Source organism: Leuciscus leuciscus, assembly GCF_965113295.1.
Source record: "Leuciscus leuciscus genome assembly, chromosome: 16".
NCBI classification, from domain to species: Eukaryota; Metazoa; Chordata; class Actinopteri; order Cypriniformes; family Leuciscidae; genus Leuciscus; species Leuciscus leuciscus.
Window position 1 is genome coordinate 7,289,923 of NC_138740.1, and position 72,089 is coordinate 7,362,011.

General features: G+C 38.0%; 3 long non-coding RNA genes across 3 annotated transcripts; 1 reads left to right on the forward strand and 2 right to left on the reverse strand.

Moving 5' to 3' along the window:
• Positions 1-30,055: 30,055 nt before the first annotated feature.
• Positions 30,056-34,460, reverse strand: LOC309476830. Its single transcript, XR_014198389.1, has 3 exons — positions 34,350-34,460; positions 33,955-34,316; positions 30,056-30,186 (listed from the first exon to the last, which is right to left on the reverse strand). It is a non-coding gene; the product is annotated as an uncharacterized lncRNA (long non-coding RNA).
• On the forward strand, positions 30,181-31,309 carry LOC309476829. Its single transcript, XR_014198388.1, has 4 exons — positions 30,181-30,330; positions 30,778-30,866; positions 30,971-31,036; positions 31,224-31,309. It is a non-coding gene; the product is annotated as an uncharacterized lncRNA (long non-coding RNA).
• A 36,740-nt stretch (positions 34,461-71,200) lies between the features above and the next one.
• On the reverse strand, positions 71,201-71,829 carry LOC309478082. The gene is made up of 2 exons (XR_014198815.1): positions 71,701-71,829; positions 71,201-71,632 (listed from the first exon to the last, which is right to left on the reverse strand). It is a non-coding gene; the product is annotated as an uncharacterized lncRNA (long non-coding RNA).
• Between the last annotated feature and the right edge of the window lie 260 nt (positions 71,830-72,089).

A 72,089-nucleotide genomic window follows, 5' to 3' on the forward strand; every position in this document is an offset into this window, starting at 1 on the left:
TGGAAAACTAAGATCATACTGGGAGAGAACAGTGCACGTGGTCAAAGAGAGGATAGGTGATGGACCAGTCTATCAAGTGTACCCTGAGTCTAGTGGAGGTGAAAATCCAGCAGTGATACGTACCTTGCATCGGAACCTGCTCCATCTGGTTAATGACCTACCTGTAGACCCGCCACCTCTTGGAGCAAATGACTCGTGTAGACCTAAGGGAAGAAAACAGAGGTTGTTAAGATCAGCAAGGGAACCTGAAGGAGCAAATTCAAGTGATTCATGTTCAGATGACAGCGATGCTCCGAGAGCTTACTACTGGTTGCGGTCCTCTGAACAGCAGAGATCTAAGCAGAGAAGGACTATACCTGACACTTACGAAAGAGTAGGTTGGAGACGGAGAAGTGGTGAGGATGGACCTGCGAGATATGGAGAGATTGCTCGAGGGGTAGAGGAAGAATACTTACCTGAGCCAGTGACAACTCACTCCTTGACTGACTTACCTGCTGCACCAGAATCTGATGGGATGAATGACGAGATGGGAGAGATGGTACCTAGTGAGGAAGAAAGACAAATGGTTAGTCCAATGGGAAATGCTGCAGGAGATGGATATGTCAGAAGATCTAGCAGAGAACGAAAGCCCACACGGGTCTTCACTTACCCCTCATTGGGTCAGCCTAATTATGAACTGCCTACGGAGATCGGGGCTGCTCAACTTATGCAGACACAGCAGTTACCGTATTATTCTGGGGTACAGGGGCCAGTATATGTAACTTGTGCTCACATCCCACCTACACTGCCTTATCAGATAGGGTCCTATCCTACTTTACAATCTTATGCTGCCTTTAGTGGATACTAGAGAATTAGTCCCTAAAAGGAAAACAGGGTTAAAACACACACACATATACATTGCGCATTGACACAGAGGTCTTTAAATTGTTTACAATGTGAGGAGAATGTTTGTGTTATTGAGAAAGATGTTTAAGATTTAAAAGGGTCAGTGTTGTTTGGAGCCATTTCTTTTGTCGGGGAGAGTGTGACACCCTGTATGTATAGTCACAGGAATCATTATTTTCTTTCGATGTGTTTGATTTATTTTATTATTTTGATGATATTGTTTCAACTACTGTGAGTATGCTCAGAGACAATTTGGTATGCTGTACTGTTGGTGCGTAATACCCTCAGCGGACATTAGGGGGAGACCATGTGCTGAGCGCAGAGTTTGAGGGTAACTTTGAGTCGCGTAGAAGAAGACGCCATTACAAGAGCGACTCGTGGCTAACAACAGCACAACTGTCTGTGTCTCTTTGTTTTAATCAAACAGGTGGGTGAAGTCAATCACCATGGACAATATATAACATGAAACAATGTGTTGATAACGTGTGTACACTGTTTTAAGAGGGTTATATACATTTCCTGAGTAGTTAAGACGTCGAATAGAGATGGTGATATGTTTATGAAAATTACGGTGCATTCGCGGTTGTGCCGCGGCCGGCCTTGTATTAATATAATTTAATCTGAATGGTTTAAGGCTCCAACACACTGAATCCCTAAGGTAACGTAATGTTTATAATGTTAATAGTGTTATAATTGTGTTTATAGGAGAAAGAGCGATGTTTTGAGCAATCGCCTGGGTTTAACAACTGAAGTATATGTAATTGTTTAATATTATACTTATATAATATTGGCATACAAGATTGGTTATTGTTGATATTTGTATTTTATAAGATGTTTTACTGATCTTTTGATTAAGTATAGCCTGAGTACTGTATTTAGGAATTAAGTTTAAATGGTTATAGGATCTAACCTATGGTTGCTCTACTATTTAGTTATACAGTATGTACTATGGCACTTTTGCTCTGACTATAGAGACGGTAATACATGGAGATGTATGGGTTACAGAGAAAGTATTAAGTTAACTGAGGAAAATACGAATTGAGTATAAGAAGAAAGACTCAGGACACAAGAGTGATATGACACATGTTTATTGGTGTTTTGTTTGAGTGAGTCATATGTATGGTGACAAGATATTGTGATTTGATTATACAATACATATAATATTGAATTATTGTAATAAAGATTACAAGAGCGACTCGTGGCTAACAACAGCACAACTGTCTGTGTCTCTTTGTTTTAATCAAACAGAACATTTACTGCAGTACCGCCAGCCGGACGGCGGGCGTGCTACATTAGCCTTACTGTTATCTATAAGCCAAAACAAAGACAACATTTGCATTTAGAAGACCAAACCCAACGTTGAAAATGAAAATCAGTTTCAAGTAAAAGTAAAGTAGCCTACAGATACTCAAAAAGTGTACTTAAAGGGATAGTTCACTTTGAAATTCATTTTTGGTATGTTTTAGCTTACCTCAAGGGCATCCAAGATGTAGGTGTCTTTTTTTCCGCGGTAGTTTCAATTTTGATATTTTTAGGTCAAACCGTTCTTGTCTGTCAGTCATATAATGCAGGTCGATGGTCACTGTCTCAAAGAGCATGCACAGAGTCCAAATTAAAACAATTCCCCGTCGTCCAAATTAAACAATTCCCCATCGTAAGTACACATTGATGGCCTGAGACACGAAACGAGCGGTTTGTGTGAGAAAACGAACAGTATTTATATCGTTTTTACCTCTTATACGCAGACATGTCCGAGTGATCTGATCTGACGTGTACGCAGACTGGTGCATAGATATATACACTAGATGTCACCTTAAAGACATTCGTTCCAATGAACTGCCGTAGACAAAGCGACATCTAGTGTATATATATCTATGCACCAGTCTGCATACACGTCACACACCAGGATGCGCGAGCGCCCTCAGATCACTTGGACGTGGCTGCGTATAAGAGCTAAAAACTATATAAATACTGTTCGTTTTCTCACACAAACCGCTCGTTTCGTGTCTCAGGCCATCAATGTGTACTTACGGTGGGGAATTGTTTAATTTGGACGACGGGGAATTGTTTTAATTTGGACTCTGTGCTTGTGTTTTGAGACCGTGACCATAGACCTGCATTATATGACTGACAGACAAGAACGGTTTGACCTAAAAATATCAAAATTGAAACTACCGCGGAAAAAAAGACACCTACATCTTGGATGCCCTTGAGGTAAGCTAAAACATACCAAAAATGAATTTCAAAGTGAACTATCCCTTTAAGTACAGTACTCAAGTAAATGTACTTTTTTACTGTCCACCTCTGGATGTTTTACGCATTAAGGATATATTCCCATTGGGTTGTTGGGTTTTCATGTTTAATGGGAACTTGAGACATAATGATTTTTATACTGTACAAACTGTGTCATCCCCTAACTCTAATGTAACAGTTATGGGTAGGTCATCTACGGGCATCTAATATTACGGACATATTATCATGGCACAGTTCAGCCTATTATTGATTTTTATTTCCACTTCCCTTTTATCCAAGGAGATATTTGAACTATTTGCACTGTATTTATCAATGGGAAATACATCATGCTAAAATAATCTGTCATATAGATGGAGTCACACTTGCAAGTCTCAGCAAAACGAATTACGTGACCAGCAACATATTTCTGCTTCACATATTGTGCGTAGTTAACAGTGAGTGGTGGTTTCAGACATTATTTGATTATAGTGCATTAAAGTGCCGCACTCGTACTGACTCTTATTCTGCCTGAAAGAAAGAAAAGCTCGTAGCTTACTGAAGGCGGAGCGGTTTGACCAATCAGATGAAAGGGGCGTTTCAGCGCCGCCCACGTGTGCAAATGAAATATCGAGCCCATAAACCGATTTGTAAACCACTAACGAAAAACGAAAAATCGAGCCAAAATCTCATTTTTCGTTTTTTAAACTAAACTAAAAAAACGAATAAACAAGCTGGTTTTCATTTCTCGTTATTCCATTCCAAACAGGAAATCAAATGAACAAAAAGTACACGGACCCTTGGGCTTTTTTCAACTTTATGAAACTATAATGAATGTATGCTATTTTGACTACAAGTTATTGAACAATTTTCATAGTCTTTTAATTTGCTGTTCTGTGGCTCCCTCTGGTGGACGACATTAGTATTCGTCTCTGAAATACTTTTTTGAACATTAACTTTTTTTATATATTTATTTTTATATTACTGATATAATAATAATATACACACATCAAACTCAAATTCACTGATTCGTGGTACCTTATTTCATGCTTTAACATATCAAATTTTTAGCTAAGCAGTTAAGATACATTATTATTACAACATTCAGTCCTGATTCAGTTTGTTTCCAGATTCGATGTGCGGTCACGCGCTCTGCTCACGCGCGCGACTTCAGGTATTTCGAATAATGCTGTGTTGCTAAAGCGACGCGTGATTTGAATTCGTTATTGCGGCGTGTTATGAATTCTGTCTGCAAATATCTACAGATCGCTAGATCACTTACTGCTGGTTGAGACTGAATATTTGCTGTGCTGATCTTGCGATTTTGAACCTGTTTGGAGGATTTCAGAGAGGAGACTTATATTCTAGAAGGAGATCGGAGGATATAATCATTTACATAGTTTTATTTATAGTTTTATCATATTATTTCTGAGGACACTTCTATTTGATTGTTCTTTTCTGATTTTAAAGGGAGTTTGGAGGTTTTTTTTTTTCTGTTGTTGTTTTATTGGGAGGGGTATTTCTGTGGAGAATTGTATTTTATTGTATTGTATTTGTATTGTTTGTTTTTTTAAAGTTTGAAGGAGGATGCCAGGCCCGAGCCAGGAGATTATTCCTGGATATTTAACACCTAACGTTATGTCTTGTGAGTTTGTTTCTGTGTCCACAGGTCCGGCTCAGAGGAAGAGAGAGTTGCAGAGGCCAGATGATGGACGTCCGTCCACTTCATCCAAACGCTCTCGCAGAGGTCAGAATTGGTTTTTATTAAACTTCATAAATTATTTGTCATTGAAAATAGAAAGTTGCATTTTTTATTTTTTTTGGGGGGTGTAACCACTGACATTGATTATTAATATTATTAGAAATGTTCCAAGAGTGGATGTGTCCTCCACTGCCAGGTCAAGTTCCCGTCGAGCCAGTGAAGACTTCAAACGTCCCGACTTCTCTGGGTGCAATGAAGGATGTGAACAAGAGCTCCACAGGTGAGACTGAAATAAGGCAGAATGGTGACTGCTTAAAATAGAAAGTTGAATTTTTTTGGGTGTGAGACCACTGACATTGATTATTAATATTATAAAAAATTTCTGGTATATTCCAGCCTCAGGCAGATCCAGTGGAGATGCTCCCACAGATTCTCCACCGGGCATCATGTCCACACCATCTTTGTCCGACTGCGTGAGGGATGTGGTGCGGCGGTATTGTGGGTCGTCGTCCAGTTCCGACAGCTTCCAAGAGTGGATGTGTCCTCCACTGCCTGGTCAAGTTCCCGTCGAGACTTCAGACGTCCCGACTGCTCCGGGTGCCATGGAGGATGTGATCAAGAGCTCCACAGGTGAGACTGAAATAAGGCAGAATGGTGACTGCTTAAAATAGAAAGTTGCATTTTTTTGGTGTGAGACCACTGACATTGATTATTAATATTATTAGAAATGTGCCAAGAGTGGATGTGTCCTCCACTGCCTGGTCAAGTTCCCGTCGAGCCAGTGAAGACTTCCAACATCCCGACTGCTCCGGGTGCCATGGAGGATGTGATCAAGAGCTCCACAGGTGAGACTGAAATAAGGCAGAATGGTGACTGCTTAAAATGTTTGACAAGTTAAGGTCTGGTCACATTTACTGTTTCTGTTTGCATGGTCAAATACTGACAAAAATGTGTCAAAATGGCTGTTGTGACCAGTATTCATGTAAACAGAGTCGGTTAAGTTATGTCTTTAATAAGACATTGCTGTATTTAATAAAATCAATGTTTATTTAAATATATTATATTTCATAAAAAATAAATGTGAAATATATTTTAAGACATGATGGTAAATATCATAAGTTAAATTTACCTTTAAGCAGGTAAATATGACCTTTACCATTGCCAGAACTGTGCCAAATGAGGCCTGGAAATGTATGCTCTCTTTTTAATAAAAGATCAAGTAAAATAACAAAAAAATCATTATCGTGAAATAAAATGATTATTACTTAATATTGTGAAAAAAATGTTGGTCACCGCTAAGGGACATTTAATGCAGGTATTATGCAGAAACAGGGCGTCGTCAGGCGGATAGCTTGGAAATATTTGCATTACTTTGGATTTGTGACATTAAAGATAAGAATTTAACAGTAAAATGGAAGTTATATCATTGTTAAATGTGAGGTCAGAGATGTTTCTAATTATTTTTTTATTTTTTTTCAGGAAAACCTACAAAACGGAAGAAGATGGAAAGAATTAGTTCGTTCATCAGGAACTTGTGGAGGAGTCTGTCCCGCTGCTGTTCTGGCAGTAAATCTGTGGATGTTGTGGAGCGTTTCGTTCCTCCTCTAGATCTGGACTCAAATCATGGTAAATCTGCAGTCATTATTGTTTTAAACAGTATTATCGTCTTGTTTTCCACTAAAGATATCTTGAGGCTTGTTTTCAGAGAATATTAATATTATTTTTTCGACCTGCACTGATATTTCTAATATAAAACAAAGGAAGCTCATATATTTCTCATATTTTCCTGTTTGTTTTTCAGACTCCTTTGAGTCTCGGGAGAGATGATTGGATCCGGAGGATTCGGAAGAGTGTTCGAGGGAACATGCAAATTTGATGGCAAAAAGGTTTTTGCTGATTTTGCTGAATTGTATAAACATTTTGCTCTTGCACGCATCAAAACATATTTAATACACATGGTTTAATACTTAGAAGCTCAAATGGTAAATGTTATGAGCACGGTCAGGCGCTTGAATGCTGTTACTGTTATTGAATACCGTTTCTTTTTTCATTTTTGCAGGTTGCCATCAAGCGGATGCGCAAGACTTGCTACGATCTTTATCCTGCTATTATTGTAAGTTGGCCAAAAGCTGAATGTGTATTTAGTTGTTTAAGTGCTGATTACTGTAGTCAATACACCTGTAGGAAGCATTAGGTGTAAATGTAATAGACAAATAAGCCTGGAAAGGCTCTGTTGATCGTATCTACAAAGATCAAAGAAAAGTACCTTTAAAAATGAAGTTTTCTTCAGATTTTTACCCAGCTACTCTTCTGTCTTCTTTTCTTTTCTCTAGCCTGGGCGTCCTGAACCTCTCATTACAGAAGTGGCTCTGCTGCTAACGAATGGAGTATCCCGAACCCTGCGAGAGCTTGCTGGACTTTATCAATCGGAATCCTCAACTGGACGAAACAACCGCACGGGTCATCATGAGACAGGCTGTTCTGGCAGTGCAACACTGCATTGATCATGACGTTTTTCACAATGATGTTCATGCACACAATTTCCTGTTGAAGAAGGATGTAATGACTTGCTGATTATTTGACACTTTGAAAAAATTGCTCAACAATGCACAAATGTCTTTCTTACAGGAGTCCTGGATTACTGCCCTCCTGAAGTCTTCACAGAACCTCGATTTCACGCCGTCCCAGCAAATGTCTGGGCTCTAGGAGTGTGTCTGTACGAGATGGTGAACGCATCACGCATGTCCTCCTTTTCACAATCTAGCGGAAATCAAAGAAGCCAAAGTTACATTTCAGAACACCAGCTTATCCAACGGTGAGTGAATGATATTGATAACATTAATAAACACACACATAAAGCAAAAGGCTCAGTACAGACACAGTTAAAGTTGAAGTGTGTAAAATTCTTGATATATAGTTAACTACTATAAGAAATGTAGCTTTAGTCACAGAAGTGAAAGCCAAAATTCACTGCATTTCTACTTTCGGAGATTAAACAGGTCATGAACTCGTCAAAGTGAACAGATCATTGTGATGCTACACGCTATAAAGCATGCTTTAATACCATACAGCATCATCATGCATCCGTTCAGAAAGACAAATGTTCATAAAGACAAATGCAACACAGTTAAAAGTATTCCTAATATGTTGGACCTGAAACATGCCTTCACAAGAACCAGTAAGAGCTGCGTTTGTGATGTTTGAGTCGGGGATGACGTGATGACGTAGGTTTTTAAAAATATGCTTTCTTTTGTAATTTCGCAATGTGCCACTAGTGCAGAAGAAAATACATACTTCACCTTTAAAGTAAAGATGAAGAACACTTTACCTTATATTAATCATGTTTCAGATGCTGTTTTCATAGATGCCAACATTAGTGTCACATGGTCATGACTAACCAGCTCTCTCTCTCCTTGATAAAATGTGTACAGAATGCAGTGATCTGATTAGCCAGTGCCTAACCCTGGATCCAGCTAAACGCCCGACGTTAGAGCAGATCTTACAACATGAGTGGATTAGAAATGATCTACTGTAGGATGGAGAACTTCAGGAGATTCACTCGATCAGTGATTTCAGGAGTGAGGAAGTGTAACAGACAGAGTAGGATTATTAGCATTTGTCTTCAATTCTGGATTATTTGTAGTGAGGTTTTCAAAATTTTGTTCATTGTAATGTTCTTTTTATAGTCAAGTCACCTGCATTTATATATATATATATATATATATATATATTAGTATATTATTTTCGCCAATTGTGTCACTTAATGATTTTTTAAATGTTTTATTCAGTAGTTTCTGACTCTAAACACGCTGAAGAAGAGAAGGCTGAGTTCAGAAGAACCAGACCTGGTTTCCTGGCATTGAAGGTAAGAACATCAGCCAGCGCCACAACAACAAAAGATACTGTTTTCTTTTAGATTATTAATATATTATTTCCACCAATTGTATCTTAATTATTATTTTTCATTTCACCAGTATCTGAATCCAAACCAAGTGAAGAAGAGAAGGCTGCCGTTTTATAATACTCGAAGCTGAGAGGCTTTCTAAGCGAAACCCCATTCGTCGTCACAGCGTAACGTCTCCGTTCCCTACTCAGGGAACGAGGGTTACATACATAACCGAGACGATTTCTCTTAAAAATGTGTTCTCTCTTAATATTGATTATTTCCATCAATTGTGTCTTAATGATTTTTTATTCCTCCAGTATCTGACTCTAAACCAAGTGAAGAAGAGAAAGCTGAATTCAAGAGAAAACGCAGGACTTGGTTTCCTGACCTCCACCGTAAAAACTTCAGCCAGGGCCGCAACCACCATAGACATTGAGAGGGACGCACATTTCCCCCAGATATTCAGGGTAATTGTCGAAAATGATCTCTTATTATGATCAATTATTTTCAGTTTTATTAAAAACAAACAAACACGGTCTTCAACTAAGCTACTTTGTTTGTTATCCTCAATTTAGAATACTTTGTAAATTTCAGTAAAATTCATAGACCCCTCATGGTAAAACAAGTGAAGTGATATGTCTTTTTGACCTCCTTCCAGCTTATTAAACCTGATTATGTCTATTTCCTCAAAAGGAAAATGTAGGTGCAAGTCAGCGAAGTCCATGGAAAAAGCGGAGCATGCCTAAGGATACCAGCGAATCAACAAGGGAACGAAGCATCACCAACATTTGTACTTTGTAAAATGAACTGAATAAAAAAATGAAACTATTTATTTATTTGGACGATACACATGAATTAACAATGGTGTTTACATTTAAAGCCAAAATAGCTAATTTTCATGTGTAAATATACTATATTCTCTGTATTATAAATATACATTAAAGATAAACAGAGTATGCATGTATTTCCCGATTCGGTTTTTTTTTTATATATCATATTTTGTTTGATTATAAATATGCATAAAGTGAAGATAACCGCCTCCTTCCAACTTTGTGGTGATTTTCCTTCCTCCTAAATTCTATTGTACATTTTTAATAAAACATCCTGAGATGATTTATCATTATATAGCTAATCTGATTCTGATCCATGCCTGAAGCTGATTTCTTGTTTTTTTCTGAGAGCACGATTTAACTCTGTCTTCGTAAATGGCATATTTAATTGGTCATTAGTGTATTCCTCATTCTGTATTAGCTCTTTATACTTCTCTAACGTACTTTCCCTTCCTCTTTCCCTCTTCACTAATATTGTTTGAGTTATGAACATTTGTATTGAACATTTGAACATTGCCAAATGTCTTCTTTAAAACAAGACCAATTATACGTCTATACTCCAAAGCATTCTTTAATTACAACCATTTAAGTTTGAAATGTGCATTTTCATGTCTACTCAAAAAAAGGGGGGTGACAGTTAACAGGTTAAAACATTTGGTATCAATATAATGGCAACACATTACAATAAGGTTCCACTTGTTCACATTAGTTTACTACATTAGTAAACACTAAAAATATACTTTAAAAATAAAAAAGTTTTAACTGTCAATTTTATCTAATGGACCTGAGCTAACACGAACTAACAATGAACAGTTATTTTTAACAATATTTAAAGTATAACTAAATATTGCAACAAGTGTATTGCTCAATTTTAGTTAATGTGAAGTTCCAGTTGTGTCTGAAAACTGAATATGCTGGAGTTTGTTTTTGGATGAGCGAGGAGGATTTATTTTCTTGAAACCCTCCCTAACAACATGTTTCCGACCCCAAGACTCAACTAATCTCTGCAATTCTCCATCTGTGATCCTAGGAGAGTCTTTGGCCACTCAAACCTTCCTCCTCACCGTGCATTAAGACAATATAGACACACGTCCTCATCCTGGCAGATTGATACCATCTTTAGTTGATTGGAACTCCTTAATTATTGGCCAGGTTTTTCTAAAAATGTACATTTAATCAATCCATAGCTTAACTCATGTCAACACCGTCAGCCGCATTAAAAAGCTTGCTAATTTATTTTAATCCATCCAATATGTTTTCACTGTAAAGGGATAGTTCACCCAAAAATGAAAATTAGCTTATGATTTACTCGCCCTGAAGTCGATCCTAGGTGTATATGACATTCTTCTTTCAGACGAATACAATCAGAGTTATATTAAAAAATGTCCTGGCTCTTCCAAGCTTTATAATGGCAGTGAATGGCTGGAGAAAATTTGAAGCCCAAAAAAGTGCATCCATCCATGATAAAAGTGCTCCATTTTTACTCCAGGGGGTTAATAAAGGCCTTCTGAAGTGAAGCCATGCGTTCGTCTAAGAAAAGTATCCATATTTAAAACTTTATCGCAATTTAGTTTTTTTCCTCAGTTGTAGCGGTTTTAAAAAACATAAAAATGCCAAGATTTAACTATTTACAGAAACTATTAAACAGGAATGACTGAGCTCAGATGTTAAAGCTGTGACTGCAGAGACTTTAACATTTGTTTGTATAAAATAAAATTAAAATTAAAACTTTAAGAACTGTGCCCTACTGTGAGATCCACAATTAGTGGGAAATAGGAAAGGGGTCAGAAGAGATAAAGATGACCATGGCATTGCCTGATTTTTTCACACATATATAAGAAAAAAAAAATGCAGACAGACAGAGTTGATGCAAAAGTGAGGACACAACTTTAATAGGCCTTTTTTTATGGAAAATATAATTCAAGATTTACTTTTTTGTATTTTTGGATATATTACAGATCTCTGCCTCTCAATTTAAATGTATATTTGTGAATTTGTTGCAATTTTAAACATATTGTTTGGCAGTTTTACATTGTGATCTCTTTCTGAGGACAGGTTAAATTACATGTATTTTCCAAGTTTAGAGCATGTATTTCAAATAATGGTAACACTTTACAATAAGGTTCATTGGTTAACTACATTAGTGAACATGAACAAACCATTAATATGAACAAACAATGAACAGCTGTATTTTTATCTACTAAATTAACAAAGATTAACAAATACAGTAATAAATGTATTGCTCGTGGTTAGTTCATGTTAGTTAATAAATGAACTAATGTTAACTAATGAACCTTATTGTAAAGTGTTACCAAAACAATCCTAAATTTAAGGGAACAGGTTTTTCTGAAAATGTTTTTTTTTTTTACGTACATTTATTCACTCCATAGTTTAACTCATGTCAACACCATCAGATGCATTAAAAAGTATGCTATTTTAATTTAATCCATCCAACAACAGTGTAAAGTCTTCAATTATGTAATAATTGTGTTTAGTAATAGAGCTAAGTGAAAAAAACACATTCTCTAAATTTTTTATTAATATGAACAATCCAGTTCATAAATTCCTAAATTCTCTACCCTCCTTTTTGATATTAAGGATATAAGATTAAAAATAAATGAGTAGGCTTACATAATAATAATCATTTTATTCAGCATGAACACATTAAAAGTGACAGTAAAGACATTTATAATGTTACAAAATATTTCTATTTCAAATTTTGAACTCTGTTCATCAAAGAATCCAAAAAAAAAAAAATGCCTTACAGTTTCCACAAATATTACGTTTTTCCAACATTGATAATAATAAGAACCATTATTAATAAGTGAGCAACAATAATAATTGATAACAATTGAGCATCAACTCATCATATTAGAATGATTTCTGAAGGATCATGTGACACTAAAGACTGGAGTAATGATGCTGAAAATTCAGCTTGGATCACAGGAATAAGTTACATTTTAAAAATAGAAAACAGTTATTCTAAATTGTAATGATATTTTACAATGTTCATTTTTTTCATCAAATAAATGCACCATTGGTGAGAAAGACATTAATTCAAAAACATTTAAATAGTTTTAATTCTTCCAAATTCTAGATTGTTGTTTTTATTATATCCTCACCCTCTGACTCTACTCACTCTCTTTTGAGCTGTATTCTCATTTAAGCTTCTTCTTTTTTCATATCAAGAGCGACTTGATCTCCGTTTTCTATAAATCTACTTACAAAACAGTAACCCTACGTACTGTGGGCCTATTTGGTAAACTCTCAACATCCTTATCAAACAGCAGCGAAACGCCGACACCATGTGGAAGGATGTGGTGATGACAACCAAAAATGTGCCTGCCGAATGAATGTGAATATAAACAGAATATGAAGAAAAAACTTCATAGTGGTTTTGAAATTATATATTTGTATAAAATATAATTGAGAATAATTTGTAATTACACAATTTTGTCGTTTTGTTAAGCCACTGTAATATCAAATGTGACTCCACACATCAGAATGTAGGACTTCGCTTCTGTCTCAATGATGAAACATCAGAACAAGCCTACTTCAGTTCAGATTATGTATAGAACGATCAAGATCGAGGACACTTTGGTTATAGAAATGTTCAATAGGTCAAATTTGAACTATACTGTATGGCTGATGAAACATCAGAAGGATTGTAAGAGCAATTAGTCTAAGTTCAAGGTCTCAAATAATAGCTGATAAATCAGCTATTCAGAGGTCCCCTTTTGACCTACTGAACATATTTCACACGGTCAGTAAATGATATTTCCTACTTTGGACTATTCATATTTTAATCATCTAAATATCCCCAATAGCCGTAGCAAATAGCCGTTTCGTCTTACAGCTGGAGTCTACAAGCACGCTACTCATAGTAATTTGAAATAACCGGCTTTGATTTCACCTGTCAGATGCGCAAAAGCAGAAAACGCTTTAGAATAACTCTCATACATCTGATAAGAGGCTTTCAAAGTCTTAAAACACGCGTATCTAATGATATATCGAGAACAAAACCTATACTTTCCAAAAAACAAAGAATTGCCTACCTTTCGCTGTAGTTTGTGGGCGAATATCGCAGAGCTCGAGCTGATAGTCAGCGCGCTACACCAATGTCTCGAGTGATGATGCTTTTCCTTCAGTGGTGCGTTTCTCTAACAAATACATTCAGTGAAAGGCTGAACGCAGTCAATAGCTTTTAGAAATCCATGGCAACCGAGAAAACCCTCCACAACTTCGCCACATCGTGACCGGGTTAACACACCCCCTTCCTCAATGACAGTGACTCCACGGACTCTACTCACTAATAATATGCCAATCGGTGACTATGAATTACTCAGAGGTCTTAAGGGTATTTGTAGTGTGCTGAATCACTGTATAATGTTCCCCTTTCATAATTTTTGTGTTTAATTGGTTAAAGTTCGAATAGATATTTTTTTATTTTTTTTATTATTAAATCAAATGGCCATAAAACATGACTTCATATGTCCCCTTAAAAAAAATGTCAAACAAACAAGGATGTTCAAACCAAGCTGGTTTTGTGGTCTGAGCTGATTGGCTGGTTTAGAGGGGTTTGTAGCACTTTTCAGAGTGGGAAACCATACCTCACATATTATGGTAGCCCTGTTTGTGCTAAATGGAGTGTAATTATACCTTTTCCATTAATATGTTTATAAGCAACTGAAAAAAGCACAAATGTAAGGGCATGTCAGAACATCTCAAGGACCCCAAAAACACCTTAGAGGGTTAAACCAGTCAAAATAGTGTTATGTTAATGCTGAGGACTTGGGTAAAATGTTTGGCCCCTGCTGTGTTTTCAGCACCTTAGACAGCAGCACAATTAACGAGTTTGCTTGCCCATAAAATCTTTAAGATATTAGGTTAAACTTATTTGGCTTGCTGTCCACTGAAGAGGGGCTCGATGAAGCAGCTTCAACTCGAGCTCTGATATACCCCCCAGTGGCTAAATGTAGGATATGATAATTGAAGGGCAAGGTACCTGAGATGAAGGTGGAGTTTGGGGAGGTGGAGGGATACTGGAACAGCTGATGCTAGAGAGAGGTAAGCGGCTGCTTATATATTCAGGCTGTTGATTGAAAGATTAGATGGGCTCACTCCTCCCTAACTTGCGTTTAGGAACTTCATTTGGTGGCTTCTGGCTTATGTGTAGTGTGTCCTAACATTTACAGGCACTACATTGTCATGGAAATACAGGCCAGTGTGCTATTATGGTTAGTAGTGACCATAGATTTGAGCTCGTATACAGTGAAGAAAGCCCATAAAAAAGGACAATTTAAAAAGCTAAATTGAATTTGCATTACATACAATATCAAACCAAATGCAATTATATATATATATATATATATTTATATATTATCTGTAAGCCACAACCCATACCCTTAAAGTTTACTTTGCCATCACTAGTGTGGACAGCTTTTGTCAGTTATACTCCTAGTTATCAATTTGAACCCATTTAGTTGAGTTTATTTATTATAGCCAACACATCAGAATTAACAGAGGAAATTCATACCTGCTAAACTGGTAAACGCATTCTAGTGGATCCCCTCAAAGACAGCAAATGACCAGCGAAAATCCAAACTAATCTAATTTGGGCCCATCTAATCTAATTGAGAGGCTTACAAGATCATAGATTGATCCATATTGATTTATTGTCAGCCGGCGGACACCTGTCACATCTAAGTGTCTACTGCAGGGGCAGGAAAGTGCTTGCACTACACCAATCTATAGTGATGAGTATCAGACATGTGATGACTAAAAGGTTAGGGGAGTAGCACTGAGTTATGGGTAGTGTAGCAGAACATGTTGCTCAGCTGGATGCAGATTGGTAACAGTATCTGAAACAGATTTTTGTTAGCCAAGCTTAATTGTTGTGTGAATATCACTGGGTGTGTAAAGCAGATAACCTGCATTTTTTTCAGATTAAAATACTTAATATCATATATATACATACATATGTATACACACACACACACACACACACACACACACAGGTTCCTAAGGACTAGGAAGTTGCTAGTCATCCAGTTTTTTATATCAGCTGTACATTAATTTAGTGAATTGGTAAGTTGGTATGTGTGGTTCAGCGCCTGTGGCCGACATACATGATTGTAGTTTGAATAAAGCTTTGTTTCATGTGTTGACTTGTATATGCATTTGTTTGCTGTATGATGGTGACTTTCATTCATTCTTTTACTCATTTATTAATATTTCTCATTGTTGTCAGTAAATAAAATATAATTATTTAATTAATGCATTACAGTTTTTTTCGATTGCTAAAGGACAGTGAGCACAACTGGAGTCACATGTGCAAAACTCTAACTACAGTCTGCACAGCAGCAGTTCATGTGGACCAAACTCTAGTTCGTTTTTCATTGCTTGAACACAGTTTTCAAAACTCGACACACTTATCCCATGACTTTAACCACAACCTGCACAACACTGTGGATTTACAGCACTTTGTTCAAATGCTAACACACTGCTGTCAAAACTGTGAACCACACATTCAAAACAGAATAGATTTCAGCCTTGTGCCTTTCAAACACTGATGAGTGCAATCTCAGCTGAAAGGCTAAGCAGGGGTCAGGTTTTAGACTTGTTAGTGAACACACACACACACACACACACACACACACACACACACACACACACACACACACACACACAGACTGGCATTTAGTACTTATGAGGACAGTTAGCATTAACCATGGTTTACAAGGACACGCCTTTCCCAGCATCATGGAATCAATACAGTTATGCAAAAGGATTCATTTTATGATTAACAAGATACATCCGACTTCATATTTAGAATATAATGTACATCATCGAGAATACGTGCTACAGAAATTTCACAGGTTTATAAGGTCATGATACAATCATGGTTTAAAGGGACATCATGGGTTATGAGGTCTATAATACACACATTTGACCATTTGCCTGTCAACGAGGACATAATTGATCTAGTTAATACTAAATTAATATTAATATTAAATTTAAGATGTAAATAGTTTTTAACCTTTTAAATTGTGATATTTCATACAATTTTAATTGTGCCATCTTTATGTGAGATCTTTTGAATTTTTCCTGCCATTTTCCTAAATTGTGATTTTCCCTAAATCTATGTAAACGATCAAATAAATGATCCAAATCTTTATGCAAAACAAAACACATTAGACAACATGTATATTTTTTATTTCAAGGAATAATTATCTAAAATCTTAAATACAACAGTATTTTGGGCTAATTGCTTAATTTCAAATAATTTAACACATCTTTTAAAATAATTTAAAATGATCAAATGTATGTATACACAGTGAGTATTTCACAACACAGATAATTAAGTATTGAACATTAATAATAAAAATGTATTACAATAAAAACATTTAAATTTAAAAGAATCACTTGTCACACAAATTAAAACAAGTATATTCGTAAATTACTATTCCATAACTTAGATATTTAAGAATTCATTTTAAATATTTAAAAAATAATTCACTGAACTTTAATAAGTTTACAGTTGTTACAGATGTATTATTTTGCACTCCTGGCATAAATTAAGCAATTAACGTCACTGCAAACGCCTCGGTGTAGAGGGAACGACGTTGCGTCGAGATTGACGCTATGGGGAACGCTTTGCGTAATGATGTCTTGAAGCACATGTAAAATTAGTCCAGTGGTGTGGCGGAACCTCAGATGCGGGTGACGTCACAAACCAGGAAGCTATGAAGCCTGCTCGAAAACAGAGAGCGTCAGCTTCGTACAGTCTGAAGTAGTCGCTGATAGGCATGAAGGAGATATGGCAAAGTGACGCAACGCTCGTTCCCTCTTCAGGGAACCGAGGTTACAGTCGTAACCGAGGCGTTCCCTTTCAAGGTAACTCGAGTTGCGTTGAGATTGACACTATGGGGAACGTCTATACCAACGCCACCATAGCTACAAATGTCTGTCCTGTGTGAAATCGAGTGAGCAGCACTAGGATGACAGAACCTGAGACCCTGGTGTAGAGTCCAAGTCCAGAGAGTAAAATCTGACGAAGGTGTGCGGTGAGGACCAGCCTGCCACATCACAAACATCCTGAAGAGAAACTCCTGATATAAGGGCCTTGGAGGCCGCCATACTCCTTGTAGAGTGGGACCGGACAGCCAAAGGAGAAGGCTGTCCGGCCGCCTCATAAGCAAGTGAAATGGCCTCAACCACCCACTTGCTCATTCTTTGCTTAGATGCAGGGGACCCCTTATTTGGGGACCCAAAACACACAAACATTTGATCAGTTTTACGCCACAGGGCAGCTCTGTGGACATAAGCATCTAACGCCCAAACTGGGCAGAGCAAATTATTTCTTTCCTGGTCCGTATTATGAAAGGGAGGAGGACAGAAGGCCTGCAGAATGATAGGTCTGGCCACATTAGTGGGGACCTTGGGGATATACCCTGGTCTAGGATGCAGAAATGCTTTGGCCATGCCAGGTGCAAACTCTAAGCATGAGGGAGCAACCGACAATGCCTGTAAATCCCCTATCCTCTTAAGAGAAGAAATAGCGAGGAGGAAAAGAGCTTTCAGTGTTAAAAACTTAGCAGGAACCTCCTCTATAGGCTTGAAAGGGGCCAGGCAAAGACCTTAGAGAGCAATAGCCAAATCCCAAGTGGGCACCCTAGAACGAGCTGCAGGCCTCAGCCTCAAAGTGCCATGGAGGAAACGAGATACCAAAGGGTCCTTCCCCACAGACATTCCACCCAAAGGAATGTGGTAAGCACCTATGGCCGCCACATAAACCTTTAATGTGGATGGGGTTAGACCTGGAACTCCAGCACTGTACCAACTGAGCAGTTAACTGGGTCCAACCGACAGTCACTACACCAGGAAGTGAATACTCTCCACTTCAGAGCATTAAGTTTCCTCATGGAGGGAGCTCTGGAATGTAGAATGGTCTCTACAACCTCATTTGAGAGACCTGACCCTATGAGCTGGGCCCCCTCAGAGGCCAAGCCCACAGGTTCCACAGTTCTGGACAAGGGTGAAATATCGAGCCCTCCGCTTGGGATAGAAGGTCCCTCCTGACGGGTAGCTCCAGAGGAGGCCCGTCGAGGAGAGACACAAGATCGGGGAACCATACTCTGCCCGGCCAGCGCGGGGCTACAAGAAGTAGGTGAACCTGGTCCCTGTGAACTCTCTCCAGAACTCCCGGGAGCAGAGCGATTGGGCGAAAAGCATACAGACGTACCCCCGGCCACTTCTGTACCATAGCGTCCAGTCCGAGAGGATCTGGATGCGTGAGGGAGAACCAAAGTGGACAGTGAGACGTCTCTCGAGACTCAAACAGATCCACTTGTGCGCGGCCAAACACCCTCCATATCTGCTCCAACACCTTGTGGTGGAGCCTCCATTCCCCGGGCCTCAGCCCCTGTCTCGACAGAATGTCTGCTCCTAAATTCTGGGCCCCAGGAATGTAAGCTGCTCTGAGTGACAACAGCTTCTCCTGGGACCACAAGAGGATATGGCGTGCCAGTTTGCATAACGTGCGCGAGCGCGGTGATTTATATAGGCGATATAGGCAACCCGGTGATTTATATAGGCGATATAGGCACTCTCTTGAGACTGGTTTCTGGATTTTGTTGTTGTTGAGTAGTCGGTCCGTCGCCCTGTAACGGAGGACCGTCTGAACGGACTGCTCTGAAACCCTCATTCCGAGGTCACTACGTTTCCGGGTGGTCCTTGAGATATGTGCTCGCCGGAGACCGCTGCACCCTGAAGCACTGGAGGTGGCAGGGTTGGCAGAACGGTCCCCTGAGGGCACCGAAGGGAGACGGGCACCGTAAAAAGAGGTGTTGACCGCTCTGCTTCGGGGGGGACTACCCTCACTGGCCTGAGCCCTCGGGTGTCAGGATTTCTTCCTCGCAGCCTTCTTGGCGATAGTAACGGTCCGCAGATCCGTTCTACCCCTCGAAGGCTGGGGTTGAGAGCGTCCTCCATGTCCCCGAGATTTCTGTGGGGGAGCACGGGAGGAAACGCTCTGCTTCTGAGTGGTGCGATGTGAAGAGCTCATTTTAGATGTTTGAGGCTGCTCCTGCTCAGCAGCCTCATGATGAGAACGACGGGGAAGGAGTTTTTGAAAGGCGACTGCCTGCTTAGATGCCTTTTGGAACTTCTCAACAGCAGTATTAACAGCGTTACCGAAGAGACCAGATGTAGAGATAGGAGCATCCATAAGAATATTATTTTCTTTCTCCTTAATATTACTAAGGTTGAGCCACAGATGCCTCTCAGTGGCCACCAGGGCTGCCATAGAACGACCGATGGATTTAGCTGTCTCCTTGGTGGCCCTGAGAGACAAATCTGTGGCTCTACGTAGTTCACACACTACCTCAGGACCAATACCCCAGCCCTCATCTAAATCACCCAACAATTACGCTTGGTAAGCCTGCAGCAAGGACATAGTGTGTAAACACGCTGCAGCCTGACCAGCGGCAGAATAGGCTTTGCCCACCATCTCCCCATAACCGTGATCTTTATAGTTTGATATAGCAGAATAATTAGATGTCTGGGCACTATATACTCTGTATGAAACTGGTTTCTCCCATGATCGGGGAAAAATGGTAGGCTCCGGCGCTGAGGCTGTGATCTAGACGGCAGAAAGCGTTCGTCGAGCTTACTTTTTGAACGAACGTCCTGCTTATCGGCTGGCCACTCAATACTTAGTCTTTCGACTGCTCTAGTCACAACCTCTAAGAGCTCTTCAAATGCATGAGACTGAGGTGGCGAATCCTCAGACTCAGCATCAATTCTGACAACATCCAGCTCCTCAGAACTGGATAGTTGCAATATTGGTGCCTCAATCGGGGCGAAAGGAAATCGTGCCTCGGCAGCAGCGGGACAAGAGCCCTGGGGAACGCAAACCTGAACGTTCTCGCGAAAGAACGCCAGGCGGGATCGGAGCGAACGCAATGGAAGCACGTCACAATGCTGACATCCAGCACCCTCGAGTGCTGACTGGGCATGCTCCTCACCCAAACAAGCAACACACAGAAGGTGAGTGTCCCCACCCGTTAAATAACGCGGGCAGGGGTGCACATACTGTTTGAACTGCTGCTTGCTCGCCATAGTGCTTTATATATATATATATATATATATATATATATATATATATATATATATATATATATGTGATGCGATCTGGGAAAACCCACCACATGGTGAAATTTTACCTATTACAGGTTTTGATATCATATGGAAGCTGGTATCAAGCCCTTTCCAAATCTGTTTTTATTTTTATTATAGCTTGTTGGTAGCAAAAGTTATGTTTATCTGAAGTCGGCAGATCGCTATGATTTTCTGGAACGGAATTTTGAGAAAAACAGGTTTAATTAACTGTCACCGTCGGGACGCTTCTTGTCCATCTCGCGAATGTTATAAAACTGCGTGACGTTATAGTTTAAACAGGATTGGCGCGAAATGCGCACTATACACATTCACTGTACATGTTATGTGGTTTATTTTAAAGGTAAACTATCTTTGTAGTGTTAAGAGACGGACAGGTGTATGGGATATACGGCGATTATTTTATTTTTTTCACCTCTGCCGGGCGTTAGAGAAAATGGTCGCATAGAATGCATTAGAGAAAGAGAGTATTTTCAGCTTGACACTATAAATCGCTGTTTTTCTCCACTAAACAAGGGAATTTTGCCAAGATATTTCCAGAGATAAGAGAAAAGACGTTATAGAATAATAATTTAATGGAAAAATTTTTTTTACAAAAAAACTGACATTCAAACTATTTTGGAATTTACTGAAAACGGCCCAGCGCGACATCCGACGGGTTTTCCCAGATCGCATCACATATATATATATATATATATGAATGATATAAAGACAAACATCACCAAATAATGGGACAGTTTCATAAAGAGCGCCACTGAAGACACAGAAGCTGACGCTCTCTGTTTTCGAGCAGGCTTTATAGTTTCCTGGTTCGTGACGTCACCCGCATCTGACGTTCCTCCACACCATTGGACTGATTTTACATGTGCTTCAAGACATCATCACGCAAAGCGTTCCCCATAGCGTCAATCTCGACGCAACACAAGTTCCCTTGAAAGAGAACCAGATTTCTCATAAACAGTGGTCAAATCACAAAGCTGGAGGCTTAAATCTTTCTAATTATGCACAGTTTGTCCAGATCAAGTAAGAGTGTGATGTTTTAACGGGTAGTGAATGTTGAACAACAATAATCTTGGGCCATCTGCGATCTTTGCCGCGAAATAAGGGATAACACCCAGGATTAAAAATAAAAATAAAAATTAAGCTTTGTTCTCATAAGAGATAGAGTGTTCATGATGGTCAGAGTTTCCAATATGTGGTGGAAACATATTGGGTTAGTTATTGTCTGTATTTGTAGAAATGTTAAACATGTCCTCCTCCTATACCATGATTGAGCTGCCACACAAACTGACTTATAATTATTAAATATTAGCCATTGTAGGTATTATTTAAATATGTTCATTAAATATGTTCATAATCTGTAAATGTTTATTCGGACTAAACCCAACTGTGACCCTACTTTTATAAAAAAAAAAATTTTTTATTTTTTTATTCTTAAAATTTGTATTACTATGTTTCTTGTTGTATTTGTATATGTGCACTGGAAGCTTCAGTACCAAGAACAATTCCTTGTGTGTGCAAGCACACTTGGCAATAAAGCTCTTTCTGATTCTGATTTAGCATTATTATTATTATTATTATAAATAAAAAGAAACCATTTTAGAGTAAAGTCTCAGACAAAAAGCGTTATTGTCTGTATTTGTAGTAATGTTAAACATGTCCTCCTATACCATGATTGAGTTGACACACAAACTGACTTATCATTATTAAATATTAGTCATTGTAGATATTATTTAGCATTATTATTAGTATTAGTACTACTACTACTACAAAACAACCAAATTTTAGACTAAAGTCTCTGACAAAAAGCGTTATTGTCTGTATTTGTAGTAATGTTAAACATGTCCTCCTATACAATGATTGAGTTGACACACAACCTGACTTATCATTATTAAATATGAGTAATCATAGGTATTATTTAGCATTATTGGTATTGTTATAAATAAAACAACCCCATTTTAGACTAAAGTCTCTGACAAAAACCGTTATTGTCTGTATTTGTAGTAATGTTAAACATATCCTCCTGTACCATGATTGAGTTGACACACAAACTGACTTAACATTATTAAATATTAGTCATTGTAGGTATTATTTAGCATTATTATTAGTATTATTAGTATTACTACTACAAAACAACCAAATTTTAGACTAAAGTCTCGGACAAAAAGCGTTATTGTATGTATTTGTAGTAATGTTAAACATGTCCTCCTATACCATTATTGAGCTGACACACAAACTGACTTATCATTATTAAATATGAGTAATCGTAAGTATTATTTAGCATTATTATTAGTATTAGTACTACTACTACTACTACTACAAAACAACCAAAGTTTAGACTAAAGTCTCGGACAAAAAGCGTTATTGTCTGTATTTGTAGTAATGTTAAACATGTCCTCCTGTACCATGATTGAGTTGACACACAAACTTACTTATCATTATTAAATATTAGTCATTGTAGATATTATTTAGCATTATTATTAGTAGTATTAGTATTAGTACTACTACTACTACTACTACTACTACTACAAAACAACCAAATTTTAGACTAAAGTCTCAGACAAAAAACATTATTGTCTGTATTTGTAGTAATGTTAAACATGTCCTCCTGTACCATGATTGAGTTGACACACAAACTTACTTATCATTATTAAATATTAGTCATTGTAGGTATTATTTAGCATTATTATTAGTATTATTAGTATTACTACTACAAAACAACCAAATTTTAGACTAAAGTCTCGGACAAAAAGCGTTATTGTCTGTATTTGTAGTAATGTTAAACATGTCCTCCTATACCATGATTGAGCTGACACACAAACTGACTTATCATTATTAAATATGAGTAATCGTAAGTATTATTTAGCATTATTATTAGTATTAGTACTACTACTACTACTACAAAACAACCAAATTTTAGACTAAATTCTCGGACAAAAAGCGTTATTGTCTGTATTTGTAGTAATGTTAAACATGTCCTCCTATACCATGATTGAGCTGACACACAAACTGACTTAACATTATTAAATATTAGTGATCATAAGTATTATTTAGCATTATTATTAGTATTAGTACTACTACTACTACTACAAAACAACCAAAGTTTAGATTAAAGTCTCTAACAAAAAGCGTTATTGTTTGTATTTGTAGTAATGTTAAACATGTCCTCCTGTACCATGATTGAGTTGACACACAACCTGACTTATCATTATTAAATATGAGTAATCGTAGGTATTATTTAGCATTATTGCTATTGTCATAATTAAAACAACCCCATTTTAGACTAAAGTCTCTGACAAAAAGCGTTATTGTCTGTATTTGTAGTAATGTTAAACATGTCCTCCTTTACCATGATTGAGCTGACACACAACCTGACTTATCATTATTAAATATGAGTAATCGTAGGTATTATTTAGCATTATTGCTATTGTCATAATTAAAACAACCCCATTTTAGACTAAAGTCTCTGACAAAAAGCGTTATTGTCTGTATTTGTAGTAATGTTAAACATGTCCTCCTATACCATGATTGAGCTGACACACAACCTGACTTATCATTATTAAAAATGAGTAATCGTAGGTATTATTTAGCATTATTGCTATTGTCATAATTAAAACAACCCCATTTTAGACTAAAGTCTCTGACAAAAAACGTTATTGTCTGTATTTGTAGTAATGTTAAACATGTCCTCCTGTACCATGATTGAGTTGTCACACAAACTGACTTATCATTATTAAATATGAGTAATCGTAGGTATTATTTAGCATTATTGGTATTGTTATAAATAAACCAACCTCATTTTAGACTAAAGTCTCTGACAAAAAGCGTTATTGTCTGTATTTGTAGTAATGTTACACATATCCTCCTGTACCATGATTGAGATGACACACAAACTGACTTAACATTATTAAATATTAGTCATTGTAGGTATTATTTAGCATTATTATTAGTATTAGTACTACTACTACTACTACTACTACAAAACAACCAAATTTTAGACTAAAGTCTTGGACAAAAAGCATTATTGTCTGTATTTGTAGTAATGTTAAACATGTCCTCCTATACCATGATTGAGCTGACACACAAACTGACTTAACATTATTAAATATTAGTGATCATAGGTATTATTTAGCATTATTATTAGTATTAGTACTACTACTACTACTACAAAACAACCAAATTTTAGACTAAAGTCTCTGACAAAAAGCGTTATTGTCTGTATTTGTAGTAATGTTAAATATGTCCTCCTATACCATGATTGAGTTGACACACAACCTGACTTATCATTATTAAATATGAGTAATCGTAGGTATTATTTAGCATTATTGGTATTGTTATAAATAAAACAACCCCATTTTAGACTAAAGTCTCTAGACTAATGTTAGACTAATGTTAGACTTAGACTAATGTTAAGTCAGTTTGTGTGTCAGCTCAATCATGGTATAGGAGGACATGTTTAACATTACTACAAATACAGACAATAACGCTTTTTGTCAGAGACTTTAGTCTAAAATTTGGTTGTTTTGTAGTAGTAGTAGTAGTAGTAATACTAATAATAATGCTAAATAATACTTACGATTACTCATATTTAATAATGATAAGTCAGGTTGTGTGTCAGCTCAATCATGGTATAGGAGGACATGTTTAACATTACTACAAATACAGACAGTAACGCTTTTTGTCAGAGACTTTAGTCTAAAATTTGGTTGTTTTGTAGTAGTAGTAGTAGTACTAATACTAATAATAATGCTAAATAATACTTACGATTACTCATATTTAATAATGTTAAGTCAGTTTGTGTGTCAGCTCAATCATGGTATAGGAGGACATGTTTAACATTACTACAAATACAGACAGTAACGCTTTTTGTCAGAGACTTTAGTCTAAAATTTGGTTGTTTTGTAGTAGTAGTAGTAGTACTAATACTAATAATAATGCTAAATAATACTTACGATTACTCATATTTAATAATGATAAGTCAGGTTGTGTGTCAGCTCAATCATGGTATAGGAGGACATGTTTAACATTACTACAAATACAGACAATAACGCTTTTTGTCAGAGACTTTAGTCTAAAATGGGGTTGGTTTATTTATAACAATAGCAATAATGCTAAATAATACTTACGATTACTCATATTTAATAATGATAAGTCAGTTTGTGTGTCAGCTCAATCATGGTATAGGAGGACATGTTTAACATTACTACAAATACAGACAATAACGCTTTTTGTCCGAGACTTTAGTCTAAAATTTGGTTGTTTTGTAGTAGTAGTAGTAGTAGTACTAATACTAATAATAATGCTAAATAATACCTATGATCACTAATATTTAATAATGATAAGTCAGTTTGTGTGTCAGCTCAATCATGGTATAGGAGGACATGTTTAACATTACTACAAATACAGACAATAACGCTTTTTGTCCGAGACTTTAGTCTAAAATTTGGTCAAATTTGGTCAAATTAGCATTATGATTAGTATTAGTACTACTACTACTACTACTACTACTACAAAACAACCAAGGCCCGGTTTCCCGATAACGCTCACTCTTAGCCTGCTAAGAAGACTCGAAAGATATATCTTACCCAAGTAGTTTATGTTTTTAAGTGTGTTCCCCGAAGTGTCTCTTGGAAGCTTCTTAAATCGCTGCCGCTTAAGTTCAACTTAACAAAGGCGCTGTCCCAAGTGAAGGTGCTGAATTAGTTGGCATCGATTGCTCAGGAATCGATTTTACACTTCACACGGTGCATTACAGCGTTAAGAAAGACAACACGTTCTATCCAAATGAAACATTCCTCAAATTATTCCAGTAACTTTTATTTTAACATAGTGTAAGTTATCAGTAAAATATAGCCTATTAATTAAATGGTTAAATTGTCAGTAATATGTTCACACAATATGTTGTGATGGGTAGACGAACCGGGTATCCCTCGCTAATCATCCACCCTCCTTATCCCGTTGTGCCACTTGTGCAGCTTCTTTACATGGGTTTAACGACTTCAAAAAATTATGTAATTATGCTCTATCTATGAGATACCTTATTTATCCAGAAGGAAATTAAACAGTGTCATTCTAAGTGCACATTCAGATATAAAGTCTCATTTGAAGAGGCTGCGTAAAGACATTAGTTTGTAATGTACATTATCTGTGTGTTTGACGTAAAGCTATGCATGAGGCAAAGCAGTGGAAAGGGAATCCTCTGACAACCATGTGACCTGCGTTCAATGCCCTATAAATGAATGAAGATGAATCAGCTATGAGACGTGGTCATTTGGGCATATGTCAATTTTTGATGCAGAAATTCTAACGTGTACGCTCCTTTGTCAACATTAACCCTTAAAGAGTTTCTGTATCTTGGGGGATACAGTCATTTAACAGGCTGTGGGGGGAAGGGCCATGGGGAGGGGCATTATGTGGTTGCAGTTGATGAGAAACACTGATGGGGTGATGGGTCATGTAATCAGGTCATGTGACTTTATGCCAACATTCCAAATATTTGTATCAAAATCCAAAATGGCAGCATACGTGGACAAAGACACTGGCTATGAGGGAAGTGTTTTTATATTTTTCACGATTATGATATTTTAGAGTGATTTTGTTTTAGAAAATAGTTTTTTAAGGATAGTTTTACATGTTCTTGTGGATATTTTTTAAATAATCTCCTCACAACTTTGATTATCAGACATTGAATGCCTGTATCCTGGGGGATACATTGCCCATATAAGGGTATTTAACAGGGCTGATCACTCACAGATATTCTTATGTTTTGAGGCCTGTTCTCTACAGATATTGAATATGATAAAGGTTTTTCTTTAACTTGTAGTGTAGTGTAATGTAGTGTAGTATAGTGTAATGTAGTGTGGTGTAATGTGGTGTAGTGTAATGTAGTGTAGTGTGGTGTAATGTGGTGTAGTGTAGTGTAATGTAGTGTAATGTGGTGTAGTGTAGTGTAGTGTAGTGTAGTGTAATTTGGTGTAGTGTAGTGTAATGTAGTGTAATGTAGTGTAGTGTAGTGTTATAGTGTAGTAGTGTAGCAATTAGAGGCAAATTGTTTGCCAGATTATAATTATCAAAAGTGAATGCCAATTATAGATTGACAATCATTAATGCTTTAATGACATTAGAAAATAGCCAAGGCTAATTAGCACCATTTTAGTTCTAATAACAAATAAAGTCAACTTCATAAATAGTCCTGTATCCATTGCGGACATTTTTTTTATTAGTATATATATCATTATATATAGCATAAAATCATTGTTGAGCCACAACATTGTCAACATACCATAGTTTGACTTGCAAACAACGCTAAGAGAGAGCTTACGAATGGTCTGGACCAACCTTACGAAAGTGTGACTTACAGAAGATATACTTAGCGTACGAACATGTCGGGAACCGTGCATTAAGGTTAAGAGAGAACTTAAGTACTAGGTTAAGAACTACTTAGAGATAAGAACGCTTTGGGAAACCGGGCCCAAATTTTAGACTAAAGTCTCTGACAAAAAGTGTAATTGTCTGTATTTGTAGTAATGTTAAACATGTCCTCCTATACCATGATTGAGTTGACACACAAACTGACTTATCATTATTAAGTATTAGTGATCATAGGTATTATTTAGCATTATTATTAGTATTAGTACTACTACTACTACTACTACTACAAAACAACCAAAGTTTAGACTAAAGTCTCTGACAAAAAGCGTTATTGTCTGTATTTGTAGTAATGTTAAACATGTCCTCCTATACCATGATTGAGCTGACACACAAACTGATTTATCATTATTAAATATGAGTAATCGTAAGTATTATTTAGCATTATTATTAGTATTAGTACTACTACTACTACTACTACAAAACAACCAAATTTTGGACTAAAGTCTCTGACAAAAAGCGTTACTGTCTGTATTTGTAGTAATGTTAAACATGTCCTCCTATACCATGATTGAGCTGACACACAAACTGACTTATCATTATTAAATATGAGTAATCGTAGGTATTATTTAGCATTATTGGTATTGTTATAAATAAACCAACCCCATTTTAGACTAAAGTCTCTGACAAAAAAAAACGTTATTGTCTGTATTTGTAGTAATGTTAAACATGTCCTCCTGTACCATGATTGAGTTGTCACACAAACTGACTTATCATTATTAAATATGAGTAATCGTAGGTATTATTTAGCATTATTGGTATTGTTATAAATAAACCAACCCCATTTTAGACTAAAGTCTCTGACAAAAAGCGTTATTGTCTGTATTTGTAGTAATGTTAAACATGCTCTCCTGTACCATGATTGAGTTGACACACAAACTGGCTTAACATTAATAAATATTAGTCATTGTAGGTATTATTTAGCATTATGATTAGTATTAGTACTACTACTACTACTACAAAACAACCAAATTTTAGACTAAAGTCTCAGACAAAAACCTTTAGTATCTGTATTTGTAGTAATGTTAAACATGTCCTCCTGTACCATGATTGAGCTGACACACAAACTGACTTATCATTATTAAATATTAGCCATTGTATGTATTATTTAGCATTATTATTAGTAGTATTAGTATTAGTATTACTATTACTACAACAAAACAACCAAATTTTAGACTAAAGTCTCTGACAAAAACCTTTAGAGTCTGTATTTGTAGTAATGTTAAACATGTCCTCCTGTACCATGATTGAGCTGACACACAAACTGACTTATCATTATTAAGTATTAGTGATCATAGGTATTATGCATTATTATTGGTATTAGTACTACTACTACTACTACAAAACAACCAAATTTTAGACTAAAGTCTCTGACAAAAAGCGTTATTGTCTGTATTTGTAGTAAGGTTAAACATGTCCTCCTATACCATGATTGAGCTGACACACAAACTGACTTATCATTATTAAATATGAGTAATCGTAGGTATTATTTAGCATTATTGGTATTGTTATAAATAAATAAACCCCATTTTAGACTAAAGTCTCTGACAAAAAGCGTTATTGTCTGTATTTGTAGTAATGTTAAACATGCTCTCCTGTACCATGATTGAGTTGACACACAAACTGGCTTAACATTAATAAATATTAGTCATTGTAGGTATTATTTAGCATTATGATTAGTATTAGTACTACTACTACTACTACTACTACAAAACAACCAAATTTTAGACTAAAGTCTCTGACAAAAAGTAGGGATGCACCGATACCGATACCAGTATCGGGTATCGGGCCGATACTGAGCTCATGTACTCGTACTCGTAAAAATGCCCCGATACCAACAACCGATACCAGGCAGCGTGTGTACGGTGTTTGTGTCTAGACAAAGAAACACTGACAACAGAAATTATAATGGGGATAAAAAAAGAAGGCTGTCTATGAGGTAAATATATATTATTAGTGAAATATTAAACAGAATATAGTAACGCCTGTGGTGCGCGAGCTGATAAGAGAAAAACACGCAGTGGATTGAGCGCGCAAGCGAGTAGCCTCTCGCTGCATCCTGCGGTGGACATCCAACCCGGCCACATCCAAGTGTGACGTCAGAAGCCACCACGCCCATGCCCAAATTGGACACAGTCTCATTAACGTTAACATTTAAAAACAGGAAGAAGCATCGAGAAGAGAAGACGAAGGTAACTGCGAACTATTCTAACTGCATTATTACATCACCAATTTCATGTTGTTATTTGGATTAAGGGTAAATATGAAAAATATATTATTTCAGTGCTTATGTGTGACGTTACATCCTGTAAATCTTATTCTGCTCGTAAAGAATATGAGATTTGATTGTCACTCTGTCAGTTGTAAATACTGCATATTGAAAAAGTCATTGCTATGCAAAGAAGTTATACATGTTTAGATAATGTAATGTGATGATAAACTGTTGTAATATGCATAAGTTTTATTATTGATTCATAGTAAATACAGTGACGGCAAGCCAGCCATCACATCAGCAGTCTTTCCTAACTATATTATACTTCTTTTCAGGAGTACTACTGCATGCTAGCACTACTATACTATATAATGGTTTGCTGTTCAGTAGTGATATTATTGTATATTTATATTAACGTTTTTCATAGGCCATCATAAATGCCCTGGCTGTCCTCCGGGATGTCTCCTTACAGGAGGCGGAGCAGGTCTTCCTTTCTGGTCCGGATTATCATTGCAGGTCAGAGTAGATTATTAATTATTTTTGCACAATGCCCAGTGCACCCTTTTGTTACTGATATTTCTGTTAACACAACAGTGACTGTTCTCTGATAACTATTTCAGTGAAGTGGAAGATTTTAACAGACGAATTGACAAACAATTGAGGAAAGAAGGGAGACCATTCAATTGGTGGGTATTGCTCTTACATTTACACATTTGGAGTTTGGAATTAGACGTCAGTAACATGAATATTCTATTTGACTTTCTCTCTCTACAACATTTTGTAAGTGTTAAATCAGAAATATATTTCAGTTGAACATGTTAAACAAATTCTATTATTTCTCTCTCTCTCTCTCTCTCTCTCTCTCTCTCTCAGAGTTGAAGCCATTCTTGCAGCAACTGGTGGAAAAGGGGATCTTTTTGGTGCTTTTGTTCTAGCACAATATTTTGATGTAAACTTGATGTATTACAGTTTTTTACAATTGCTATGACAGTTTTTTCAATACATTTAACAAGTTTCCTAAACTCTTAACGCACCAACACACCTAAAACACACAATTGGCAAAACGGTTAATTTCATGCTCAAAATCACACATTGTAAACTAAACTCCAAAACTAATTTTCAAAATACAATAATACACTAACACAATACACTATGTCTAACAAAACACTGCAAACATGTTTCAAAATCAAATAATTATTCAAAGCACTAACACATGTTCTCTTCCAACAGGAACATTTAGTCAATCATAACACAATGACAAAAAAAACACTATCATCAGCTGAAATTACAGAAACTGCATTATTTTATATGTGTCAGTTCTGCCCTTATACAACAGACAGTATACTGTATTGTACCGATCATAGATTGTGTTTTGCACTGCAGTTTTTTTTTTTTTTTTTTTAAGTCTCTCTACATTTTTGTTTTGTTTGTAATGTAAATGCATGCATTTTGTTGTTGTTGTTTTTTTTTTGCAGCAGCAGAAATTCAATACAACAAAATAAATGACCCTTCTTAGAGTAGCTTTATAGAATGTATGGTTTATGAAAAAAAGAAGACAGAGACAGAATTGCTGCAGTAACAGCTTTATTTGCAACAGGACATTTCTGCAAGATAACAAAAATATGCATATAGCTGCCATTTACAGTATTACTGTATGTGAAAATACAAAATATACAAACAGAAAAAGCCATCTTCTAATCTGCCCGGTCTTCTGCATTTGTCCACGTTCTCATCCACATCACACCTGATATCTTCCCTGGCAAGGCATCTTGGGAAGAATCTTTTGGCATGCCTTATCCTGGCAGTGTTCAGCTGTGATGTCTTGGTATACAGCATCTTTTGCATACAGGAGGGACATTTGGTCCTGTGGACTATGGTCAAAAACCTTTCATCTCCAGGCTGAGAAAACTCCTCAATGGGGTTGAGGAAAGGGAAGTAAGGGGCAAGGAAAATGGACATCATCCTCTGATGGGCGTCAAACCTGGCTGTGACGGGAATGGTGGAATGCCACATTGTCCCATATTTGCATAACTTCAATCAGCTGTTTCTCACTAGCAATGGAATAATGTGAAAATACAAAATATACGAACAGAAAAAGCACCAGAAGAATTAAAAAATATTTTTTTTTTTAAAAAGAGTCATCTTCTATTTCCATAATTCAATCAGCTGTTTCTCAGTAAGAATAGAATAAAATACAGGGGATATATTTGTGTTTCAATTCACAATATAAACAGCTGTTTACCTTGACTTTAGCCTGTAAGGTTAGGTTTAGAACATGGTGTTATCTGTTCTGACATACAGTGTTAAAGCATTGGTAAATTTGGCAGTAAAAATCCATTGTTTTGGTCTTGTTTGAGCTTGTGTGTAAAAGAAGTTCAAGCATTTTAAATTTGTGTTAATTGTATGCATTTTGTGTTAAAGCAACAAGAAATGTGTTAATAGTATAGCTTACACAGACAGATGTAGTGCTAACTGTGTTAAGAGTTTTGGAAAATTGTTAAATGTATTGAAAAATCTGTCATAGCAATCGTAAAAAACTGTAACACAAAATATTAAATTAAAATCTTAATTTGTGACCAAGATATTTTGAACTATGATGATATTTTGATGTTATATTTTGATATGTTAAACTCATAAAACCTGTACAGAAGGGGAAGCGAGAGATTAACTGGTTTTTATGTATTAAAATATTGTGCAAAAGGTCATTTATTTCAGTAATTCAACATAGCTGTAAGCCATAATCATCAAATTTATAACACATAAAGGCTTGAATTATCTCACTTTGCATGTAATGAGTCTATATTATATATTAGTATCAGCTTTTAGTTGAATTACTGAAATAAATGAACTTTTGCACGATATTCTAATTTTTTGAGTTTCACCATATTGGTTCTTTAACTTAAGGTTAACATAAATTTAATTCTGCTGTTCTTTAATTTGATTTCAAAGTCATTTGCTATAACAGGCATTAACTAATAAGTGAATTCTTAATTTGATTGTAAAAATGCAATATTTCTATAACCACATAGAAAGAAATGTAAAAAAAAAAAAAGTTTACATTTATTTTCTTTATTTAGAAGGGGTAACTATTTTGGAGTCCATATAATTAAGAAAGTGACAAAAACTCGTTTTATTATTAAATGCTCCCTTATACGTTTATTATAGCAAAACCATGATTATTGATTACCATTTGTATAACAGAAATACAAGAGAAATACAAAAATATCGTTTTAAGGTACATTGTTTACTTGTACTACCATGTCATTAACTTACAAAAACATGAATTAGACCATTCCAAGCCTGCCAAAAGCGTCACAATTTAACTGCATCAATAATCTGTAGCGTCACACCTCTACACCAATAACCTCATCTTTATTATAAACCAATAACTATGATAACAACCGTAAACATATTGCCGACAGGAAGCAGCGCCATTTTGCGCATGCGTACAACAAATCGAGTCACGTGCCGTTTTTGGACATGGGCGAGGCTTCCGACGTCACACTTGGATGGGCGTGGCTTCTGACGTCACACTTGGATGTGGGCCGGGTTGGATATCCACCGCAGGATGCAGCGAGCTGTAGTTGGCGCAAGCGGCACAGACGCGCGAGCTGGTCGAGCGCATCAGACGTCATTGGAAAGTTTGTAGTTCAGTCGGATGTCAATGGCAAAGAAAGTAAAACGAGGCATGTAGCTTATTATTAACGTTAACTGACCAGAGAGAGAGAGAGAGAGAGAGAGAGAGAGAGAGAGAGAGAGCGAGAGAGAGAGAGAGAGAGCACTTCTGTTGAATGCTCTTGATTGCTGATCGTTCACTCAGCACGTGTTATTTGGATTAAAACTAAATCGTATATGTAAGTAAAACATGAACTGTTACCTTATTTATGTTTAACGAGTGGTTGCCTACATTATTACAGGACATTTGCAGGTCAAGAAGTTACATGAACTTCAAACATCCAAAGCGCGCTACCCGAAAACCATCGCCTCAGCGCGCGATACTGAATGGAAGTCTTTCACGTCTTGCGCTTGTACGGATGAATTCATTTTTCACTGTTGGCGAGTATCCTAGTAAACAAAGTCTGTTATATCTCAAGTGAACGTAGACAGTAAATTGTCTCTGGTATAATTAGTCTTAAAGGTGCAGCAGTTTAATTAATCTGCTGCTGTGTTTTAATGTTAATCAAACAAAGGAAAAATAAATTACTCACTGCTCTTGACTAAATAGGCTACCTTTTTTTAACTTTACAAAAAAGATCCATCTATATTTAATTTATACAGTAATGAATATGCAGTGCATAAAATATATAGTTGATGAACAAATTAAGTTTAAATTTAATAAACAACTAATATGATTGATATGCTTTTGGTTTCTCTACCAATACATTAAAAAAATTACAAATGCATGAATTAAAAATTAATTGAAAATTAAAAATACAGGTATCGGTTACGGTATCGGTATCGGCGAGTACCAAAAATGAAAGTATCGGTATCGGACTCGGTCTGAAAAAAGTGGTATCGGTGCATCCCTAACAAAAAGTGTAATTGTCTGTATTTGTAGTAATGTTAAACATGTCCTCCTATACCATGATTGAGTTGACACACAAACTGACTTATCATTATTAAATATTAGTCATTGTAGATATTATTTAGCATTATTATTAGTATTAGTACTACTACTACTACTACAAAACAACCAAATTTTAGACTAAAGTCTCTGACAAAAACCTTTAGAGTCTGTATTTGTAGTAATGTTAAACATGTCCTCCTGTACCATGATTGAGCTGACACACAAACTGACTTATCATTATTAAATATTAGTCATTGTAGATTTTATTTAGCATTATTATTAGTATTAGTACTACTACTACTACTACTACAAAACAACCAAATTTTAGACTAAAGTCTCTGACAAAAAGCGTTATTGTCTGTATTTGTAGTAATGTTAAACATGTCCTCCTATACCATGATTGAGTTGACACACAACCTGACTTATCATTATTAAATATAAGTAATCGTAGGTATTATTTAGCATTATTGGTATTGTTATAAATAAAACAACCCCATTTTAGACTAAAGTCTCTGACAAAAAGCGTTATTGTCTGTATTTGTAGTAATGTTAAACATGTCCTCCTATACCATGATTGAGCTGACACACAACCTGACTTATCATTATTAAATATGAGTAATCGTAGGTATTATTTAGCATTATTGGTATTGTTATAAATAAATAAACCCCATTTTAGACTAAAGTCTCTGACAAAAAGCGTTATTGTCTGTATTTGTAGTAATGTTAAACATGCTCTCCTGTACCATGATTGAGTTGACACACAAACTGGCTTAACATTAATAAATATTAGTCATTGTAGGTATTATTTAGCATTATGATTAGTATTAGTACTACTACTACTACTACTACTACAAAACAACCAAATTTTAGACTAAAGTCTCTGACAAAAAGTGTAATTGTCTGTATTTGTAGTAATGTTAAACATGTCCTCCTATACCATGATTGAGTTGACACACAAACTGACTTATCATTATTAAATATTAGTCATTGTAGATATTATTTAGCATTATTATTAGTATTAGTACTACTACTACTACTACAAAACAACCAAATTTTAGACTAAAGTCTCTGACAAAAACCTTTAGAGTCTGTATTTGTAGTAATGTTAAACATGTCCTCCTATACCATGATTGAGCTGACACACAAACTGACTTATCATTATTAAATATAAGTAATCGTAGGTATTATTTAGCATTATTGGTATTGTTATAAATAAAACAACCCCATTTTAGACTAAAGTCTCTGACAAAAAGCGTTATTGTCTGTATTTGTAGTAATGTTAAACATGTCCTCCTGTACCATGATTGAGTTGACACACAACCTGACTTATCATTATTAAATATGAGTAATCGTAGGTATTATTTAGCATTATTGGTATTGTTATAAATAAAACAACCCCATTTTAGACTAAAGTCTCTGACAAAAAGCGTTATTGTCTGTATTTGTAGTAATGTTAAACATGTCCTCCTGTACCATGATTGAGTTGACACACAAACTGACTTAACATTATTAAATATTAGTCATTGTAGGTATTATTTAGCATTATTATTAGTATTATTAGTATTACTACTACAAAACAACCAAATTTTAGACTAAAGTCTCAAACAAAAACCTTTAGTGTCTGTATTTGTAGTAATGTTAAACATGTCCTCTTTTACCATGATTGAGCTGACACACAAACTGACTTATCATTATTAAATATGAGTAATCGTAGGTATTATTTAGCATTATTGGTATTGTTATAAATAAACCAACCCCATTTTAGACTAAAGTCTCTGACAAAAAAAAACGTTATTGTCTGTATTTGTAGTAATGTTAAACATGTCCTCCTGTACCATGATTGAGTTGTCACACAAACTGACTTATCATTATTAAATATGAGTAATCGTAGGTATTATTTAGCATTATTGGTATTGTTATAAATAAACCAACCCCATTTTAGACTAAAGTCTCTGACAAAAAGCGTTATTGTCTGTATTTGTAGTAATGTTAAACATGCTCTCCTGTACCATGATTGAGTTGACACACAAACTGGCTTAACATTAATAAATATTAGTCATTGTAGGTATTATTTAGCATTATGATTAGTATTAGTACTACTACTACTACTACTACTACAAAACAACCAAATTTTAGACTAAAGTCTCTGACAAAAACCTTTAGAGTCTGTATTTGTAGTAATGTTAAACATGTCCTCCTATACCATGATTGAGCTGACACACAAACTGACTTATCATTATTAAATATTAGTCATTGTAGATTTTATTTAGCATTATTATTAGTATTAGTACTACTACTACTACTACAAAACAACCAAATTTTAGACTAAAGTCTCTGACAAAAAGCGTTATTGTCTGTATTTGTAGTAATGTTAAACATGTCCTCCTGTACCATGATTGAGCTGACACACAAACTGACTTATCATTATTAAATATGAGTAATCATAGGTATTATTTAGCATTATGGGTATTGTTATAAATAAACCAACCGCATTTTAGACTAAAGTCTCTGACAAAAAGCGTTATTGTCTGTATTTGTAGTAATGTTAAACATGTCCTCCTGTACCATGATTGAGCTGACACACAAACTGACTTATCATTATTAAATATTAGCCATTGTATGTATTATTTAGCATTATTATTAGTATTAGTACTACTATTACTACAACAAAACAACCAAATTTTAGACTAAAGTCTCAGACAAAAACCTTTAGAATCTGTATTTGTAGTAATGTTAAACATGTCCTCCTGTACCATGATTGAGCTGACACACAAACTGACTTATCATTATTAAATATTAGTCATTGTAGATATTATTTAGCATTATTATTAGTATTAGTACTACTACTACTACAAAACAACCAAATTTTTGACTAAATTCTCTGACAAAAAGCGTTATTGTCTGTATTTGTAGTAATGTTAAGCATGTCCTCCTATACCATGATTGAGCTGACACACAAACTGACTTGTCATTATTAAATATGAGTAATCGTAGGTATTATTTAGCATTATTGGTATTGTTTTAAATAAAACAACCCCATTTTAGACTAAAGTCTCTGACAAAAAGTGTAATTGTCTGTATTTGTAGTGATATTAAACATGTCCTCCTATACCATGATTGAGCTGACACACAAACTTACTTATCATTATTAAATATGAGTAATCATAGGTATTATTTAGCATTATTGGTATTGTTATAATTAAAACAACCCCATTTTATACTAAAGTCTCTGACAAAAAGCGTTATTGTCTGTATTTGTAGTAATGTTACACATATCCTCCTGTACTATGATTGAGTTGACACACAAACTGGCTTAACATTATTAAATATTAGTCATTGTAGGTATTATTTAGCATTATTATTAGTATTATTAGTATTACTACTACTACTACTACTACTACTACTACTACAACTACAAAACAACCAAATTTTAGGCTAAAGTCTCAGTCAAAAAGCGTTAGTGTCTGTATTTGTAGTAATGTTAAACATGTCCTCCTGTACCATGATTGAGCTGACACACAAACTGACTTATCATTATTAAATATGAGTAATCGTAGGTATTATTTAGCATTATTGGTATTGTTATAAATAAAACAACCCCATTTTAGACTAAAGTCTCTGACAAAAAGCGTTATTGTCTGTATTTGTAGTAATGTTAAACATGCTCTCCTGTACCATGATTGAGCTGACACACAAACTGACTTATCATTATTAAATATTAGCCATTGTATGTATTATTTAGCATTATTATTAGTAGTATTAGTATTAGTACTACTATTACTACAACAAAACAACCAAATTTTAGACTAAAGTCTCAGACAAAAACCTTTAGTATCTGTATTTGTAGTAATGTTAAACATGTCCTCCTATACCATGATTGAGCTGACACACAAACTGACTTATCATTATTAAATATGAGTAATCGTAGGTATTATTTAGCATTATTGGTATTGTTATAAATAAACCAACCGCATTTTAGACTAAAGTCTCAGACAAAAACCTTTAGTGTCTGTATTTGTAGTAATGTTAAACATGTCCTCCCGTACCATGATTGAGCTGACACACAAACTGACTTATCATTATTAAATATTAGCCATTTTATGTATTATTTAGCATTATTATTAATAGTATTAGTATTACTACTACTACAACTACTACTACTACAAAACAACCAAATTTTAGACTAAAGTCTCTGACAAAAACCTTTAGTGTCCGTATTTGTAGTAATGTTAAACATGTCCTCCTATACCATGATTGAGCTGACACACAAACTGACTTAACATTATTAAATATGAGTAATCGTAGGTATTATTTTGCATTATTGGTATTGTTATAAATAAACCAACCGCATTTTAGACTAAAGTCTCTGACAAAAAGCGTTATTGTCTGTATTTGTAGTAATGTTAAACATGTCCTCCTGTACCATGATTGAGCTGACACACAACCTGACTTAACATTATTAAATATTAGGCATTGTAGGTATTATTTAGCATTATTATTAGTATTATTAGTATTACTACTACTACTTCTACTACAAAACAACCAAATTTTAGACTAAAGACTCTGACAAAAAGCGTTATTGTCTGTATTTGTAGTAATGTTAAACATGTCCTCTTTTACCATGATTGAGCTGACACACAACCTGACTTATCATTATTAAATATGAGTAATCGTAGGTATTATTTAGGATTATTGATATTGTCATAATTAAATCAACCCCATTTTAGACTAAAGTCTCTGACAAAAAGCGTTATTGTCTGTATTTGTAGTAATGTTAAACATGTCCTCCTGTACCATGATTGAGCTGACACACAAACTGACTTATCATTATTAAATATGAGTAATCGTAGGTATTATTTAGCATTATTGGAATTGTTATAAATAAAACAACCGCATTTAGACTACAGTCTCTGACTAAAAGCGTTAGTGTCTGTATTTGTAGTAATGTTAAAGGATTAGTTCACTTCAGAATGAAAATTTATACCGAAGGAAATACCGACCCAGTGGCGAAAAACTCTGCCGACATCTCATTTTCTCCTCCAACTTCAAAATCGTTGTTTTACCGATCATTGTTTTACCTTTATTTTTGTAAAGGGCGTTTGATTTAATCTTTGCACAGGACTGGGACGGGACTCTAGGTTCTGGCCAAATTTCCGAGCTCGGTTTCATGTACATGTGAACTCGTGAATTTGACCAATCGTCTCTTAATGAACTGGACTTTTGAAAACTGGAAAATTGATGACTGGATATGTATTGAGTTTAAGGGATAGCATCAAATATATTTTTCACTCTCAAATAAAATTATATTCTACAGTATATGTTACTATATCTTTTAAAACAACATTTTGATAAATAAATATAATCTACCAAATCAGGTTGCTAATTGTTTATATTCAAAGTATTTTTCCAAGCTGTGACCATATATTTATTTTGTCAGTTATATATTTGAGCATAATATATTTAACATATCAATAATTTTAAGGAATCTATGTATAATCATGAAATTCAATGAAAAAAAAAAAACTTTCTGGTAACACAATAAGGGTTCACTAATACGCATTTGCCTCAACAAGTAAAATCATTACATAATGATTTATTATTGTTGATTCATTAAAACAGGCAGTTGGAAGTTTAAATGCATGGCTTCAACCCATAGTGGTAATTAACACATTCATTTATTAGTGGTACTATGCTGATAAGGAAATAATCCAATATGACATTTAATTACAGTTTTTCTCAATTGCTAAAACACTAAACCCCATTCTCTGAACGAGTAGAAAAAGTCGAAAAAAGAGTTTCGATATTTTTCCTATTTAAAACTTGACTCTTCTGTAGTTATATCATGTACTTAGACTGACGGAAAATGTTAAGTTGTGATTTTCTTGACTGATATGGCTAGGAACTATACTCTCATTCCTGCGTAATAATCAAGAAACTTTACTGCCGTACCATGAGTCCAGCAGGCGTAATGATATGACGCAGCGCCTGAAAATAGGTCTAATAGGTTAGTCCCGGTCACGTTGGAAGTTACTGAGCTGGGGACTATTTTCAGGCGCTGCGCCATATCATTACGCCTGCTGGACCCATGGTACGATGTTATTTTATTATTTTATTTTGTGACTATGATGGCTGGTGAAAAACAAAACCCATACAAATCATAACCTGGTTTGCGGGGACACTTTTTTTTTTTACACATACACAACATGGTATATAAGGTCATACTTTTTAATATATACACATACACAACATGGTTTGTAAGGTCTTTTTTTTTTTTTTTTTTAAACTTCATATGGTCATCTATTTATGCTTAAAAATAACATATATGACCTAAGGTTTATGAGGACACTGAGATGTCCTCATAAACCCAAGTGTCCTCATAATGCTGGTGAGTAACCTGACATTTTGTCCTTGTAAACCACATTTGCCAGTTCACACACACACACACACACACACACACACACACACACACACACACACACACACACACACACACACACACACACACACACACACACACACACACACACACACACACACACACACACACACACACATATATATATATAGGTAGAGCTCAGAAAGATGGATTTTTAATGGAACAAGGAAGACGGGTTGGTGGAGGGAGAAGGGTGGCAGGGAGAGGGCGGATGCGTGCCGGATGTGAGGACACGAGTCCAGAGGACTGCCAGGGATGGATAAGGCACTCCAGAAGGTTCTTCTCCAGGTGCATGGCATGAGAGAACATTAGATGTGATGTTGATGAAAACCTGTGGTCTGATGCTAGAGAGAGGCAGGATTAGCCCCTCAATTATTTGTTCGAATTACAGTATGTACTTTAGTTTCTACCTTTTTTTTCTCATTACTGTAATTCTGTAAATTACTACAGACTATTGAAGCAAACTACTAATTTTCATTTACCTTAAAGAATTGTTATGTTCTAAAAATTTAAATAAATCATGTGAAAGAATGTCACTCTTTTCTTTGAAGAAAATATTACTTTGTATGAAGACACTGAAATTGTTCAAACTGTAAAGATGAAAAGTTTGTATTTTCTGTATTGGTGTTTGATGCTAGTGTGTTTCCTCTCAGTGTGTTCTGTGTGACAGTGTGTGTTATCTCAGTGAGGGTTGTGTGTAGTGTGTTTCCTCTCAGTGTGTTCTGAGTGACAGTGTGTGTTATCTCAGTGAGGGTTGTGTGTAGTGTGTTTCCTCTCAGTGTGTTCTGAGTGACAGTGTGTGTTATCTCAGTGAGGGTTGTGTGTAGTGTGTTTCCTCTCAGTGTGTTCTGTGTGACAGTGTGTGTTATCTCAGTGAGGGTTGTGTGTAGTGTGTTTCCTCTCAGTGTGTTCTGAGTGACAGTGTGTGTTATCTCAGTGAGGGTTGTGTGTAGTGTGTTTCCTCTCAGTGTGTTCTGTGTGACAGTGTGTGTTATCTCAGTGAGGGTTGTGTGTAGTGTGTTTCCTCTCAGTGTTCTGTGTGACAGTGTGTGTTATCTCAGTGAGGGTTGTGTGTAGTGTGTTTCCTCTCAGTGTGTTCTGAGTGACAGTGTGTGTTATCTCAGTGAGGGTTGTGTGTAGTGTGTTTCCTCTCAGTGTGTTCTGAGTGACAGTGTGTGTTATCTCAGTGAGGGTTGTGTATAGTGTGTTTCCTCTCAGTGTGTTCTGAGTGACAGTGTGTGTTATCTCAGTGAGGGTTGTGTATAGTGTGTTTCCTCTCAGTGTGTTCTGAGTGACAGTGTGTGTTATCTCAGTGAGGGTTGTGTATAGTGTGTTTCCTCTCAGTGTGTTCTGAGTGACAGTGTGTGTTATCTCAGTGAGGGTTGTGTATAGTGTGTTTCCTCTCAGTGTGTTCTGAGTGACAGTGTGTGTTATCTCAGTGAGGGTTGTGTGTAGTGTTTTTCCTCTCAGTGTTCTGTGTGACAGTGTGTGTTATCTCAGTGAGGGTTGTGTGTAGTGTGTTTCCTCTCAGTGTTCTGTGTGACAGTGTGTGTTATCTCAGTGAGGGTTGTGTGTAGTGTGTTTCCTCTCAGTGTGTTCTGTGTGACAGTGTGTGTTATCTCAGTGAGGGTTGTGTGTAGTGTGTTTCCTCTCAGTGTGTTCTGAGTGACAGTGTGTGTTATCTCAGTGAGGGTTGTGTGTAGTGTGTTTCCTCTCAGTGTGTTCTGTGTGACAGTGTGTGTTATCTCAGTGAGGGTTGTGTGTAGTGTTGGCTGCACTGAGCTGTTTTGAGCCATGTGTTAAGAGTTGTGTTGCTCTGAATGAGTTTTGCAGGTGATGTGAACTGTTTAGCTCAGGTGACTGTTGGTAGTGCAGACTGTAGTTAGAGTTTTGCACATGTAGCTCCAGTTGTGCTCACTGTCGTTTAGCAATCGAAAAAAACTGTAAGTATTGGTCAGCATTTATCGTCGTTATTATTGTATGTTTTGGGGTGGGATAGCAATGCAATTCATTCTGGGGTAATATTAATTTGTAATATTAATGATACTTAAATTTTTCGAGTATAAAATCAACAGTTTTCTCCAAAGGTGAATCTTCTCACAGCTGCCCGTCTCCTCTGTGCAGACATTACACACACTGAGGAAACACGTTCTAGAACTGTCGAGTTACTGATGTTATGATGTGTGTATATATATATATATCATGGGTTTGCATACATAATATGAGATTTTTTACACAGGAAAAAAGAACCTACAAGGTTGAAAATCTTAATATATATTTTCTTAAATAATTCGTTATAATACATTTAAAAAATGCATTTTTTGTTATTTATGATTATAACAATGAGTCGGTCGTGACACGTGTTGTCTAACTCCAGTAGAGTCCAGAATGTCTTTAAATGCCAATCCCAATGCATCTTTTTCATTATCTATGTGTGTATTAAAATCACCAACAATTAGGGCTTTATCTGTAGCCAGAACTAACTCTGATAGAAAGTCAGCAAAAATGTATTTAAAAAAAAGAAGAAGAAAAAAACATGGAAATGTATTTAAAATACAAATACAAAATACTGTGTGAAAAAAAAATATTTAAATACAAATAGGCCTACAGTATTTAGTATTTTGAGAATACACAAAAATACATGTGAAATTGGCCGTCCAGTGCCGGGATAGGCCTAGGTCACAGCGAATGAGGAAACTACACAGGCCTATACTGACTAACCTCATCTCTGTCCTCTCTCTCTCTGTCTCTCTCTCTTTCTGCCCTCTCTCTCTCTTTCTGCCCTCTCTCTCTGTCTCTCTCTCTCTTTCTGCCCTCTCTCTCTCTTTCTGCCCTCTCTCTCTCTTTCTGCACTCTCTCTCTGTCTCTCTCTCTCTTTCTGCACTCTCTCTCTCTTTCTGCACTCTCTCTCTCTGTCTCTCTCTCTTTCTGCCCTCTCTCTCTCTTTCTGCCCTCTCTCTCTGTCTCTCTCTCTCTTTCTGCCCTCTCTCTCTCTTTCTGCACTCTCTCTCTGTCTCTCTCTCTCTTTCTGCACTCTCTCTCTCTTTCTGCACTCTCTCTCTCTCTCTCTTTCTGCACTCTCTCTGTCTCTCTCTCTTTCTGCACTCTCTCTCTGTCTCTCTTTCTGCACTCTCTCTGTCTCTCTTTCTGCACTCTCTCTCTGTCTCTCTCTCTTTCTGCACTCTCTCTGTCTCTCTTTCTGCACTCTCTCTCTGTCTCTCTCTCTTTCTGCACTCTCTCTGTCTCTCTTTCTGCACTCTCTCTCTGTCTCTCTCTCTTTCTGCACTCTCTCTGTCTCTTTCTGCTCTCTCTCTCTGTCTGCACTCTCTGGGTGCTTCTCATTTCTTATTTGTGCATCCTCGTTTCCTTTCCTCGCGTCTCAGCTCCGCCCCCTGTAGGATGCGAGGGAAGGCTGCAAGGTAAAGACGCGAGGACGGAGGAATCGAATGTAACTTTTTTTAAAAACATTGGAATACTTGATCACTCAAGCGTCACTTCATCGCGTCATCAGCAGCGCTCAAAGGACCTGCCCTTATGTTGTTGAAGTTTGTTTATTTAAGAAATTCATAATAAATAATAATAAAGCAAGATACCCTGTTGAAATATGTGAGATGTGTGGTTTATATAAACTGCAAAGGTAAAGTATAAATTAAAATGATTGTGACCGATGTGACCGATGTGAAGGGGGAGGAGAATTTAGACGTGCGTCACGTTTAAGTCGATAAAACTCTTCCGCATAGGATACACCTGTGTATCCTCGCTCATGACTCCTCAGGAAGCCTCCTAACTCCTCGATCCTAGACTCCTCGCGGTGCAATTAGAGAATTGAGATGTCCTTCAAGATGGCTGAGCTCGATCGGTTTCCGGGTCATAGGATGGAGGACGGAGGAGAGAGGAGACGAGGAGGGATATTGAAAAGCACCCCATCTGTCTCTTTCTGCTCTCTCTCTGTCTGCACTCTCTCGGTCTGCACTCTCTCGGTCTCTCTTTCTGCACTCTCTCTCTTTCTGCACTCTCTCTGTCTCTTTCTGCTCTCTCTCTCTGTCTGCACTCTCTCTTTCTGCTCTCTCTCTGTCTGCACTCTCTCTTTCTGCACTCTCTCTCTCTGCTCTCTCTCTGTCTGCACTCTCTCTTTCTGCACTCTCTCTCTCTGCACTCTCTGTCTCTTTCTTTCTCTCTCTTTCTGTCTTTCTTTCTCTCTCTGCCCCCTCTCTCTCTTTCTGTCTTTCTTTCTCTCTCTACCCTCTCTCTCTCTCTTTCTCTAGCAGCCATTTATATACTTATTTCTGGTTATAATGTAGTCAATTAATTCAATTCAATTCAAATTTATTTGTATAGCGCTTTTCACAATACATTGTCTCAAAGGGGCCTCTTCACGGGCGTCGAGTCACCTCTTCACGGGCGTCGAGTCGCCTCTTCACGGGCGTCGAGTCGCCTCTTCACGGGCGTCGAGTCGCCTCTTCACGGGCGTCGAGTCGCCTCTTCACGGGCGTCGAGTCGCCTCTTCACGGGCGTCGAGTCGCCTTTCTGTCGCCTCTTCTGTCGCCTTTCTGTCGCCTCTTCACGGGCGTCGAGTCGCCTCTTCACGGGCGTCGAGTCGCCTCTTCACGGGCGTCGAGTCGCCTCTTCACGGGCGTCGAGTCGCCTCTTCACGGGCGTCGAGTCGCCTCTTCACGGGCGTCGAGTCGCCTCTTCACGGGCGTCGAGTTGCCTCTTCACGGGCGTCGAGTCGTCTCTTCACGGGCGTCGAGTCGTCTCTTCACGGGCGTCGAGTCGCCTCTTCACGGGCGTCGAGTCGCCTCTTCACGGGCGTCGAGTCGCCTCTTCACGGGCGTCGAGTCGCCTCTTCACGGACGTCGAGTCGTCTCTTCACGGGCGTCGAGTCGCCTCTTCACGGGCGTCGAGTCGTCTCTTCACGGGCGTCGAGTCGCCTCTTCACGGGCGTCGAGTCGCCTCTTCACGGGCGTCGAGTCGCCTCTTCACGGACGTCGAGTCGTCTCTTCACGGGCGTCGAGTCGCCTCTTCACGGGCGTCGAGTCGTCTCTTCACGGGCGTCGAGTCGCCTCTTCACGGGCGTCGAGTCGCCTCTTCACGGGCGTCGAGTCGCCTCTTCACGGGCGTCGAGTCGCCTCTTCACGGGCGTCGAGTCGCCTCTTCACGGGCGTCGAGTCGCCTTTCTGTCGCCTCTTCTGTCGCCTTTCTGTCGCCTCTTCACGGGCGTCGAGTCGCCTCTTCACGGGCGTCGAGTCGCCTCTTCACGGGCGTCGAGTCGCCTCTTCACGGGCGTCGAGTCGCCTCTTCACGGGCGTCGAGTCGCCTCTTCACGGGCGTCGAGTCGCCTCTTCACGGGCGTCGAGTCGCCTCTTCACGGACGTCGAGTCGTCTCTTCACGGGCGTCGAGTCGACTCTTCACGGGCGTCGAGTCGCCTCTTCACGGGCGTCGAGTCGCCTCTTCACGGGCGTCGAGTCGCCTCTTCACGGCGTCGAGTCGCCTCTTCACGGGCGTCGAGTCGTCTCTTCACGGGCGTCGAGTCGCCTCTTCACGGGCGTCGAGTCGCCTCTTCACGGGCGTCGAGTCGCCTCTTCACGGACGTCGAGTCGTCTCTTCACGGGCGTCGAGTCGCCTCTTCACGGGCGTCGAGTCGTCTCTTCACGGGCGTCGAGTCGCCTCTTCACGGGCGTCGAGTCGCCTCTTCACGGGCGTCGAGTCGCCTCTTCACGGCGTCGAGTCGCCTCTTCACGGGCGTCGAGTCGTCTCTTCACGGGCGTCGAGTCGCCTCTTCACGGGCGTCGAGTCGCCTCTTCACGGCGTCGAGTCGCCTCTTCACGGGCGTCGAGTCGTCTCTTCACGGGCGTCGAGGCGTCGTATTGTTTGACTGTGTACTTGTGTTTTTTAATCAGTTATTCTTTGAAAATCTTCCCTCATGCTCTCAAATATTATTAATGTTACTGTATGTCAATGTTATGTTAATCACAGGTTTGGTGCCAATAATGCTATGCATTTTTTCTTATATCTTTATCATTTGCATTTGAATGTAAGACATTTTAACTCTGAATTACAACTTCAAGTTTAGTCTTTCGACAAAAAAAAAAAAAAAGGAAAAAGCTATATGGCTTCAGAAGACTTACAACACAACCCATAACACATGAGTTGTGAACTCATTGATTATTTTTAGGATCTTTTCTGGGACATTTTTGGAGCTTAACCATTTTTACATAAATTGTTGCATTGAATTGAACTAGACAAGTGTACATAAGAATGGTTTAATGAATGATTTACACAATTTTGTTCTGCTTGTGTTTCATGCAGTGAAATTGAATGGTGACAGGGGTTGCATTATGCCTGAGATTTGCTTTTGGGTTCCACAGACAGAAAGTCAAACAGGTTTGGAACGTCACAAGGCTGAGGAGATTATTTAAATTTCACAACTATCACTTTAATAACCTTACTAACTGTACATTTTGTACTTTGCAGGGATCTCAGTAAGCTGAAATACAAGATTGAACAAGAATAAAAATCCTCCTGTAGACCTGAAAATCACTGAAGTGCCTAGACCATCCACCAGAAAAGAGGAAAAATAAACGGAAAATGAATCTCCTTTACCTTTTCACTTTTCTAACTCTTTAAGTATGATTCCTGTAACATGTCCCTTGTGAGGATTTTATTATTGATTAATTTTGTGAAATTACACGGGCAAAAAAGTCCATTGACCATTGTCAGCAGTGTAGTGATGTAATGTATGAAGCACAGCTCACACAGGAGTCACTTTCAAGCTGCTTTCTGTTGGTCAAATCTAGCGAATTCCAGTGACCAACTTGGTCCCATAGTGACATTTGACCACAAACGAAATTGCTGATCATGTGGATTCTTATTGAAATGACTGGAATTCACCAGTGAACATTCACAGAACAACAGATAATTTTACTGCACCTTAATACTGTTTCCGGGTCGAAGCCTCTACTCTATCTTGTTTCATGAGAATACTCAACAACCATTTATTAACACTGTTGATTCAAGTCACATATTTATTGTAATGACCCTGACAAGTGCATTCAGCTTTGGGGAAGAAAGTATATTTTTACTCAAAAATAATATATTTATGGTATATTTCTTGTTTGTTTGGAAGACACTCTTAATTAATTTGTAATGTACTTGTAATACAAAAAAGTACGCTTTAATATCACTAATCAAGCATGAAAATACGCATGTACTTAAAGTGTACTAAGTATACTTAAAATTGTCTCAATTTAGCATCAAAAAGTACACTAAATACACTTAAAGTTATACTTTAGTATAATTTAATTATAACTAAAATACACTTAGTACAAAAAAAATGTATCCAAAATAGCACACTTCAAGTTAACTAATTATTAACACACTTGAAGTATACTGACAATTAGTCTGGCTGCAAGTATACTTAGCATACTTTTTTTTCACTAGGGGAATCCTGACTGAAATTTTTCATAGATATCATTTTCTTGCAAGAAAGAGCACAATTGAGCGGACACAATATTACTTGTGGTGAACACTATTAAAAAATCCATACTGTATGAAAAACTGGGGGAACCTTTTCTGCTATCTAGCAAAGAATATGGATGGGTGATATGACCAAAATCTCAATTTTACTTCACAGTAACAATATCATGGTTTCACAATTCTATCATCCTGGGATGGTGCTGCTCTTCTCTCTAGTAATATGGCACATAGTCTTAGAGCTCAAACATGACAATCTGGGGCTCAGGTCAGGAAGCAGACCGACTGGCTAAACCGACCGTCTGCTAGCCGTCTCACGTCACCAAGGTCAGATAAATCCCGACACATAGAGTCTCTTTCACCTAGCTATCATCATATAGAGACCGTGTCTGTTCCCCGAATTAGGACATTAAACTTCCAAACCCATCTAAGGGTAAAAATGTAATTGATGTTCATCAAATAAAAAACGGATATAATACAAATCAGCAAATGATAAAGCTCGGGTTGCTGAATATTAGATCCCTTACTTCAAAAGCACTTATTGTTAATGATATGATTACAGACTATAATCTAGATGTGCTGTGTTTGACAGAAACCTGGCTAAAACCAAATGATTACATTACTTTAAATGAGTCAACCCCGCAAGATTACTGTAATAAACATGAACCTCGTCTGAAAGGCAAAGGAGGAGGTGTTGGTGTAATTTATAGTAATATTTTCAGAATTACTAAGAAGTCTAGTTAAATATAATTATTTTGAAGTGTTGGTGCTTAATGTAGCAACATATAGTGTAAATAATAAATCACGTTTGAGATTTGTGCTGGCTACTGTATACAGGCCACCAGGGCACCATACAGACTTTATCAAAGAATTTGCTGATTTTCTATCAGAGTTAGTACTGGCTGCAGATAAAGTACTAATTGTTGGTGATTTTAATACACATGTGGATAATGAAAAATGGGATTGGCATTTAAAGACATTCTTAACTCTATTGGAGACAACACGTGTCAGGACCCACTCATTGTCGTAATCATACTCTAGATCTAATATTATCATACGGAATAGATGTTGATGCCGTTGAAATTCTGCAGCAGAGCGATGACATCTCAGATCATTATCTAGTCTCGTGTAAACTTCATTTAGCCAAGGCTGCAAAGCCGACTCCGTGTTACAAATATGTTAGACGTATCACTTCTGCCACTAAAGATTGCTTTATTAATAATCTTCCTAATCAGTTTCATCATCACAGCATCCCGGATAGCTTAGAAGAACTAGATATTGCGACAGAAACTTTTAACTTTCTCTTTTCCAGCACTTTAGACACAGTTGCTCCGTTGCGATTCATGAAGATTAAAGAAAATAGCTGTAGGGGTAAAATCTTTGCGTGGCAGGGGGAGCTGCCACTCGACCAGTCACGGATATATGCGCCTGCCACTGCGTTATATGCGCCGGCCACTCGACCAGTCACGGATATATGCGCCGGCCACTCGACCAGTCACGGATATATGCGCCGGCCACTGCGTTATATGCGCCGGCCACTCGACCAGTCTCGGATATATGCGCCGGCCACTCGACCAGTCACGGATATATGCGCCGGCCACTGCGTTATATGCGCCGGCCACTCGACCAGTCACGGATATATGCGCCGGCCACTCGAACTTACACAACATGTAAGGTTTAAAAAACAAAAAAAACAAATGCAGCGCGAGTCTCGTGGCCCTATTAGTATCGCGCCGGCCACTACCAGCCACACGATCTCTCACTGTTTACATCTATCAGGCACTCCTATTGATACACAAAAGCACACATACAGTGCAATACATATCTTATTTACCTATTTCTCATCTAAATCTTATATTCTTTTCGCTCTTTTTACCCGTATGGGAGCGCGCGCTCTTGGCTCTATTAGCATCGCGCCGGCCACTACCAGCCACACGATCTCTCACTGTTTACATCCATCAGACACTCCTAATGATACACAAAAGCACACATACAGTGCAATTCATATCTTATTTACCTATTTCTCATCTTATCGTTTTTTTTATTTGCTCTTTTTACCCGTATGGGAGCGCGCTCGTGGCTAAGCGAAGCGTCGCACCAGCCACACGATCTCTCGCTGTTTATGGCCACTACCAGCCACACGATCTCTCACTGTTTACATCTTTCAGACACTCCTAATTATACACGAGAGCACACATACAGTGCAATACATATCTTATTTACCTATTTCTCATCTTATCGGTTTTTTTATTTGCTCTTTTTACCCGTATGGGAGCGGCAGTGGCAGGCGCATATATCCGTGACTGGTCGAGTGGCCGGCGCATATAACGCAGTGGCAGGCGCATATATCCGTGACTGGTCGAGTGGCCGGCGCATATTTAGAGTGTCCCAGTCATGAGTCACACCCTATGGCGTTATTTTTTAGTCAAAAGTTATGAGCGTGTAAGACATGCTCAAGAGCACATTATGTTATTTCACACGCGCAAAAATGAACCTTCAGCTGGCATGATAAAAGTACTCGCGCACAAATTCAACAACCGAGAGGTGTACAGGTAGCTGCAAGCGAGCGCCTGGCATACTCTCATAGGTTAACTCTGCTTGTACAGTGGAATCCTGCTCGCTGTTTTGCTCGCGCAGTGGATTTCTGCTCGCTCAGCTGATTTCTGCTCGCTCGAGTCTACATGACTTTTGACAATTTGGGGGCGGAAACCAAGGAGGGCACTGACCCTCTTATGATTGGTCACTTTCATCATGGAAAATCTTGGGAAATCCTAACCCCGCCCACCTTCTGACGCAGTGCGCGTCACTCAGCTCGCTCTGCCACTCCAGCTATCTCTGTGTATATTTTAGACAACGAAATATGTGATAAAACACCATACTAACTATTTTCGTTTTCATTTAAAGAAATCTTAAACATGACAGCCACACAAATGTGGTTCAGGCAACGCGTATTGATTATATTCACTGCACATAACGTTTGCCTATTTATAAAAAAAAACTAAATATAAAACACAAACCTGCCTCTTTTCGTTTTAAATATAATATAAAACCATTAAACATTTTAATATGGTCCAGGCAATATGTGCATTTGTACCAAACAACAGATTTTGCAGTAAACAACATTACAGTTTTTTTTAATTTTTACATACAATTATTACAATTTAAAATGACAAAACTCAACCCAGTCTCTTTTTGTTAAATTTCAGTTTTTATCAATATTAGCCATTATAAAAGTATAAGTAAAAGGTATAAGAAGCTATACAAATAAAGCTATACATATAAGCTATTTATCTTTACCGTTGTATGGTTAGATTAGAGCGCTGACTTTGTATGTTTGACTGAATTGTTTGCTTTATTTGTATAGCTTCTTATAAAAGGTATAAGAAGCTATACAAATAAAGCAAACAATTCAGTCAAACATACAAAGTCAGCGCTTTTAAAAAAATATTATGGCTATTATTGATAAAAACTGAAATTTAACAAAAAGAGACTGGGTTGAGTTGTGTCATTTTAAATTGTAATAATTGTATGTAAAAAATTTTTGTTTACTGCAAAATCTGTTGTTTGGTACAAATGCACATATTGCCTGGACCATATTAAAATGTTTAATGGTTTTATATTATATTTAAAACGAAAAGAGGCAGGTTTGTGTTTTATATATATATTTTTTATAAATAGGCAAACGTTATGTGCAGTGAATATAATCAATACGCGTTGCCTGAACCACATTTGTGTGGCTATCATGTTTTTTATCACATATTTCGTTGTCTAAAATATACACAGAGATAGCTGGAGTAGCAGAGCGAGCTGAGTGACGCACACTGCGTCAGAAGGTGGGCGGGGTTAGGATTTCCCAAGATTTTCCATGATGAAAGTGACCAATCATAAGAGGGTCAGTGCCCTCCTTGGTTTCCGCCCCCAAATTGTCAAAAGTCATGTAGACTCGAGCGAGCAGAAATCCACTGCGCGAGCAAAACAGCACTCCGCGAGCAGAAGCCCGCTGCGCGCGAGCAGGATTCCACTGTACAAGCAGAGTTAACCTATGAGAGTATGCCAGGCGCTCGCTTGCAGCTACCTGTACACCTCTCGGTTGTTGAATTTGTGCGCGAGTACTTTTATCATGCTAGCTGAAGGTTCATTTTTGCGCGTGTGAAATAACATAATGTGCTCGTGAGCATGTCTTACACGCTCATAACTTTTGACTAAAAAATAACGCCATAGGGTGTGACTCATGACTGGGACACTCTAAATATGCGCCGGCCACTCGACCAGTCACGGATATATGCGCCTGCCACTGCGTTATATGCGCCGGCCACTCGACCAGTCACGGATATATGCGCCTGCCACTGCCGCTCCCATACGGGTAAAAAGAGCAAATAAAAAAACCGATAAGATGAGAAATAGGTAAATAAGATATGTATTGCACTGTATGTGTGCTTTTGTGTATCAATAGGAGTGTCTGATAGATGTAAACAGTGAGATCGTGTGGCTGGTAGTGGCCGGCGCGATGCTATAGAGCCACGAGCGTGCACTCCCATATACGGGTAAAAAGAGCGAATAAAAAATAAGATTTAGTTGAGAAATAGGTAAATAAGATCTGTATTGCACTGTCTTTGTGCTCTCGTGTATCATTAGGAGTGTCTGAAAGATGTAAACAGTGAGAGATCGTGTGGCTGGTAGTGGCCATAAACAGCGAGAGATCGTGTGGCTGGTGCGACGCTTCGCTTAGCCACGAGCGCGCTCCCATACGGGTAAAAAGAGCAAATAAAAAAAACGATAAGATGAGAAATAGGTAAATAAGATATGTATTGCACTGTATGTGTGCTTTTGTGTATCAATAGGAGTGTCTGATAGATGTAAACAGTGAGAGATCGTGTGGCTGGTAGTGGCCGGCGCGATGCTAATAGAGCCACGAGACTCGCGCTGCATTTGTTTGTTTTTTTAAACCTTACATATTGTGTAAGTTCGAGTGGCCGGCGCATATATCCGTGACTGGTCGAGTGGCCGGCGCATATATCCGTGACTGGTCGAGTGGCCGGCGCATATATCCGTGACTGGTCGAGTGGCCGGCGCATATAACGCAGTGGCAGGCGCATATATCCGTGACTGGTCGAGTGGCCGGCGCATATAACGCAGTGGCAGGCGCATATATCCGTGACTGGTCGAGTGGCCGGCGCCTATAACGCAGTGGCAGGCGCATATATCCGTGACTGGTCGAGTGGCCGGCGCATATATCCGTGACTGGTCGAGTGGCCGGTGCATATAACGCAGTGGCAGGCGCATATATTGCCTTTCCTCCGGTGAAAATTCTGCCTGGGTGGGCTGTAAGTGTTCCTCTGTATGCTCTCAATGTTCTCCGAGCTTGATGTGCTGGGAGTCGGCCTGTTTAGAACCTGTATAGACTACAGGTGCTGTCCTCAAACTTCGCTTGCCTCTTTTCTTTCCTGAACATTTTAGTGTTCACCGCTTCAAAGACCTTGGCCTCCATGAAGGCCTGGCAGAGGCGAACCGCTTTGGAACGGGGCACTTCGGCATCCCCACAGACTTTGCTCTGAATGATGTGAGCCAGGACCACGTCCACGGCCTCGGACCCCAGAAAGCAGTCATGGTAGATTTTCAGATTGTGGCGTCTCCTCTTCACCTCCACCTGCGTCTGAAGGTCGTTGATGATGTTAGTCCAGATGTGCGTGGCTCGCCATTCCGTGTCTGTCGAGAGATGGACTGGATGAGAAACGGCAGTGATATTCCAGAATAATGATCTCAAACTATTAAATAAGTCAAGCTTTAGACTGAAAGGACACACATTTTGGAACATTTAATAGATTTAAGCTCCGTTTACACCAAGAACGATAACTATAACAAAAACTATATTAGCCTCAACACCAGTAACATTATGTCTTCTGCCTCTTTAAATCAAGCTCTTTATAAAGAGAATAGATTCTGATTGGCGGGTCAATGTGTTTATCATTCATTAGCAGAAAAAACATAATTCTGAAAGTGATTCCAATTATATTGTTCCTCTGTCATATTTGTGGTGTGGACTTACCTAGGATAATTATAAAACTTTATAGTTATCATTATCATTACAGTTTTCGTCCTTCGACCTTAAAACGGTTCCATGATGCTTTAGATGGATTGGAAGTTTCTTTACTTCTTATAACATCATGTACCACGGTGGACACAAACTAGACATTATATGCCAATATTGGCATATTATGCCAAAGTTCTGCACTTTAATGCGGTTTAAAATCAATTATAACAATACATTTCGCAAACACTTTGGCACTGTCTGTTAAAGCTGGAATACGTCTACAAAAGGAAGCTTCTTCAGACTTTTGAAACTGGACCAAGAGGTTTCAGTTTACCCATATTTAAATCCGCCACTTTATCATTTTAATCAACGTGACGGTTGCAGAACATTAAGTTTCCCATATTTGTTTTTCTCAAAGCTTTTACAGATCCTTCTTCCAACACAAAGAGCATCTGCTGCCAAGATCAATACCTCACTAGCCTTATAAATGACAGCGGGGAGGTTGATCGTTTCTCGCTAGGAGTGTTTCATGCAGAATTTTATGTTCAGCCCTGAGGTAATGATGAAGGTCTAAATTACCCATTAGCGATCAGGATATTTACCTCCAGGATAACTGTCTCCCCGAGTGTTGTTGCTGTTAATAAACTAAAAATAATAGGCCTATAATTTTATTAAACAATAAATTAAATGAAATTGTAATTGTATTAAAAAAAGCAACAAAAAAAAATTCCTCTAAGGAATTTTTTTTTTTTTTGCGATGCTAATTGCGCATCAGTTCAGGTAGGCTACTGAGTCGCTGTCCTCAGTGCGCAGAAAAGCGCTGAAACGGAAATGAAGGGGAACCCGTTTTTTGGGCTTATTTTAACTGGCCCATCCAGACTCACCTTCTGTCGGCTCGGACTCGATCGCTTCTGGCTCTGGTGTTTCTTTAAACCAGTCATGATCTAGAATGTTCATTAAGTAGATCCTTGACTCTCTGTCACGAAGGTTCTGAAGTAGATCCAGGCATTCTGTAAAAGTTTTCAGAAGAGAGATCATTAGTCCTGCTTGATTTTGAGATATGTAGTTTATGTGAGGTAATGTTGCTGTTACTATGGCATTCTCTTGATGCCCATGAACATTTATTAATGGCTAAACATTCACTGTCAATCCGCTGTGTTTTACACTTAGCTTATTTGTCATCAAGGTAATTTTACTGTCACTTGTTTAAGAGCTTTACATGTTTTCAAGCAATGCTATTTCCATTTCGTTCTTGTTTTTGGTCTCACCTTTGGACAAGTCTGTATTTTTCCGAAGAACTTTCAGAAGACCTTCTCCTTCGACCATCCCATTCAGCGCTCTGTATAACACTTCATTTGTTCCCATTAAAGCGTGAACTCTCCTCTCTGCTTTTGATTCACAATCGCCTATTGTAAGGAGTAAGTTTTCAGTAAAAAAAACTTATTTCCATATCCTGTGCATAATAAATCAGTGACTTGTGCTCAAAAAGCAAGCTCACTTGGTTCTCTGATGGCCAGTCCTCTGTGAAAGCCGGCTAACTTGATCTCCCTGGTGAATGGGTCGATGAGTACTTTTCTCAGGCTGATGTGTTCGTAACAAACACCCTGTTCCCTGCAGTGCTGAAACGCAGCGATGAGATTCTGCATGATGTCTTTTGCTTCTGCTTCAGTCAGACGACCTCTGTTTTCTTTGATGAAATCACACAAGGTTACGCTGACACCTGGATGTTCCATGATTAGGATGTCGTGATCTTCCATGCCAAACCAATCATGTAACTTCACAACATGGTCGCTATGTTCCACCATCCGCATTATAGTTGCCTCTCGACAATAAGGTTTGGATTCCCCAACCTGAAAGAAGAGATTGACAAAAGGTTAGTTGACTCCTAACCTCAAACCTCCTGACTAAAGAGTGAGCGAAATGGATGGATTTCAAACTTGACAGGTGTCTCGCTACGGGCACGAGTAAGTGCAGTGCCAAGTTTGACGTTGTTTGGATTAGAAATGCTAAAGACATCCTTAAATATATTGGTCAAAGAAGCCCCAAGAAGGTTGTGGTTTAAAAATAAACATTCTGACATAAACACCGTCAGCTAAACTTTACTTCTGAATATTATATTTTATTCACGGCCATCATTTGTAGTAACCTATTCACAAACTGTTTGCTCAAGCGTAGCAGTTCACTGTGTAGCCCGCTCGCTGAATTGTCGCGCTTATTCATTTGTGGATGTTAAAGGTGCCCTAGAATGTGAAATTGAATTTATCTTGGCATAGTTAAATAACAAGAGTTCAGTACATGGACATGACATACAGTGAGTCTCAAACACCATAGTTTTCTCTTTCTTATTTAAATCTCGTTTTTGAAAAACACCCCTGAAAAACAGGCGAATCTCCACATAACACCAACTGTGACGCAACAGTCGGGATCATTAATATGTACGCCTCTAAAAATTTGCATATGCCAGCCCATGCTCAGTGCCAGGCTGAACTGCGCAGCCGAATCATCAGAAGTTCTGCAGGTGAAGAAACAAGCGAGGATCATAGGGAAAATGGCAGATCTATCTATAATCGGATACCGCTACAGTTTAATTCGAAGTTGTTAGTTGCTCTGCCCATTTCACCACGGACTGTTTTTCTAACCTGGAACAATATCAAGCAGCCAGGCTTCTCTCGGCGTCTCAAACGGACGAAGGGGGCAATTTCAACTAACGTTATATTCCCGCAAGAGGTAAGTAGTGATTTTATTAACGATAATTTACACTGTGTTATCTAGATCCAGCGCGATATTGTTTTTTCCTCGAGAGACATCATGGCTTGCAAACGAGCGAACGAAGCATGGCAGTTGCTCAGTGTTTGGATGTACAAATGAACACAAAAGTATTTTTTTAGCTCCTTCATCCGTGCCTCTGAAGAACCAGTGGGTTATGTGAATTTCTGATGTGTAATTGTTCAAGTTCAAAGACAGATAATCTTTCTCTCAAAGTCGTTCAACATTGTTTGCATCAGTAAATCGCGTTGCAGTGATAAGATCTTCATTCACGCGATCAACAGGCTGTCATCTGTTCAATGCTCATCTGCAACGTTTTATGTGATGGGAATAGATCTAAATACTTAAAAAACTTCTCATGATTCGTTAATCCCGATAGCTGTAATAGTAAAAACGTATAAAAGCTGTAATAGTAAAAGTTTTCCAGATAGCTCTACATGTAATGCCAGATATTTCATATGCAAGCATGTCAGCCAATCACAGCAGTGGGCAACAACACTGAAGTCTCACAGCAGACACGCCCCTTCAAACAGAGTGTTCAAATCAATAGATGAAATCAGGCTAGGAAATATGCCTTTTATTTCTAAATTATAACCAATTTTGATCTAAAAAACATACTAACATTATAAGGGCACCCCAGGAAACATTATAAAATAATAAAATAATCCATTCTACGGCACCTTTAACTGAATTTGTAAGTCACCTACGCTGTTCTGTATATTATATCTATCTATACATTATGGGAACGCGTGTGTGTGTGTGTGTGTGTGTGTGTGTATTATTCGCATATCTCTCGAACCGTTAGTCCGATGGATTTCAAACTTGACAGGTGTCTTGCTACGGGCACGAGTAAGTGCAGTGCCATGTTTGAAGTTGTTTGGATTAGAAATGCAAAAGATATAAGTAAATATATATATATATATCGGTAAAAGAAGCACACACTGGCTTTTGCCGCTCTAGCCGCTGGCCACTCCCCCTCTCACACACACACTGAGTGAGCACAGCTGGCCACTCCCCTCTCATCTCATTGATCGGGGCTTACTCGGGGCTTACTCGGGGCCAACGGCCAGGATCTCTGGCCCGTCGAATACCTTGGGCCAGAGCGGGCCAGCTCGGGCTAGAGGAGTGGTTACTAACAGAGGCGGAGTTCACCTGAGTCGGGAGACGGCAGCGCCGGATGATTCTGTCAGCATTAAAGACTTTTAAAATAACTTAACTCGCGTTCATGTTTGAATGCCTTGTGTTTGTGATGCAAAAGACTATGCGCGCTAACCATTACCATAGTAAACATAGTAAATGCTTGAAGATACGCATAGTAAAAAAACATAGTGAAAGCTTGAAGAAATCAGACCAATCATAAAGGCTATCACAGTCATGTTTTTATTTTATCTGACTGTCAGTAGCCTACGTCTCGTCTCTTTATACCGGACTATCATAAAATAAAGCAACTTTTTTTTCGGGAGCTTCCTCTGTTTCTCTGACTGAAAATATCTGTATGGGAGTCGAGAGAGTGCTAAAGCTCCTCAGGTCGTATTTTTGGTGGCATATATTTGTAGAAATTATCATTCTTTCTAAATGTGATGTAAATACCTGTAACTACCAGATAAACAGTAACAGACGCGACTGAAGAAGTAAGTGTGTCCTCTTTCTTTTGTGAAATAGACCTAACGGAAATTTATTTCTGAGTGACTAATGTGCAATTTTGACATAAATTAATTCATTATGATCAATGTATCACTTTTTATTGTAAACCTGTGGTAAAACATCGATGCTTGGGTTTTAAATATTCAAGTAAACCACAAAAATGCCAGCAAACGGCCACTTTTATCATGTTTGTTTTCAACGCTGTTTCCAGTGATTTCTGATTAGTTTTCTGATAAAACTTCCATTTGTTGGTGAATGAGTTAGTGTGACGTTGTTCCAGAGAGGCGTGTTACGGGCGTGTTTTAGTGAAGCGCTGTGGAGCTTCTGGCCCGACAGTGGAAACGCAGGCCCAGTGCTATTAGCCCGGCACGGCCCGTTTATAGCCCTGGCTCGCACTGGCCCGACAGTGGAAACGCGGCTAATGAGTGAGCACAGCTGGCCACTCCCCCTCTCACACACACACTGAGTGAGCACAGCTGGCCACTCCCCCTCTCACACACACTGAGTGAGCACAGCTGGCCACTCCCCCTCTCACACACACACACTGAGGGAGCACAGCCCAGGACCAGAGACAGAGAGGGTCGAAGAAAGCAGTGGAGCTTAAGTAGCTCGGAGTTCACTGTGTATCCTGCTCCCTGAATCGTGTAGTTCAATTTTCCACATTTATTGTATGTCATTATGTCAGTATCAGTATTTGCTTTCTACCATGCACAAATAAATATGTCACTGAACTTTTGCTGTGTAATTGTAACAATGAGCACTCAAACACACCAAACCAACAATTACTAAAAACACACACAAAAACTAATTTTGCACAGGCATTTTGCACTAGTAATAGAAATTTTCATAAAGAATAAAATCGTGTCAACTTACGTCGAAATCAAACTGCCGCTCCTCAACAAGTTTGATGATCACCTAAAAAATAAAGAAAATATTTGTAAACGTAAGTGAACTGACTCATCTTTGTTGCTTACATGATAATCTACAATCTTTTTTAAAACATGTTTTGGTCAAAACTGAAAACACTGATGTTTTTGTCAGGACTCGAGAGACAGAAGGAAACAAGAGGCAAAGAGTTTGCTGTATCCAGAAGAGCAACATACTTGAGTGCCATCTGATTTCCGGATTCCTTCATGGACAGTGCCATGGGGTTTCGATGCCAGTTTCTTTCCCAGTTCATAAAGAGAGTCAAAGGGTTCTGGAAAACACACAACAGCATGAGAGACTGAACTGCTTATGACTAAACACACCTGTGTAGATCAGGCGAGGAACCAACCAGTGTGGCATCCCAAACAATAAGTGTAGGCTATTGTGATAGTCAAAACATGATAGAAACACTGCCCGACAATGTCCTAAGCAACAACGGTCCTAATTTCAGTTAAAATAACAAATCTGCATTCTTATGTTCTCATTCACACTGTTATCAAGTTTGAGTTGAGTGAGAAGTCCCCCAGTAATCGTGTCCCACCGTTATTTCTGCATACATGTGAGTTAGGGTTAGTATTAATGTCCTCAGACAGTTACCTGTCGGCTCGATCTCAGATAACGTATCAGCGCTGGTCGATGGTAGAGTGCTGCTGCTGCTGCTATCTGTTCCTTCAAACTGCATGTAGTCTGAGGTAAAAGCATCACAAACACCAGGCTGAAACAGGCATGAATTAGAGAGGCAAAAAGCAGTAAAAGGAGTCGGCTCCTGTCCGGCTGTTTGTGGAGACTCCAGTGATAACGCATTAGCGCTGGTCGATGGTTGAGCGTAATCCACCATTGGCTCAAGCGCATCTGTGGCTGGAGTCGGCTCTTCTTCAGGTGTTTGATGACCAGCGGCGCTGCTGTTATCCATTGCTTCAAACTGCATGTCGCCTGAGGAAAAATAAATGAATAAGAGTGGTATTAACTAAGACACTCACAAACAATAAGTGTAGGCTACTGTGATTGTCCGAACAATTGGTAGCCAAACTAAACACTATTTTATTGAGTTTGGTGACAGCATGATGCAATAGTTAGTATAGGCTACTGCTTTTACTATTGGTTGATACAAATTTTACAATTTCAATTAAATTCTTGTGGTTTTATTCCGATCTTGATTCAGATTGGATCCGTATTAGGTACAGTAGATACATGTTAATTTCTCTCAAGAAAGAAAAATCACACCTAGAAAATCACGTCTTTCAAAAGTAAGAGTCGACTCTGATTCAGTTAAATGAATCATTTTTAAAAACGAATCCAAAGCGGTTTCGTTGTGATGTCAAGACGAGACATTAGCATATTAGCTGTCCACTTATTGCGCGCGCAGGGAAAACTTGAAGTGGACACTGGACAGCATCATGTGGAGAAGACGGTGCTGTGCTCTACAATGTGAAGGTAAAGCCAGTTTCTTTTCACCGCCCAAGGACGAGCATGTGAAGAATCAGAGGTTAAAGTTCATCTTTACCACGGTATCACAGCAGTATAATCCTAAACTTTTGCTGTGTTCCCTTTATTTCACTGACGACTGCTTCTCAAATCTCGGAGTTCAATGCAGGATTCGCAAAACGCTTGTACTTGAAAGACCCCCAAGGTCATTTTTCTGGTCCTTATGGGAGGTCTGGTATGCTAAACACAAGCATACTTTTAACATATTTCTAACAAGTGCACTAGAAGTACATTGGTAATAAATATACGCTTAGTCACGCTTTTAAGAAATATGCTAAAAACAAGCATACTTTTAGTGAAGTTTTAGTGTATTTAAAGAAAACATACTTCTGTTGCTCTTACTTAAAGTACATTTTATGAGTACTTTGTGTATGAACTATGAACGTAGCAAAATGATTAGCTTTTAGTGTGTTTAAAATATATGTACCTACCTTATTTACAAATATATGTACCTTATTAGCCTACTGCAATATATTTAAAATATTTATGTATTCATCATTTATATAATGTATTAGAAACATTTGTCAACTATTATTAAGCATTGCAATAAGCAAACCTAAAATTAATGTTGTTCACTTTTACTTGTAAAGGCTACTTGTAAAGGCTACTTAAAAGACTGTTGTCCATTACATGATACGCTTGTACTACTGAAATTCCCACAAGGATTTTAACATCATAATATTTGAAATGTATCGTAGATACGTTTTCTAAAGATGTTTAAAAAAGTTTGTACTTATTTAAATTCAAACAACAGCATAACACACGTGACTAGTCCTGATTGGTTCCAGAGCCGTTGAACGGTTGTGATTGGTTCTTATGATAATGAGCTCGCCTCGCGCCTCACTCAGAGCTTCCGTTTATCAGATATATGCTGTGCGTGTGTGTATATGTTACTTCAATGTGATTAGATTTAGAAGTCTAAATCTAAAGTCTCTTTAGAGGACTAGGCAAGGCAAGTTTATTTATATAGCACATTTCATACACAATGGCAATTCAAAGTGCTTTACATAGAAGAAATCAATTCAAATCAATCCTAAATCTGACTGGGAGCCAGTGTAAAGACCTGGGCCCGTATTCATAAAGAATCTTAATGCAAAGAGTAGCTCCTAGTGACAAAATTCTAAGAAAATTCTTAGAAATGTGGGCGTTTACTCTTAAAATTAAAGAAAAAATCCTAGTAAAGAAAAAAGTAATTCAGAAAGCATCTTAACCCTTAAAAGAGGTCTTAAGGTCAAAATTGTTAGGAGCACGGACGAGGACTTTTAAGAGGCTTAAGAGTTTCTTTAGCAGAGGAGAAAATGGCAGAAAGACGAAGAGGGAGAAGAAATGTGTTGCAGACAATGAATAACAGTGAGTTAATAAGACGCTATAGATTAGATCGTGCAGGGATCATGTTTGTGACTGATCTTGTTAGAGACACGCTAACATCTCCGACACAGCACAGAAATGCCATAGCGCCAGAAATGAAAGTAATCACTACATTACGATATTTGGCAACTGGGAAAATTCCATGTTTGATACATTAAAACCAACATTCAAACCACCACTTAAATAGACATGCCAGCAATCAGTGTAATTGGAAAGAGTGGAACAATTTTTATCATTCTAAGCCAATCAAATACCTTATAGGAAATTAACAGCATGGTAAATAAAAAAAAAAAGGATTTATATACACATATATAATGTGTGTGTGTGTGTGTGTGTGTGTGTGTGTGTGTGTGTGAACGGTCAAATAGGAAAAATTACGCATATCATTTCAAAGTGAAGGCTTAGAATAGACCCTATACTTAAAATCACTTTTTTTTCCCCTTCTTGGACAACCAACCAATCACAGTCTTCAAAAGATTGTGTCATACATAGCAACGGGGTCAGCCCCGCCTCCTCACTAAGATGAAAGTTTTTGTCTTTTCCTTACTCAGAGTTGCTCTCAGATCGGTCCCGAATCGCTTTTCAGCTAAGACTCCTACGTAAAAGTTTTTAAGCTAAATTAAGAGTTTTCTTAGAGGATTCTTAGAATCTTTATGAATACGGGCCCAGGGGCCTCATTTATAAAACTTTGCGTAGGATGTGACAAAGACAGCACACACCAACAGATGTTAAACCAGAGTCTCGACTGTGAACACAGGAAATCTCGCTAAATCTCACGAGAGAAGCAAGGCGGACGACATGCAGGAAGAAATTGCGATGATAGTGTTTGGAAAGGTTTTCACAGAACACGTTGTATGAACATTCGTGCTGTTGCCACAAATCAACAAGCTGATCCTCCGTCTCTGCTGTCCACATCAGTTTCACTGTGTGCTGCGCCATGACTGCGTTTGTTATGCTTCCGTCATCCATCATCTCGCTTTCTGATTGGATATTGTTTAGTTTCACGTGATAATCTCCAGAGCGTGCGCGTGGTTGTCCTCCATGGCCCCCCCACACATCAGGATTTCTGATCGTAAATATTAAACATGCTGAATATTTACGATTCGCGATCGGAGCGGCTCCGACGTTCTTCCGATCAGGTTCGGACACTCTTAACACACCACGGGAAAATCTGATAAGATAATCTGTAGAACCATCAAGATAATCGGGACACAGCTAGGATTGTCGGAAGGGGGGAAATCGGCCCAAAGTCAGCCCGATTATCTTTTGGTGTGTACCCACTATAATACATACAAATCTTTGCAAATTTAATACACACTAAGTATAGTATAATTTAAAGGGGTATAATGGCCTTTTCAAAAGTCTTTGGTGTCCCCAGAGTGTATCCTATTACCTAAAACTGTGTCTATTAATTAGGGGTGGTTAATCTGTCTGATTTCCCGATTCGATTACGATTATTGAAGTCCCGATTCGATTACAGTCGATTTTCGATTATTAACGATTCTCGATTAGCGATTATTGATTTTCCATTTCACAACAGTAAACGAAAATACACTACAAAGTGATTGCAGTATTAAAAAAAGTCAGCTGCTGAATTACTTAACTCTTTTATTGAGTAACAACAACTCAAAGCACTTTCTGTGTCATGTAGTTATAACTTCAGAATTATTTGTATGTAGCTTATGTTCTGTAGAACACAGAAATGAATACATCACATTGTGTTGTGACTCATCAAGTTGAACTAAACAATAACAAATAAATGAAAGGCTTATTTCCTTTAGGAAGTAGATCAGAACCAACATACTGTAGAAATTGGACAATTTTCTTCTAGAAAGACAAGGTGTTCAGGTGGAAGAAGACTGCAGGTTGCAGTCGAAACATGTCAAGGTAAAGAAAAAGTTTTTTTCTCCACCTGAACATCTTGTCTTTCTAGAAGAAAATTGTCCAATTTAATCATTAAGAAGACAAAATGAACATTTTTGAACAACTTACTGTAGCTTCAATTAGTAACATACAAAGCCACTCTTATACACAACTAAATAATAAAGAGTTATGACTTGAAATGTTTGCTGTATACTACAATCAAAAACAGCTTATACAAAAAAAGTGAAGAACATCTGCAGAGAGCACAGTCAAAATGTAACTTTTTGTGACTGAAATTGCACATATTGCAGTATAACATACGTATAACAGATCGGTTTACACAGTGTACTGATGTGAAAACTAAACAATACAGAAAGCAGCTCTCATACAAAAATACTAAATAGGTAACAATGAAATTGCCAATTTTACATACGTTAGCTTTTAACGAAGAAGGTGCCGTTCGAATTTGGCGCGCAGCCATCATGAGTCTGTTATGTATGTGCGCGACTCTGTTATGTGCGCGTCTCTGTTGTGTGCACGCCACAGACTGTCCGCGCACTGCACGTCCGCTTATAGTTCCGCCTTTTGCGTTCCGTCAATATTACGTTATTAGAAAAAATATATATTTTTTTTTAGAAAATCGATGTTTTGACATTTGTGAATCGATTCAGAATCGTCCACGTCCGCATCGCGATGCATCGAAGAATCGATTTTTTCCCCCACCCCTACTATTAATCCTGTTGTAGGAGACTCCGAACAACATTAGGAGCCTTTAAAGTAGCATTATAGGGGCCCTTTAAGGACAAGCGGCAGTGTGTTTAGTATTGGGCTACTGTCACTTTAAGATCGGTACGCGTCTAATATACATGCATATGACACGCACTCGATTTTCTCTCAGATATTTGCTTTCACTTTAGACATAACCAACTGTGTTTATGTGAAGCTTGTGTGTATTTGACAGTATTAGCACGATAAGACTAGAAAGATATCTTAGTCAAGTATCCAGGCGTTGTTTGACATGATAACTGGCAACTTTTGTGAATGGGAGTGTCCCGTGAGTGTATATACAGCATGTGATGTGAATGTAACAGAACTGCAGCTGATAGAATGTGCGCAGTAACACGATACTACGACATTTCTTCAAAAGCAGATCGTGGAGACATTTTAATCGTCCACGATCGAATATTGTGATATCGCACACCCCCATGTGTCCCACAGTTATTTACACGGCCCTGCTGCTGCGATCCAATCCTTCGGGAAAGTTGCATGATGTTTACTCTCTGCATGTTGCCTAACATCAGAAACATCAAGCTGAAGCGGACATGAATCAGAGAGGTAATAACTAGAGACTCACCTTCTGTCGGGTCGGACTCGATCGCTTCTGGCTCTGGTGTTTCTTTAAACCAGTCATGATCTAGAATGTTCATTAAGTAGATCCTTGACTCTCTGTCACGAAGGTTCTGAAGTAGATCCAGGCATTCTGTAAAAGTTTTCAGAAGAGAGATGATTAGTCCTGCTTGATTTTGAGATATGTAGTTTATGTGAGGTAATGTTGCTGTTACTATGGCATTCTCTTGATGCCCATGAACATTTATTAATGGCTAAACATTCACTGTCAATCCGCTGTGTTTTACACTTTGCTTATTTGTCATCAAGGTAATTTTACTGTCACTTGTGTAAGAGCTTTACATGTTTTCAAGCAATGCTATTTCCATTTAGTTCTTGTTTTTGGTCTCACCTTTGGACAACGGTGATCTTTCCCTACGAAGCCAAAGTTTCAGAAGACGTTCTCCTTCGACCATTCCCTTCAGCGCTCTGTATAACACTTCATTTGTTCGCATTAAAGCGTGAACTCTCCTCTCTGCTTTTGACTCAAAATCACCTATTGTAAGGAGTACGTTTTCAGTTTTCAGTAAAAAACCCTTATTTCCATATCCTGTGCATAATAAATCAGTGACTTGTGCTCAAAAAGCAAGCTCACTTGGTTCTCTGATGGCCAGTGCTCTGTAAAAGCCGGCTAACTTGATCTCCCTGGTGAATGGGTCGATGAGTACTTTTCTCAGGCTGATGTGTTCGTAACAAACACCCTGTTCCCTGCAGTGCTGAAACGCAGCGATGAGATTCTGCATGATGTGTTTTGCTTCTGCTTCAGTCAGACGACCTCTGTTTTCTTTGATGAAATCACACAAGGTTACGCTGACACCTGGATGTTCCATGATTAAGATGTCGTGATCTTCCATGCCAAACCAATCATGTAACTTCACGACATGGTCGCTATGTTCCACCATCCGCATTATAGTTGCCTCTCGACAATAAGGTTTGGAATCCCCAACCTGAAAGAAGAGATTGACAAAAGGTTAGTTGACTCCTAACCTGAAACCTCCTGACTAAAGAGTGGGTTAGAAAACAATGAACTTTACATGTACTTTACAACTGATGCTTCAATGCTTTGAAATAATTCTTAATAGTAATTTTCATAAAGAATAAAATCGTGTCAACTTACGTCGAAATCAAACTGCCGCTCCTTCACATATTTGATGATCACCTAAAAAATAAAGAAAATATTTGCAAACGTAAGTGAACTGACTCATCTTTGTTGCTTACATGATTATCTACAATCTTTTTTAAAACATGTTTTGGTCAAAACTGAAAACACTGATGTTTTTGTCAGGACTCGAGAGACAGAAGGAAACAAGAGGCAAAGAGTTTGCTGTATCCAGAAGAGCAACATACTTGAGTGCCATCTGATTTCCGGATTCCTTCATGGACAGTGCCATGGGGTTTCGATGCCAGTTTCTTTCCCACTTTATAAAGAGAGTCAAAGGCTCCTGGAAAAAACACAACAGCATGAGAGACTGAACTGCTTATGACTAAACACACCTGTGTAGATCAGGCGAGGAACCAACCAGTGTGAGGTTTACACATCAGGAAACAGGCTGACATTGACACAGCTAATAATTAGCAGGTTTTGCATTTAAGTTCATGTTTGTGATTGTCAGAACATTTGGTAGCCAAACTAAACACTATTGTATTGAGTTTAGTGACAGCATGGTGCAATAGTTGGTATAGGCTTCTGCTTTTACTATTGGTTGGTACAAATTTTACAATAACATATCCCAAAAACATTGAAAACATATTTGTATTTGTTTGTGTATGTTTGTGTAAATCACGCTAGAAACATGGTAAATCATGACAAACTGTGGTAAATCATGCTAGAATGTGGTATATCATGGTAAATCATGCAAGAACAGGGTAAATCATGATAAATCATGACAAACTATGGTAAATCATGCTAGAATGTGGTATATCATGGTAAATCACGCTAGAACAGGGTAAATCATGATAAATCATGACAAACTATGGTAAATCATGTTAGAATGTGGTATATCATGGTAAATCACGCTAGAACAGGGTAAATCATGATAAATCATGACAAACTATGGTAAATCATGTTAGAATGTGGTATATCATGGTAAATAACGCTAGAAACATGGTAAATCATGGTAATTCATGACAAACTATGGTAAATCATGCTAGAATGTGGTAGGCTATATCATGGTAAATCATGCTAGAACAGGGTAAATCATGACAAACTAAGGTAAATCATGTTAGAATGTGGTATAACATGGTAAATCATGACAAACTATGGTAAATCATGCTAGAATGTGGTATATCATGGTAAATCACGCTAGAACAGGGTAAATCATGATAAATCATGACAAACTATGGTAAATCATGCTAGAATGTGGTATATCATGGTAAATCATGACAAACTATGGTAAATCATGCTAGAATGTGGTATAACATGGTAAATCATGCTAGAACAGGGTCAATTATGGTAAACCATGATAAACTATGGTAAATCGTGTTAGAATGTGGTATATCATGGTAAATCACGCTAGAACATGGTCTTTTCCATCTATGATATCAGTGGTTACATGCTTGCTAAATAAAACTTTATAACTTTTGATGTTTTTGTGCTTAAAGGTCTTAACCCCGATAAATGCTGCTTGTTTTCACAGAAACACTGACCGACAATGTCCTAGCTAATTTCAACGAGTGTCAACACAAACGAAGACCATCAGAGGGATAAGATAAGATTATGTAACGTCTGTAATAAAGCCTGTATCATTAAATGGTAACTTGTCTTTTGATTTGTATTAATGTTACGTTACCTGTCGTGTTCATAGCCATAGCCGCGTCTGTCACGCTGCAGCGGCCGCTTCTCTCAGGTAACATATCGACGATTGATCGTTCAGTGTAATTGAATGTGTGTTCAATGTGTTTCCTATTGTTTGTAATTGTATCACTATAACGTTCAACTGTGTAAATAATGTAAACTGTGTTTCAGTAAGACGATGCTGTCTGTTTGTTGTTGGCTGTCTGTTTGTTGTTGGCTGGCACGTTGCTTAGCAACCTCTGGAACTATTTGGCTTGATCGTGACGTAACCACTCTCCGAGAACACGGTTTCCGGGTCCAAAGGCCGGGGCGGGGCCTCTCTCTCTCTCTCTCTCTGGAGTTTTGACAGCGCGCAGTGCTGTGTGTGTCCCGTGCTGTTTGAACCATAGACTGTAAAACAATATGGACGTAGTGTATGGCGGGCCGGAAGGTCCAAAAATAGGACTAATGATTTGTCGTGGGAAGTTACTATACTATAGCCCCTAGCTACTCACTTTCCCACTGATATGCCAGCGGTGGATCTGTATAACGTTACGTACTCTCCTCACACAGCGAGCGACTCACCCTCCTCACACAGCGAGCGACTCACCCTCCTCACACAGCGAGCGACTCACTTTCCTCAGCTGGCGACTCAGTCTCGAGCGACTCACTTTCCACTTTCACATCGCTCAAGTTCGTAGAGAGCTTATTCAGTCCATTTTAAATTCTGATTTTGGCCGCGTCTCAAATGGGTTAAACCAAAGATATATTGCCTATGAAGTTCAAGTAAATGCGCTAGAAAATCCGCGCTCATTCATGGATGTGCATTTATTGCATGGACGGAGAAAGCGCCGACACCTGCAGGATTTCATCTGATGGTATAGGACAATTCCGGTATTTAACACTTTGAGTCTATTTTGTAGTTCGTTTTGGAAGAACAAGAGTGGTGGATAAAGACATTTTGACAATGGTTCCTGTCGCGACTTTTTGACTATTTTAGAATTGCCCATGACCGCTTTAGAATGGGAGTCAATGGCCATGCACAAACATGACCTTAAAACAACCCTTAACGTTCGTTTTCAAAACTGTGCAACTCACCGAGTGGTTAGTGGTGTTCGTTGATGTTCCAAAACAAGTAGCGTAGCGAAATACAGTTTCTGTCGTGTTTTATTTGGCATTTTGTAAAATCCATTGATTTCCGTTGGAGGACACATTGCTCGTTGATATTACTGCGCTACCGGAAACGGAAAGGATGCTGTTTACATTTGATTGTAGTCTTTTAGGTCTTTTCGCTCGGTTCTCTGTCTCTCAGAAGAGATGGGTCTGTCTGCGGACTGCAAGAGAGGGGAGTAACAGGAAGTGGGCGTAACTTGAAGTGGGCGTAACTTGAAGTTGTCCAAATCACATAGAACCACACGATATGTCAAACTCAAAATGAGATGTTGTCGGCAAGATGCCAGCTCGTATAGAGACATTTAGTAATGTCGTAAGTTTAACATTTAAACCACATTATTAGATTACCCTTTGACTTTATGAATACACATAAATGACAGCTTGGAAATATATTAAAGGTTTTAATTAAATATTATTTCAAAAAAAAAAATTCAGCACATGTAGTCAGAGGTACAGAAAAATAATAATAATTCAGCAAATAAGGAAATTGTTTTATTTATTTTAATCATGTTTGTTAAAAGTATGTTGAATGATGTTAGTTCATTTGTGCAACCATGTATTTGCTATAATGATGAAAATATTTGAAAACCAGTTAAAATCAAGTAGCCTAATGATGCAATCCTTAGTTTAAATCTTAACTTTTGAGTGTATGCAGAATTAAATGGATGTAAAATGATCATGTCACATGTGATATTTTATTTCATGTGACAGAAAAAAAAAAGACAGTAACACCAGTGACACACAATGAATTACCAATGACATACATAAGACCAAAGATCATTATTCTTCAATAATAATAATAATAATATAATCATAAAGTTTTATTTTTATTTATTTAAATTTTTATTTGTTTTAGCACAATTCACACCCAGCGGTAATTCAGGAAAAAAATATCCGAATGCTCCACGTGAAACTTCGGTCTTCCGATCTTTTACCATCGTGTCAATTCTCAACTGATTTTGATTAATATGCGGGAGGGAGCGAGAGAGAGCCAGACAGTTTGAAGACGCGCGCGCGCGCGACCGGGGATTTCTCTCTCTCTGCTCGTTCCTATCGTATGCACAGCAGTCATCTACATTCTACATCATTTACCGATCAAATAAGGCAAGACAAAAAATCGCTTGTGAGAGAGACGCGTGAGTGACAGAGAGACGGAGGGAGAGCAAGGAAAGGAAATGCAGCTGAATGAATACGCTACGTGTTTTAAATAGCGAGCGTACTTTTTATTTATTTTTTATAACGAAACGCAATATGTTGCGGCCGGTGTTGATTCTGTGGCGCACCGCACTATGTGTGGGAAACAGTTTGTTCTGTTCATGTTAAACTCGTGCAAGAGCGATTCAAAAGCATTCATAAGTGTCTGTTTGCTCTTATCGCTCTCGCGGTAGGCTACTTTGATATCATACACCGACCGGTCTGTGCAGCGCAGCTTTAAGTCGAAAAAAACAGTGAGCAACTTGAAGTGGACGTAACTTGAAATGACGTAACTTGAAGGGGCGTAACTTGAAGTGGGCGTAACTTGAAATGACGTAATTTGAAGGGGCGTAACTTGAAGTCTTGCAGGATGCAGACAGATTCTATTGTCTCAGAAGGCTAGCGTGAGCAGAGCAACGGAAGTTTCGGAAGAGCGGAAGTTTATACGCGGTTGTGAGGTATCTGAAAAAATAGTTCCACTATAGAAAAATAAACGGATTGAAATCATATATTGCGCCGATATATTTGTTTTTAATCATCAACGAACACCACTAACCACTCGGTGAGTTGCACAGTTTTGAAAACGAACGTTAAGGGTTGTTTTAAGGACATGTTTGTGAACTCCCATTCTAAAGTGGTCATGGGCAATTCT